Source organism: Nicotiana tomentosiformis, chromosome 2, assembly GCF_000390325.3.
Source record: "Nicotiana tomentosiformis chromosome 2, ASM39032v3, whole genome shotgun sequence".
In the NCBI taxonomy this organism is placed as follows: domain Eukaryota; kingdom Viridiplantae; phylum Streptophyta; class Magnoliopsida; order Solanales; family Solanaceae; genus Nicotiana; species Nicotiana tomentosiformis.
The window spans coordinates 143,099,628-143,170,250 of record NC_090813.1 but is presented as its reverse complement, the minus strand read 5'-3'; the positions used below and the strand labels follow the sequence as shown (position 1 = coordinate 143,170,250).

At 37.5% G+C, this 70,623-nt stretch overlaps 2 protein-coding genes across 4 annotated transcripts; one reads left to right on the top strand and one right to left on the bottom strand.

Annotated features, from left to right (window-relative positions):
- The first annotated feature begins 10,441 nt into the window (after positions 1–10,441).
- LOC104097108 (uncharacterized) lies at positions 10,442–39,057 on the top strand. 3 transcript variants are annotated; one of them, XM_018771138.3, is made up of 6 exons: positions 10,504–10,826; positions 11,592–11,676; positions 17,741–17,795; positions 18,319–18,457; positions 18,717–18,818; positions 38,864–39,057. In XM_018771138.3, the coding sequence occupies exons 1-5, from the start codon at positions 10,641–10,643 to the stop codon at positions 18,807–18,809; spliced, it is 558 nt and encodes a 185-aa protein (XP_018626654.1). In that variant the 5' UTR covers positions 10,504–10,640; the 3' UTR covers positions 18,810–18,818; positions 38,864–39,057. The 3 variants fall into 3 exon arrangements, with proteins under 3 accessions (XP_070052305.1, XP_018626654.1, XP_009601918.1); XM_009603623.4 differs by lacking the exon at positions 38,864–39,057 and adding an exon at positions 18,994–19,723; XM_070196204.1 differs by lacking the exon at positions 38,864–39,057 and having other exon boundaries at positions 10,442–10,826; positions 18,717–18,978.
- Positions 39,058–39,736: 679 nt separating this feature from the next.
- Positions 39,737–44,383, bottom strand: LOC104097107 (uncharacterized). The gene is made up of 4 exons (XM_009603621.4): positions 44,039–44,383; positions 41,059–41,847; positions 40,710–40,757; positions 39,737–40,616 (listed from the first exon to the last, which is right to left on the bottom strand). Exons 1-4 carry the CDS (start codon positions 44,225–44,227, stop codon positions 40,296–40,298), a joined length of 1,347 nt encoding a protein of 448 aa, XP_009601916.1. The 5' UTR covers positions 44,228–44,383; the 3' UTR covers positions 39,737–40,295.
- Positions 44,384–70,623: the final 26,240 nt, after the last annotated feature.

The following is a 70,623-nucleotide window of genomic DNA, read 5'->3' as shown; positions in this document are numbered from 1 at the left end:
CTGGTCAAATGGATCTCTCTAAGAGTTAGTAAGAAGGAAGGGGGCTTGGGAATTAGGAACTTAAGAGTCGAGAACCATAGTCTAATGATGAAATGACTATGGAGATTTGATTCAAACGAATAATCACTATGGAAAGATGTAATTAGGCTGAAATATGAAATGGAAGGGAAGTGGACAACTAGGCTTGTTAATACTCCTTCTGGAGTCAGCTTATGGAAATCTATCAGAAAGCTATGGCCGAAGTTCAGAAACAAAGTCAGGTTCAAAGTAGGCAATGGTATGAAAGTATCATTCTAGGAAGATAGTTGGCTAGGAAAATGTCCACTGAAGCAGTTATTCACTGACACCTACAACTTGAATCAGCAGCAAGGAGCAACTATCAGTGAAGTATGGTCTGTTCAAGGTTGGAACCTTAGCTACAGAAGATCTTTCAATGACTAGGAGATTGATAGGTTAACAGATTTCTACAACACCTTAAACCAATTTAAAGAGCAATCAATTTTTGAAGACTATATGTTATGGCAAGGGGTTAGGCAAGGCAAATTCTCAGTCAAGTCAGCTTATAAGGAGTTCAATCTTTCTAGCAATCAGATTGGATGTTGGCCCTGGAAGCTAATATGGAAAGTCAAAATTCCTTATAAAGTCGCTTGCTTCACATGGCTTTTGAACAAGAAAGCAATTTTGACCCAAGATAATCTAATCAAGAGGGGCTTCCACCTATGCTCCAGATGTTATTTATGTGGAATTGAAGAAGAGACAATCAACCATCTCTTCTTACATTGCAGGATAACAGAATAAATATGGAGGATTTTATAGCCGGGGCCTTATTGCCGGCATTATCGTAATACTCTTACGTATCTATTAGAGGCTCCGTAGACATAGTGTGGGTTGTATATTGGTGCTGGAGGAGTCAAACTAGTTATGTTGTGTTTAAATTACTATTTCCACTTCAGACTATGAAAAATATGTGTGAAATTTGAGACTTTGAAATGAAGTAACTAATGGTAAGAAATTGGTATTGTAGACATGATCACCTTATTGTCTAATTAACAAAAAATGTATTATCCTTATTCATGGATGAGTTTGGATAGAAGAAAATCTAATAGGCTTGCTTGGCCAGGTTCACTCGGTTGAGTACCGGTCGCGCTCCCCGAGTTTGGGGCGTGACATCGAGGCATTGTAGTAGAAGGTAGTATGGGAGGCTGGTTATCTAAAGCATGCATAGAGAAATCAATAAGTAGTGGTGTAGTAGGAATGAAAGAGTTTATAGGAGCAGATGAGCGAGGATCAACAAGAAGGTGTCTAGGTAAAGCTGAAACTGAGCGATTAGAGTTTAATAAAGTAGAGGTTCGGGGAGAAGAAGGGGATCTTATTATTCTTGGGGATTTAACAGATGACATGTGAGGAGTAAGACTCTTAGGTTGGAAGGATGGCGAAGATGGTAATGTTAGAGGAGCTTAAACCCAAGGATGTAGATTGCTAGGAAGATGTGGACCAAGAATAGACTTGGTGGCGAAGAGAAACTGAGTTTCATCGAAACGAACATGGTGTGCAATGTACAATCTGCCAGTACTTGTATCAAGACAACGATAACCATGATGGGAAGGATTGTACCCTAAAAACACACTAGGTTGACTCCTAAAAGTCATTTTGTGGCGATTGTAGGGACGTAGGTATGGGAAAAAAAGACACCCAAACACTTTAAGAAAAATGATAATTTGGTAGAGTACAAAACACAACTTCAAAGGGTGATCTGCCATTATTAGTGGCGTGGGAGGTCGATTAATTAAATAAACAATAGTATCAAAGGCAAATTGCCAATACTTTGAAGGAGTGGAACTGTGTGCCATGAGACTTAATCTAGTTTCAACAATATGTCTATGTTTGTGCTCAACCTTTCCTTGTTGTTCATGAGCGTGAGGGCATGAAAGGCAATGAATGATGCCTAACTTAGCACAAAGAGTTGATAAAGGGCAAAATTTACCACCCCAATCAGTTTGGATTGTCTTAACTTTTGTATTAAATTGTCTTTCAACAAGAACTTGAAATTGAGTAAAATATATAGCACATCAGACTTTCTGAAAATTGGAAAGCACCATATATAACCAGAGAAATCATTAACAAACACTAGAAGAAAACGATGTCCTTGAGATAAGAGAAAAGGGGAAGGTCCCCAAATATCCGCAAAAATGAGTTGCAAAAATGAAGTACTTTTATTGATACGAAGTGAAAGAGACGGTTTATGGGACTTGCCAAGTTAGAAAGGCATACATAAATTTTGTAATCTAAAACTAGAACTAGAAAGTTGATGTCTAGATAACACTTGGCTAAGGACTTTCCGGTGTGGATGACCCAATCGAAGATGCCAACAGGAGGATGAGACTTTGGTGGCTGTGAGAGTTGAAGGATGATTGGAGGATTATGGCTTGATGGACATGGTGTAAAGATCATTAGCACTCTGACCGGAAAGAAGCAGATTCCTGGAGTCCCGATCCATGACAAGAAAATAATCAGGATAAAATTCAAAGAAAGCATTATTATCACAAGCAAATTTTTGAACAGAGAGAAGGCACTTAGTTATAGAGGGAACATAAAGAATGTTATTTAAGGAAAATATGGTTAGAGGGATTTGAGAAAGAAGCACTACCAGTATTTTGGATTGGCAAACCTTGTATGTTACCAATATGTAGTTGATTCGGGCCTTTGTATTCCTCAACATGAGTAAAGCTTGATAGGTCTGATGCAATATGATGAGTTGCGCCTATGTTGGGGAACTAATTTTGAGTCAACAGAATCGGTGTTTAATGAGTGATATGAGCAGAAGGATTTATAGTGTGGTTGTAGCGTTGAAAATAGGTCGCCGCTTGATGATTAATACCATTACAGATTTGACACTGTACTCTTCCATCATTATTTGAATTCCAAGGTTGACCCATTGGAGAGTAGTTATTACTATAGTTGTTACGATGATATTGATTGCGACCACCATGACCCTCTCGACCTCGGTACGATCTGCCATGGCCCCTTTGCGAATTTGTATTGATCTGACCAAGGTTGTGTTTATCACCATGAAATGAATGCTGAGCAACATTAGCCGCTGTTGTATGAGATGTAACGCCTGGATCAAGGGATAAGAAGGACATGGATGAGCCATGCATAAACTCATGGTTCAGCAGTAGGCTATGAAGCTCAGAGTAAGAAACTGGTTCAGGTCGCGCAAAAAGCATAGTAACAATATCCTTGAAATTATATCGCAACCCTTTAAACACAAATTTTAAAATCTGAAGCATTCAAGGATCTCCATGCAGCTGCTAACTCATCAGACAGAAGCTTCGCCTTTTGGAGAAATTGTGTACAGTAATGTCATCTTGTATGAGATTTTGCAACTGCATATGGAGATTAAGGACTTTAGTATTGGAAAGAGAAGACAAGGCTGCTTCTAAGGCATCCCAAATATATTTGGAAGTGTTCAACCCAATGATAATATGTATGGTTTCTTCTGAAAGAGAAGATATAAGGAGACTCATGATAATTTGATCTTGTTGGATTCAAGTGGTATATTCTGGGCTGGGTTTAACAGTTTCCAAATTTTCAATGGGAATGAATGAAGGTGGGCATGTCTTTGATCCGTCAATGAAGCCACGAAGATTCTGACCTCGTAGGAACGACAACAATTGCGTTTTCCAAAATAAGTAATTGGTGGAAGTAAGTTTGATCGATATACAGTGATGGACATAGTTAAGAGAGTTGGAAGAGGGAGAAGAAGACATGATTGGAATTGTTGCAGAGTGCACAACATTGGTTGGAAGAGAAGAGGTTGAAGAGGAGTCTGAACTGGCTTCTGATACCATATTAGAATAGGCTTTTGGTAAGTATTTCAACTGAAGCTCTGCATTTCTTTTCATACAATGATACATCATATATAATACAAGAGTTCTGAACTAATTGAGAGTTCTAAGTAAATACAACAACTGAGAGTAAATATAGAAGAGTCCTAAACCAAATCTAGTTAGCTATAGCGCCGAGGGAATGTCTGGAGATAAGGTAGGTCTAATACTCTCTGCATAGAATATGTCCTATTCTGATTTCTAGTGAGGCTCCTTGCTACTGTCTTTTCCAATGGTGGAATCCCAGTGATTGTTTGGTGATTTAGTAGTAGTTGATTTGAAAAGAAGATGATATAATAATAATTGAAAATGAAAATTAGAATAGCATGCAATAACTACGTGGCAAAATCTAATAGGCGCATGACATACAACTTTTCTTAAAATTGTTGTAGGTAACAAAAGGTGATATACGTACCACTTTTAACAAACATAGGGGTCGGAGGATTTCAACAAACGATAAAAACTTACTTACACAATGTTTACAAAAAATCTTATTAATGTTATGGAATAATATGAAATAAAGTAAAACAAGAGAAATTTAGAGAGAGATAATACTATATATTTTCTTGATGATGTTATACAAATGAGTAGAGAAGTCTCCTATTTATAATAGAGTTGCTTGGTGACCAAGTAACTAGTCTTGGTGGCCAAGTAATCAATCTTGGTGATCAAGTAACTAGACTAGTTTATGACTAACTAACTTGCTCCCAAGTAATTTCATAATACATGGACATTCACTCTTAATATTATTTATAACACTTCCCCTTGAATGTCCATTAATAGATAATGTGCCTCGTTAAAACCTTACTAGAAAAAACCCAGTAGGAAAACATTCTAGTGAAGGAAGAAGAGTACACATGTTTAATAATATGCTTTTTGGTTGCCTCGTTAAAAATCTTATAATGAAAACCCAATGGGACAAAATCTTGTAAGGGAAAAAGAGTACAACGCATATTAACTCCCCCTGATGAGAGCATCAATTCACATCTTTGAGCCTTCGCATCCCAATCTTGTACACTAACTTTTTGAAGGTTGATGTCGGTAGAGATTTGGTAAACAAGTCAGCCATATTATCACTTGAACGAATATGTTGCACATTGATATCACCATTCTTTTGAAGATCATGTGTGAAAAATAACTTTGGTGAAATGTGATTTGTCGTATCTCATTTTATGAATCCTCCTTTCAATTGGGCTATGCATATTATATTATCTTCATACAAAATCGTGGGTAGTTTGTCACACTTCAAACCACATTTTTCACGAATAAGATGTATTATAGACCTCAACCACACACATTCTCGACTTGCTTCGTGAATAGCAATTATCTCTGCTTGATTAGATGAAGTAGCCACGATTGATTGCTTAGTCGATCGCCAATATATGACAGTGCCTCCACATGTAAACACATAGCTTGTTTGAGATCGAGCCTTGTGTGGGTCAGATAAATACCCAGCATCGGCATAACCAACAAGATTAGACTGTAATATGTGTTTGATTCCATTCTAATATTTCCTTGTAGGAGCAAAGTTATATCTTGCTAAGACATTAACTGAAAAAGTTATGACAAGCCTTGTAATATTAGCAAGATACATTAGTGCATCAATTGCACTAAGATATGATACTTCAGGACTAAGTAGATCTTCATACTTTTCTTTAGGTCGGAACAGATCCTTATTCACATCAAGTGATCGAACCACCATCGGAGTACTTAATGGATGTGCTACATCCATGTAAAACCGTTTCAGTACCTTTTTCGTGTAGGCAGATTGATGAAAAAATCTTGTTTTTCAAATATTCAATTTGCAAACCGAGACATAATTTTGTATTTTTGAGATCTTTCATCTCGGATTCCTTCTTTAAATAATCAATTGCCTGTTGGAGTTCTATAGGAATTCCAATAAGGTTTATATCATCAACATATACGACAAGTACAACAAAGTCCGATGTTATTTTATTTATAAAAACACATAGACAAATGACATCGTTGATATAGCCTTCCTTTAATAAATACTCACTAAGGCGGTTATACAATATTCTTTCTGACTGCTTTAGACCATACAAAGATCTTTGCAATTTGATTGAAAATATTTCTCGGGGCTCTGAATTATGTGCGTCAGGCATTTTAAATCCCTCAGAATTTTCATGTATATCTCATTATCAAGTGAGCCATAAAGGTATGCGGTAACCACATCCATTAAATGAATGTCAAGCTTTTCATGGACAGCAAAACTAATAAGATAACGAAATGTTATTGCATCAATAACAGGTGAATAAGTCTCTTCATAATCGACACTAGGCCTTTGTGAAAATCCTTGTGCAACAAGGCGTGCCTTATATATTTGTACCTCATTTTTCTCATTTCTCTTACGTACAAAGACCCATTTATAGCCAACAGACTTAACAACATTAGGTGTTTGTACTACATGCCCAAAAACTTCACGTTTCGTAAGTGAATCCAACTCAGATTGGATTGCTTCTGACATTTTGGCCAATCACGTCTTTGTCGACATTCTCCAACAGATTGAGGTTCAAGATCCTCACTATCTTGTATAATTCTAGATGCAACATTATATGCAAAGACATAATTCACCACTATATCAAATCGATTCAATTGTCTCAATATCGATTGGTTTTATTGATAATTCCTTATTTTCTTGAGTCTCAGGCTCATTGATTTCCTCATGAATCTCAGGATTGGTTAAATCATGTGTTTCTTTACGAGACTCATTCGTTGTGCCATCTTGATAATTTATTTTTCTTTTCTAGGATTTCGATGCTTAAAACCCAATGGTCTGCCACACTTTAGGCGTGCTTTTGACTCATTAGCTATGACACTAAAAGATTGACATCAATATAGATTGAAATATTCTCTGCAGGAATATGTGATTTCGTTATCCTTTTTAGATCCGTAAATGCATATGACATTTGATTTGCTATTTTCTGCAAATGGATAATCTTTTGCACCTCTTTTTCACAAATAGAGGCATGTGGATCAAGATGTAACAATGATGGATTTTTCACAAAATTTTCCGTTTGATTTCACCAATTTCTCCCGCTAATTTTGGAAAAAATGCCTCATCGAATCGACAATCTGCAAATCGAGCTGTGAACAAATCTCCCGTTAATGTTTCGAGGTAGCGAATAATGGAGGGAGATTTAAACCCAACATATATTCCTAACCTTCTTTGGGGACCCATCTTGGTGCAATATGGCTGTGCTACATGCACATATACTGCGCACCCAATTTTTTTAAAATGGGATATATTAGGTTCATGACCCAAAACTAATTGCAACGGGGAATATTTATGATAATTTATCGGTCTGAGACGAACTAGCATTGCTGCATCCAAAATGGCATGAACCCAAACCGAAGTGGGTAACCTTATTTTCATGAGTAACGATCTTGCTATCAATTGCAAACGTTTAATCAAAGACTCTGCAAGGCCATTTTGAGTGTGAACATGAGCTACAATATGTTCCACTTCTTATCCCAATTGATAAACAATAATCATTAAATGCTTAGGATAAAAACTTAACAGCATTATCAAGTCTAATAGACTTAATTAGATTATCGGAAAATTATGCCCGTAATCGGATTATTTGTGCCATTAATTTTATAAATGCCAGGTTGCGAAATGACAATAGGCATACATGGGACCATATAGAAGATGCATCTATTAAGACCATAAAATATCTAAACGACCCACTAGGTGGGTGAATAGGTTCACAAATATCCCCTTGTACACGTTCCAAAAATGCAGAGAACTCAATCCCAACCTTTGTTGGTGATGGTCTAATAATTATCTTGCCTTGATAACAAGAAGTGCAAGAAAATTCGTTATTTAAAAGAATCTTTAAATTCTTTAATGGATGCCCATTTGAGTTCTCTATAATTTCCCTAATCATACTTGATCCAGGATGTCCCAATTGATCATGCCAAAAACAAAAGTATTGGAATCACTAACCGTTTGGTTTACGATAGAATGTGCCTCAATTGCACTAATTCTTGTCCAATACAGGCCACAGGATAAAGATGAGAACTTATCAATAACTCTTTTCAGGCCAGAGACATTCTTGGTAACGATGAGATATTCAAGATTATTCTCATATATTGTCTCAATATGATATCAATTTCGGCAAATATCTTTAAAACTCAACAAGTTCCTCTTGGACTTGGAGGAGAACATTGCATTATCTATGATAAGTAGTGTTCCCCTAGACAGAGTTATAGTAGCTCTTCGAGAGCCTTCAATTAGATTACTACTATCAGAAATTGTAGTAACATCTGCCTTACACATACTTAAATGAGAAAAATATTTCTTATCTTTGAATATCGTATGTGCCATACATGAATCATTTAAACAAATATTTTTACAATTGGACTTTGATCCAAGTTTGCTTCGAGAGATATCCATATTTGCTTTCCATGGTTTGACATACAAAAAGAAATATATGAATAAGCATTAGTATTTTCAGAGAAAAAAAAAAAAGTTAAACCAATGATTCAATAATAATCTTTTAATGCAATTTCGAGCATAATCGTAGCTAAAAATACAATCGTGCTTTAATTACACTTATTACTTTTTCAAAAGTTTCCACCATGCTAATAGTAGAAAAGTAGTACTTTCTCTTTCAAAGTGAATCACCAACTTTAAAAAATATTTTAATCGTAGTGATTAATTTCCTTTCTTCTCTGCTAATAGTAGGAAAGTAATATTTTCACTTTCAAAGTTAGCTCAAATTCAGATGAACGGTAAAAGCAAGGCAGTCAATTATTAACTTGGTATAGTAATAAAGAAATAAATTAATGTTCCATTCAAATCCTACAAATCGACAATTGGGCACTAATAACATGATTCACTTGCTAATATACTCGCATTAATTTGGCATCATTTTCTAATTACGTGAAATCTTTCAAAGTTAATCCTTTTTTTTTCCAACTCAAGTAACTAAATATTCTTTTCACATCACAACGCTACTTTAGTAAAGAATATGTTAATCCTTGAAAACTAAGCAAGCCGAAACATTGTTTAAAATTAATACTAGAACTATATTTAATCAAAACGAACTAACATTATTTCATGAAATAAATAATACTAACTGATACTAATAACTACCGCTCATGTAAAGAAATGTGATTACATGATGTTTATTCACTAGTTACTACGAATAGGCAAAAATAAAAAAAATAAAAACCAAACTACTCAATCATCTTTAACCACAGATCCATCACCGATCAAGTGGTCTATTTTTCCATCAGGGTACTCAAAGAAGTCTGCCACATCCAAGTGGGTGATGTCAAATTAATTGTCAGAAACAAAATTAGTTCCAGGGCCTTTATTCTTTTAAAGAAGCTTGATAAAGTTCAATCAAATATTTTGGTGTACGATAAATATTTGCCCAATGCCCTTTTCCACCGCAACGATAACATTCAGTTTCTGAACCCTTTGCTTTTGGCTTCTTATTTTTTCTTTTTCACTTTTGGTAATTATTTTTCTTTGGGGATTAACACCAAGAAAATTTCTTCCTTGGCCACGGCCACGAACAGGGCCACGACCTTTTCCACACTTAGCATAATGGGAATATACCTCATCTACTTTAGGCAATGGTGTAGACCCAGTAGGTCGATTATCGTGATTTCTCATGAGCAATTCATTGTTTCGTTCAGCCACAAGGAAAAGAGAAATCAACTCAGAGTACTTCTTGAAATATTTCTTTTGGTACTGTTGTTGCAGGACCATATTAGAAGCATGAAACGTTGTGAACATTTTTTCAAGCATATCATAGTCTGTGATACTATCTCCACATAGTTTCAATTTAGAAGTAATTTTGAACATCGCGAAATTATATTTAGAAAAAGTCTTAAAGTATTGGAGCCTCATGTGAGCCCAATCATAGCGTGCTTGTGGAAGTATGACCAACTTTAAGTTGTCATATCTTTCCTTTAAGCCATTTCACAAAACAAATGGATCTTTGATTGTGAGATATTCTATTTTCAAACCTTAATCAAGGTGATGACGCAAGAAAATCAAGGCATTAATACAGTCTTGAGTAGATGCTTTATTTTTATCTTTAATGACGTCACCAAGACCCATTGCATCTAAATAGATTTCAGCATTCAACACCCATGACATATAGTTCTTGCCCAAAATTTTAAGGGCAACAAACATTATTTTCATAATATCAGTTATAATTAAAAAAGGAGAAAAATTATACCTTAGTTTTCTCAAAAAGTTTCTTGAGACGTTAGAGTTTCGTGCTGATAACATATTATGGAATAATATGAAATAAAGTGAAACAAGAGAAATTTAGAGAGAGATAGGTGAGCAAGTAACCAATCTTGGTGACCAAGTAACTAGACTAGTTTATGACTAACTATCTTGCTCCCAAGTAACTTCCTAATACATGAACATTCACTTTTAAAGTTATTTATAACAATTAACTTATTATAGTTCATTAATATATATTCTTACCTGGTTAAATTAATTAAGTAGTAAGTTAATATTGTTTGCTGTACGCGTAAATATTTACCTCATATATAATATTTAGATTTGGAGCTGCAAATTGGGGGTATTTATTTACTTCCCCATATTAATTAATGGGAATAAAAATAAAAAAGGAAGATTATGCTAGTAGTAGTAGCTTATTGGGTATAACACCATAATAAGGTTTTCTGATGGGTTCGGATCAACCCGTTTTGTTCTGATCAAATCTCCAAATTCGTTGATGCCGGAGTAAGAGTGAGAGTGGCATGGCGGAGGAGGCATTGGCCATAGCAGAAGGGAAATACACATACGTACACGAAGTGGGTAAAGGCCCACCTGAAGCCATTGACGCCCACCATATTGTGGTTCGAAGGAGTAGAGAAAAGGGTTCCAATTTATGCCTCTTTACTCTTCTCCTTTTTGCCTATCCCTCCTTCCTCGTATTCCGGCAGGTAATATTATACCTCCAATTTATAACAGTTAAGGGCATTATTCACTTCGCACTATCAATTAGCTGCTTCTCAATCTCAAACTAATATGTCTCTGTCTATTCGAGCCCATTTCATTTTTTTTTCCCAAGGTCAATTTCATTTCATTACTATATAATTCGTCTTTTAAGATAAATTAGAAAATCTCTAAGTTTCATACTATGGAAGTGTAATAATCACAAACCTTAGTTAACTTAGCACTGGTTTCTATAATTAATAGCACCAATTTATTTAATGCCTTGCTTCTTTATTCCACCCCCCCCCCCCCCCCAAATTTATGTTGGCTCTTTTGCTAGCTCTGAAGAACTTATAATCTAGCTTGAAAATTGCAATTAGGTACTGTCCACCAAGGCTTAGGCCGATGAGACATAGTTTTTTTTAATTTTAATCCTTGGGTGCGAGGTAGCATATACTTTTTTATCCTCAGTAGCTTTTTTTGGGGTTTTGGGGGGGGGGGGTGGGAGGATAATGACAAGACCAAGGATAAATGTGGATGTGAGTCTAAACCAGGCACCCAAATCATTAGGGAATCAGAGGGAGCAGACATGTTGACTTAATGATTTCAATTTCTATCCTCAGTAGCTTTAGTAACGATAGTATGTAGTTTGTGATGTTTAAGCACTTGTCATTTCATGCTGTTAAATAGCCATATGTTTTGCTTCAATTATGTAGATACATAATTTGTGGTAAAAGTATTATGTTTAACTCGGTGAAGCTTTTAAAATGCAGGGAAAGCTAGATACTCTGCATATTTGGAGCTTAGTTATCATGGCATTGCTCATTAGGTTATTTCTAAAGAAGCCAGTTAAGAAAGGTGAGCACGTTTTAACTTCTGTGACTTTACTTTATGTGCAGCTTATAATGTGCGTTTTCCATCGCCATTCTTTCTTGAGCTAAATCAGAATATAATATAAGCTACATGGGATGCTATGAAGTTTCTTCAGTGGGCAGTCACTGCCATTGCGCTTATTGATGCACATTGTGCAAGATGGTCAAAATCTGAGACCAGAACCTCATTTAACCTCATTTCATATTTCATACACCTCTCAATCAGTAACTTCAGTTGTTCCTTGGGTAAGAAACCATTCACCTTACAATTGCTTTCTATAAATGAAGCTTTATCTATTACAGAAGGTAATAGTACTTGACAAAATTTTCAATATGGTAGTGGTTTTACATTATGTTTAAAGTTTAATCAGGCTCAAACCTAACAAATTCCATGCACAACGTAGATTGCTATATGGTACCACAGAAATACAAAAATAATATTTGCTCTACTGATTGTAGCTATAATGTTCTAGTTTCTTGTAAACAATCGACTAAAGTTCGATAATCATTGTCTGGTGATCTCGGGATCATATTGCATTTCCCTTGCGCTTGAGGATTATCTGAACAATATTTCAGCTTCTTGTTTTTACTTATCCAACTAGTGAATTTGTCCGCGCTTTGCGCGGTTATAAAGAATATTAGTAAATTTAGAATTAATATTTTTAAAGTTTAGTCATGATAGAATAGATGATTTTTTCTTGTATGTGCATATAAATTTTAAGTACAACAACATCAACAACATACCCAATATTATCCCGCACTGTGGGGTCTGGGGAGAGTAGTGTGTACGCGGACCTTACCCCTACCTTGTGAGGATAGAGAGGTTGTTTCCAATAGACCCTCGGCTCAGGAAAGCATAAGCACCACATTAATGAAAATATAGACAAGAAGGGACAATACCAAAAAGCCATATAAAATCAGAATAAAAACAATAAGACATAAGGTGATCAACAATGCAAGAAAACAACGGTTAGGCATAAAAACCTACTACCAACAGAAAGCGAGACTGCGTGCCAATACTACTGTTATGAACACTCTAGACTACCTACTCTACTACCCTAATCCTCGACCTCCATACCTTCCTATCAAGGGTCATGTCCTCGGTTAGCTGAAGCTGAGCCATGTCTTGCCTAATCACCTCTCCCCACCTCTTCTTTGGCCTACCTCTACCTCTCTGTAGGCCCTCCAATGTCAACCTCTTGCACCTACTCACCGGGGCGTCTGTGCTCCTCCTCCCTCACATGACCAAACCACCTAAGCCGCGCTTCCCGCATCTTGTCCTCAATAGGGGCCACACCCACCTTGTCGCGAATAACCTCATTTCTGATTCTATCTAACCTGGTGTGCTCGCACATCCATCTCAACTTCCTTATCTCTGCTACCTTCATCTTCTGGACATGAGCGATCTTGACTGGCCAACACTCAGCCCCATACAACATCGTTGGTTTGACCACCACTCTGTAGAACTTACCCTTAAGTTTCGGTGGCACCTTCTTATCACACAAAACACCTGAAGCGAGTCTCCATTTCATCCATCCCGACCCAATACTATGTGTGACATCTTCATCAATCTCCCCATCCCCTGAATAATAGACCCAAGGTACTTAAAACTCCCTCTCCTAGGGATGACCTGCGAGTCCAGCCTCACCTCCGCATCCCCTCCTTGAGTCTCGCCACTGAACTTACACTCCAAGTATTCTGTCTTGGTCCTGCTCAACTTGAAACCTTTAGATTCCAGGGTCTGCCTCCATACCTTTAATTGCGCGTTCACACCGCCTCGCGTCTCGCCAATCAATACAATATCATCTACAAATAGCATGCACCACGACACCTCCCCTTGGATGTGGCGCGTCAGTGCGTCCGAGTCCCCACCCACCGTCCTCACTCGGGTCTTTACTCCATCATACATGTCCTTAATCAACCTAACGTAGGCAATAGGTACACTTCTAGCCTCCAAACATCTCCACAAAACCTTCCTCGAAACTTTATCGTACGCCTTTTCTAAGTTGATGAACATCATATGCAAGTCCTTGTTTCTCTCCCTATACTACTCCATCAATCTCCTAACAAGGTGGATGGCTTCTACAGTAGAACGCCCCGGCATAAACCCAAATTGGTTCTCGGAAATAGACACACTCCTCCTCACCCTTAGCTCTACCACTCTCTCCCGGACTTTCATAGTATGGCTAAGCAGCTTGATACCCCGATAATTATTGCAATTTTGGATATCACCCTTGTTCTTGTATACAAGAACCATCGTGCTCCACCTCCACTCTTCATGCATCTTCTTCGTTCTAACAATGGCATTAAATGCATATAAATTTTAAGTAATTATATTTATTAATTATATAGATAATATTTTCATTGGAATTACATGTTATATGAACTACATTTTTCATTATCGAATCTACAAATCAGCAAAGAAAATTTTCATTTCTAAATATGTCTGTATATGTTTTATTTTGTTGAGAAAAAAATGAAACATTAAATGAAAACTAAAGAAACTAAAAACATCAAAAACCAAACGACCAACTTATTGTCAGTTATACTCATGACTCGTATGCCTTGAAATTTCGGGATTTGTTTTTTGCCAAGTGAAGTACATGATATCTACTTATATCATTTTTGCTTCAACTAAAATACTACTTTTAAATATAATTTACTTCAACTCAATTACTCATTCATAGATAGCCTAAAAAACCTTTAGCAGTCAAGAAAATTGCAAAGGCCTTTGCACCATTTGGATTGTGGACGTTAATTTGGGAAGATCAGTTTGTAACTACTAACGTGTTAAGAGAGAATAGTCTTTTTACTATTAACAGTACTTACAGTACTAATGTGCTGAGAGAGAATATCATAATTACTAACAAATACAAGTAGCTTGTGGTTCAATAATTCAGTAGGTATATATACCTCATACAAAATTAGTTCTAAAGAATAAATATTCTGTTGAATATGAAGTAGATCATGAACTAAAACATGTCAAGAAGAAAGTAAAATAAGGTTCGAAGTTAGAAAGCAAAAAGACCAGATACTATCATGTGGTTACCTTGACATGCTGATCTTATTTAATTTCAGGAACCCTAATTACATAGGTTAAAGATAATGAGTAAAGGTGCAACTAAGACTTGGACATTCCTTTTTTAAGTTTAAATGTAATTATTTGATCGTGACTTTTCCAGAGGCATAAGGATTGTACTTTTACGTTACCAAAATTCTCCTTTCTTATTTCATTTATGACGGAAATTATATGGAGCTATAATGGAAACGTTATTTCAGGCTTAATAATTGACAGATTGTTGTATAATGAGGATGCTTGTAGAACTAATGTATTTAGCATAAGCCAATAGATTGACTAAAAAAGAATACAAAGAAAAGGAACAACAAAAGAGAAATAAGAACCAAAAAGAAAAAGGATGCACAACTTTGTTTAATGAACATTTGGTAATCTAAATGAGTTGAACCTAGCTAGTCATTGACTCAACTAGGCCAAGTTATCACATCCTCATCTTCATGCATGTTACTTTTCCCCGTAGCTTAGCTTTAGCATCTCTCTCACCACAAGCTTTGAAATATTCCAGATGGCATCATATAAAGTAATGTGCAATTCCTCTAAAACTCCACAATATCATTTCAAGTTTGGCCTTTGTTTCGCCGTTATGTCATCCATAAAGCAAATAAATGCACACTGAGCTTCTACACCCAGAGAATTTATCTTGTCGTGTGCATTTGAAGACTCAAACCCACAAAATTATAAATACCCATAAAATAAAATTTGGGGAAACACACCTGTCATGTTATGGTTATTAGAGCAGTAAAATTGAAATGTCAAAAAACAAAAAAGAGAATAAAAGATCAATGAACAGACAATATTTATGCCTTAAAATCAGCTTCCTCTCCTCCCATGGAAAAAAATAAAGTCCCAAGAGAGAAAAAACATGGAAAATATAACTCGCTGAACTGCATGTTTTAACATCTCAAATAATTGGAAACCAAAAGTTATGAAACTCAATTGCAGAAGGTTCTCTTTTTATTATATAGTATCAACATATATGCACAAAGATTATTTTTTTCCACTGAAGAGTACACTATGAACCTTTTTACCAGTATTCAGAAATTCTAATTAATTAACTCTAAAAAACTCCTACAGATTGCAGAAGTACCACACCTGATGACACAACTCTTTCCTACCTGCAACATCCAACAATTTAAGTGTCAATTCAAATGAAAAAATTACTACTACTAAAATCAGCTCACATATATGTGCCCGAAGCTACTACTTTCCAAGCTGTTGCTGAAACTATGCGGTATCATTCTTTTTGGCAGTTACAATAGGCATCCCACCACCACGATTCATTCGCTAACTGTTGCGATCCATGTTCAGGTGCACATCTAGTTTTAAAGTGAACTTGCTAGTTGCCACAGAGACTAAATGAAGATGATTTCAAAGCAGCACTCTTTCCGGCTAGCTTCTACATTCTGCCATTTTAAGTTGACTTGTTGGTTGGTGGAGCTTTATTGCTTGATCGTTATCCAATTCTTGTGCTTCAGCACATGAGCCTTTTGTACTAAATAGGCAGGAGGTGTAGAATATGAGCAGTTTCACTAATAAAACGGCTTGAGAACTAACGTCTTTTCATCTTTGATTTTCTTGAGTAACTGCCAACTTACCCTTTAATTGAGTAATTATTTAGGTATTTTTAGACTATTTAACTTAAGATAAACCAATAAAATAGTGAGAGAAAAGCCAAAAAAATGAGAAAAAAGATAAGTGACTTTCATGGCCTATGAGAGGTGCCACATCACATTTTTCATTCCCCCCTATATATATAGGCACCCCTTTGGGGCCCGTGGAAATATAATACTAACATGTGTGTATGTATGTGGGTGTGCATGTATACAAATATGTACATCTAAATGTGTTTATAAAAAATAGTACATTTAAATGTGTGTATGTGTATTTCAGTTCTTGCTTGTTGCAAGCTTCAACAAGTCAGTTGGCTATCTCTTGTTGAACATAGATATTCCATGCTAAAAGGAAATGTTACTGGAAATAAGATGATCCAACATCTGTAGTGGTGCCGTTAGCTGAGTTGGAAAATAAGGGCAAATGTGTGCCAGTTTTGTAACGGCGATGACACAGTTGCCCCAACTTTAAACAGAGGGCAAAAGTAGACCATTTCGCAAACCACAAGGGCATTTTTGGACCTTTTTCCTTATATATTTGATCTATTCGAGACTATTTCATTAAAATCCGGTAAGAGAATTGTCCTTAAAGGCAAATTAGAGGTTTTCTTGAAACTAGAGGTTTTGTGAATCACCCTTACCCCTTCCCGGAAAATAACATAAGTGCAAACACAACAAGTAAACCTTGATCTCAACTTGTTGGTATCACCTATATGGATCCATTGCTTCTATTGTGTTATATTCATAGTTAAGTTCGAATTTGTTCCTAGAGATTGTAAGTCTTTTGAGACAATTTCCCTCAATGTAATTTTAGATCTACCTTGTCCTTTATATCCCTTATAGCACCTTAAGGCAACATAGTATCACCAATAGAAAGGTGCATTTAGAGGTTGACGTAGGACATGGCCAAACCATCTCAAACAAACTTCCATCGTTTTATTATTTATCTTTGGGATTTGCATTCTTTATTTAATGCGATCATTTCTCATCTTATTCGATCTTCTACCATCACGCATCTATCTTAAAATCCGTATTTCTGTGGTGCTCATCTTGTGGATATGTTGGGCCTTAGATGTTCGATGCATCACGTTAATTTAACATTAGCGGTGTCATACCCGTTCTATAAACTGGCATTTCACTTTATTAGGAATATTCATATTACATAGCAGTTCATGTACAACACATTCTTAACTTCATTGAAGTAACGAAGCACTATTCTTTTAAGATAAATGCTCACTTATTTTGTGGAAGATCTATTGGTTTTTACTTCTTTCCATATGTAGAAGGTAGAATAGTAGAAGACACTACTATCAATTGGAATTTATCGACATATCTTTCATGCTGATTGTTTTTGCATATTACAGAGTCTGTTCTAATTCTGCCTGCTTTTGGAGTTCAACTTGAGACTCAGTACGGAAGGTACTTACTGCTTCTGTTGTAGAGGTGAATGCTTTGCTATTTGCTTAAGTTAGTTGTACAATATAATTGTTCTATACTGGGCATCTAAAAGATGCTTTTAAAATCATATAGCTTGTCAGATATTCTGGGCATGGATCTATCATTTTGTGTCTGCTTTTTTAAAGATTGTTGTGCATACAGCTACTTATTTCTGAATCTCTTTCCTGAGATGAGGCAGCTACCATTATGGAAACCAGCAAAAGTATTTAGTGTAGTATTTTCGTTCTGTGCGTACCCATCTCTGTGTGCGCCGCTCAAGTAATTTTCCTGCATGAGATTGGACAGCTAAATCTTTTACGAGTACAAGTGAAAAGTGATTAATTTATTAGAACAACTTAAATATATTTTGATGACACATTGTCCATGAATCATGAGGGCACTATTGTTAAACTTTTTGTATCTGATCTGAGAATCTTCTAATTAGCCCTGTTTTTGTTTTTGTTTATTTCTAAATAAAATTTTGATTCAGCTCTTTGTATTACAGTGGGAAAACAGTTCGCCAGTTTGTCCCCATTAGCAGGATTTTGAAACCAGTGCTGACTGAATGTGTCACACCAGTTACCTGTTATTGGAGTCTGTCTTTGATTATTCGAGGGGAAGAAGAACTTATGCTAGTTTTCAAGGTGAAATTTATGCTCCCTGCTGTATATATTTTACAAATCCATGGCGACCTTAATACTTGTACCTTGGTAATAAATTATATTTAACATTTCAAAATGAAAATTCCCTGTCTGTAGTTTCTAAACCTGTTTACTTTTCTTTGTTACTTAAGAGTAGAACAAACTAATGGAGGACTTATACTCAACGCACAGGACTTGGTAGAGAATATTAGTTTGTTTTCTCTTGCTTACACAATCTGCTATATTCAAATATTATTTCCAGGAATTGCGTCCGCCAGTGAAGATGTTAGCGCCCATCTGGAAGGCTTTATGTGCTGCCATCGAATGTGGAGAATGCACGGAGGCAATTACATAGATAACACAAGTATAATCTCAACCGATTCAATGTTTATTAGTTTTTTTTTCTCAACACCTGTATTCATTACATTGTTAAGGTTGTAAATGGCATGATATAGTTCTCCATATTGTCATTACACATGCTTGCTGCAAAATGATAATCATATGAGCTGCTTATTGCATTGCAACCACTTTTCATGCAGGAGATTTCCTTATACAATTTTTGTCGACCTACTTTTCCTTTTAGATTACCTTCCAAGTGCAGATACCAAAGCTCCAGTTCCAGTTCATCCATATCAAAAGTTGAACCCTCCCTACAAAGTACAAACACTTTTGTTTCTCTAATATGATTCATCTTTTTCTGCACATAAAATACATCTTCTTCAACCTTTCCAAACAGGTGCTTCTATATTTTCAGCTGCGGGCACATGTTACATGATTAAGCCTACAATTTCTAATTATCTGCCCTTCACCTCCTTTTCTTTTTCCTATTAACTTCCACTCTACAAAAGATGTTCAGAAGCAGCAAGCACAAAGAGTCCACATTGAGGAGGGCTACGATATCATTCATTCCATTCCAGCAACAAAATATGCAGAAAATCATCAACGTTGGTCTAGTTGTTTGGAGGCATGCACTTTGTTCCACGCTACATGTCTCGGGGGAGTGTTAAAAATGTGTTTTAACTTTTGAGTTGGGAGTGAAGAGTGAAGATGGTGTATTATTTGGTACGTGTTCAAGAATTTATGCAAGTTTCGGAGCTTCATCCACTCACCGCCAATCAGCGTTTGACTATGGAAGTTCTCTTCAAATGACATGACTTTTCGGCTCAAACAGTCGTTACAACTTGACAAGGATTTTGCTACATTCTATTGTTTTGGGACATCGGAATGATTGATGACAATTAAAATAGAGTTTTACTTCTTTTTTTTATACGACTTACTCCATTATTTAAATTTTTAACTCATAAATCAAAACAAGTAACAATAGCACATGTATATACATGATGACTCGACACATACACATGCAACACAATTGTTTAGAAACTAGTGAAGAAGAGTAATGAGAGTTATTGTATACAGTCAGAATCGAGTCTGACCTTTTTATGACTAATCGATATTGGAACATGATGGTCCAAGGTTTATCATTGTAATATCGAGCCATGATGCGAAGTTATATTGTCGAGCTCGAGACCCAGAGACCGATCAATATTGAGATCGGCCAAGATCGAGCTCGAGACTCAGAGACCGATCAATATCGAGACCGGCCAAGATTGAGATCGAGTCAAAATCGAGCTTGAGACCCAGAGACCGGCCAAGATTGAGATCGAGCCAAGAAACAAAAAAGCCGTTATAACCGCAATAGAGGAGAGAATCTTGGCGGAAATCACGACTTGAATCAAGGAAAAGCTAATTAATTAATCTATCATGGAATCCCCACTATGTATTTTTAATTATATCCAAAATAGAATTCTCCCACTATATTAAGAGTTGTTATCATTTGTAAGAGGGAGATTCATTCTGAGATATACAGAAAAGAGAGCAAATACTATCCTATGTTGGCTATTGATATTTATTCATATTGTTTTTTCTACCAATCATTCTTCATTCAATTTGGAGGTGATAAAACTTGAAGGCTTAGGCTAATTAGTTCATTCGGTTTGCATTCATTTCTTTTATAACTAATTTCGATATTCATTTACATATCTTTCCCGATTTGTATCAATTTATATCACGTATCCTTAGAACTACGTATAAATTCAACTCTATCCGTTTTTCGGGTAAACAGTTTGGCGCCCACCGTGGGTCTAAGGATAATAATGGTTATTTGGTACGAATCTCTGTAAAACGCACTATTTTACACTTGCTCTGGGAAGTATCTTTGATTTCTGGTTAAAAAAGACGAACTCTCAATTAATGGCCCTGCCTATCGATAACGAAACTAGCCATTAAGATGAGAATAACAACCTGACGCCGGGGAAGAAAGGCCACTCGTTGGCCCCGTTGGAACTCGGACCGTATATCCAATTAACGTTAATTCACATGTGGCCATTGAGGCGAACCAACATTCAGACCCCGAAAAAAATATTCATGGTGGAACTCGATCTGCAGTTCGAAACACCCAAAATATTGGAGAAGACGGGATCAGCCTGCGCATGATTTTCGAAATATTGCAAGCTCATCAGGTAGCGATAGCTCAGTTGCAAAGCCAAACCCAGGCACCGAGCAGGCCCGAGCCCGGTCCACCCCAAGAAGTCACCCACAGAACGGGGCAAGCTATAGCAAGGTCAAATGAACAGGATTCGGGGACTAACCCCGAAATTATAAAGATAGTCGAGGAACAGACAAAACGGATAGAGTTAGGAGAAAAGAGGATTGAAGCAAACGACAAAAATATAGAAACTTATAACTCCAGGGTTGATCAGATTAGGGGGCATCACAAATATTGAAGGGTTTGGATTCCAAAAGGTTCGTACAAAAGCCCTTCCCCCCGAGCGCAGCTCCCAAACCGATTCCCAAGAAGTTCTGCATGCCCGAAATTCCTAAATATAATAAAACGACCGACCCCAACGAACATATCACCTCTTACACATGTGCCATTAAAGGGAACGATCTAGAGGACGACGAGATCGAATACGTATTATTAAAGAAATTCGGGGAAACCCTGTCAAAGGGAGCAATGATATGATATCATAATTTACCGCCTAAATCTATCGATTCTTTTGCCATGCTTGCAGATTCTTTTGTAAAAGTACACGCCGTAGCCATAAAAGTCAAGACCAGAAAGTCGGACCTTTTCAAGGTAAGGAAAAAAGATAACGAGATGCTAAGAGAGTTCGTATCTCGTTTCCAAATGGAACGAATGGATCTACCACCGGTCACCGACGATTGGGCTGTTCAAGCTTTCACCCAAGGACTGAACGAACGAAGCTCAATGGCTTCACGGCAGTTGAAGCAGAACTTGATTGAGTACCCGACTGTTACCTGGGCCGATGTACACAATCGATATCAATCGAAGATTAGAGTCGAAGACGACTAATTGAGTTCTGGGTCAGTTATTAAAAGGGACATCGACCGAGAACCGAGGTCGAACAGGGACCGATACCGGCCGTATAGCGGAGATCGTAGGAGTAGCGAACCAGGACGCAACTCCGTACGAGGCGAAAGGAGAAGTGATCGAGGCCAAGGGTCTCGAGGGCTGATGAACAAAGATGGTTTCGACAGGCATACCTGACCTAAGGAAGCACCACGCTTATCAGAGTATAACTTCAACATTGATGCATCCGACATCGTGTCGGCTATCAGACGCATCAAAGATACTAAATGGCCTCGACCTCTGCAGTCTGATCCAGCCCACATAAATCCCAATCAAATGTGCAAGTATCATGGCACCCATGGCCACAGAACGGAAGATTGCAGGCAGTTGAGAAAGGAGGTAGCCCGGTTATTCAATGAAGGGAACCTTTGATAGTTTTTAAGTGACCGGGCCAAGAATCATTTAAAAAACAGAGAGTTCAATAGACAAAACGAACAAGAAGAGCCACAACACATTATCCACATGATCATCGGAGGGATCGATGTCCCCCAGGGGCCAGTGCTTAAACGCACTAAGATGTCAATTGTAAGAGAGAAGCGATCTCGAGCTCAGGATTACATACCTAAAGGAACCTTGTCCTTTAATGATGAAGACACAAAAGGAATCATGCAGCCTCATAACGATGCACTGGTAATATCTGTACTTATGAATAAAACTCAAGTTAAACTTGTGCTAATTGATCCAGGTAGTTCGGTCAACATCATTCGATCGAGGGTCGTAGAGCAACTCGGTCTACAGGACCAAGTCGTTCCCGCAACCATGGTACTAAACGGATTCAATATGGCATGTGAAACTACTAAGGGAAAGATAATTCTGCCAGTAAACGTGGCTGGGACCATCCAAGAAATGAAGTTCCACGTGATCGAGGGCGACATGAGGTATAACGCCCTATTCGGGAGGCCGTGGATCCATAACATAAGAGCAGTACCCTCGATCCTTCACCAGGTTCTAAAATTCCCAACATCAGAGGGAATCAAAACAATCTACGGAGAGAAACCAGCCGCAAAGGAAATGTTTGCCGTCGATGAAGTAATTCCGATATCAACACTCTCATTGACAAAGGGATCAAATTCGAAGGAAAAATGGGATACCAAATAGCAATCACAAACATTGGCCTCGACCCAACTAGAGAAGCAGAAGACTAACGAAGATGATGATTATGGGATTCCACGATCCTTCGTGGTCCCCGATGATTCCGACACTACCAAATCAACGGTTGAAGAACTTGAGCAAATTAGATTAATCGAACTTCTGCCCGAACGAAAAGTATACCTGGGCACGGGGTTAAGTCCCGAGCTCAGGAAAAAGCTTATTCAATTTCTTATAGCTAACATGGACTATTCGCTTGGTCCCATCTTGACATGACATGGGTCCCACCGAATATCACCACTCATAGACTAAGCTTGGATCCGAAATTCAATTCGGTGAAGCAAAAAAGAAGGCCCCAGTCTGAAGTCAAACATGCCTTCATCAAGGACGAGGTAATCAAACTTCTCAAAATAGGATCCATTCGAGAAGTAAAGTATCCTGAATGGTTAGCAAACGTGGTGGTAGTCTCTAAGAAGGGAAACAAACTTAGAATATGTATGGATTATAAAGGCCTGAATAAAGCATGCCCTAAAAACTCTTTTCCTTTGTCTAATATCGATCGTATGATCGATGCCACGACCGACCACGAGAATCTCAATTTTCTCGATGCCTACTCCGGGGACAACCAAATACAGATGAACCCGGAGGATCAGGAAAAGACCTCGTTTATCACTAAGTACGATACCTACTGTTATAACGTAATGCCATTCGGTCTAAAAAATACTGGTGCAACTTATCAACGCCTAGTAAACCAAATGTTCGAAGAACAAATAGGAAAATCAATGGAATTTTATATTGATGACATGGTAATTAAGTCCCTGCGAGCAGAGAACCATTTAAAGTATTTGCAGGAAACTTTCAATATACTGAGGGAGTACAATATGAAGCTCAACCCCGAAAAGTGTGCATTCGGGGTTGGCTCGGTAAGTTTCTTGGTTCATGGTGTCCAATAGGGGAATCGAGATCAACCCCGATAAAATCAAAGCTATCAAAGATATCAAGTTAGTGGATAATGTAAAGGTCGTGCAGAGGCTAACGGGACGAATAGCCGCCATATGATTCATTTCGAGATCCTCAGATAGGAGCCACCGATTTTTCTCACTACTTAAGAAGAAGTGCAACTTTGCGTGGACTCCGAAATGCTAGCATGCCTTGGAGGAACTAAAGCGGTATTTATCGAACCTGCCGCTGCTTCATACCCCGAAAGTGGACGAATAGCTTTACCTGTACTTAGCTGTCTCGGAGATAACGGTAAGTGGAGTCCTGGTTCGAGAATAACAAGGTACGCAATTCCCTATTTATTATGTCAGTCGGACCTTAGGCGAGGCCGAAACTAGATATCCACACTTAGAAAAATTAGCGCTTGCTTTAATAAGCATCTCTAGGAAACTAAAACCATATTTCCAATGTCATCCGATATGTGTTGTAACAACTTATCCTCTTCGAAATATTTTACACAAACCCGAGCTTTCGGGTCGATTGGCCAAATAGGCCATAGAAATCAGTGGGTACGATGTCGAGTATCGACCACGAACCGCCATCAAATCTCAAATCTTGGCGGACTTCGTGGCTGACTTTATGCCGGCCTTCGTACCCGAGATTGAAAAAGAACTACTGATAAAATCGGGTACATCTTCGGGAGTCTAGACCCTCTTTACGGACGGTGCTTCGATCGCGATGGGGTTCGGACTAGGCATTGTACTAAAATCACCCACCGGTAATGTAGTTAGACAGTCTATCAGAACTACAAAATTGACTAATAATGAGGCCGAGTATGAGGCCATGATGGCAGGCCTCGAACTAGCTAAAAGCGTAGGAGCGGAACTCGTAGAGGCTAAGTGTGATTCCCTCATCGTGGTAAACCAAGTTAACGGGACTTTTGAAGTCCGAGAAGATCGAATGCAGAGGTACTTGGATAAACTACAGGTGACTCTACATCGATTTAAGGAACGGACCTTGCAACATGTACCCCGAGAACAGAATAGCGAGGCCGACGCTCTTACAAACTTAGGTTCATCGGCCGAAGATGACGAACTCAACTCCGGGACTGTCGTACAACTCATGAGATCGGTAATCGAAGAAGGTCTCGCTGAGATAAACTCCACAAGTTTAACCTGGGATTGGAGAAATAAATACATAGAGTACTTAAAGAACGGGAAGCTTCCATCAGATCCAAAAGAATCGAGAGCTCTGCGTACAAAGGTAGCACGGTTCACCTTGTCCGAAGACGGAACGCTGTTTAGAAGGACGTTCAATGGACCATTGGCAATATGTTTGGGACCGGGAGATACCGAGTACATCCTACAGGAAATTCATGATGGCACTTGTGAAAATCATTCCGGTGCCGATTCGCTGGTCCACAAAGTAATCAGAGCAGGGTATTATTGGACCGATATGGGCAAGGATGCAAAGGAGTTCATTCAAAAATGCGACAAATGCCAAAGGCATGCGCCCATGATTCATCAACCCGGGGAACTACTCCATTCGGTCCTATCCCTATGGCCCTTCATGAAATGGGGAATGGACATCGTTGGTCCCCTCCCATCGGCCCCAGGTAAGGCTTAGTTTATTTTGTTTATGACTGATTATTTCTCTAAACGGGTTGAAGCACAGGCTTTCGAGAAAGTCAGAGAAAAGGAAGTCATAGACTTCATTTGGGACCACATCATATGTCGATTCGGGATGCCATCCAAGATTGTATGTGATAATGGAAAACTATTCGTCGGCAGCAAAGTAACTAAATTTCTCGAGGATCACAAGATCAAAATGATCCTATCAACACCTTATCATCCCAGCGGGAACGGACCTAATCGACCAAAAAAACCATCATAAAAAATCTTAAGAAGAGATTGACCGACGCTAAAGGAAAATTGAGATAAATACTACCCGAGGTCCTATGGTCATACCGCACAACATCGAAATCCAGTACCGGAGCAACACTGTTCTCGTTGGTTTATGGCGCCGAAACTCTAATCCCGGTCGAGGTCAAAGAACCTAGCATCAGGTTTCAATATGCAATAAAGGAGTCGAATAACGAGACCATGAATATGAGCCTAGAATTGTTGGACGAAAGACGAGAAGCCTCTCTCGTCCGATTGGCCGCCCAAAAACAGCGAATCGAAAGGTACTACAATCGAAGAACCAATCTTCGACATTTTAACATCGGAGACTTGGTGCTAAGAAAAGTCACCCTCAACACCCGAAATCCGAATAAAGGGAAACTGGGTCCGAACTGGGAAGGACCGTATCAGGTTCTCGAAATCATCGGAAAATGATCCTACAAGCTCGGCATGATAAAAGGCAAATAACTACCGAGCAATTGGAATGTATCACACCTAAAACAATGCTACTGCTAAGGTACGACCCCTCCCATTTTCATTTATATTTCAAAACTAACCTTTGCAGGTGTTCGACCAGAAGCAGCGATGGATTCTTTAACACGAAGCCTTTAGGTCTGAAAGCACATGTTGCACTCTTTTTTCCTTAGATCGGTTTTGTCCCAACCAAATGGATTTTCCGGCGAGGTTTTTAATGAGGCAACCATTGATCGTACTAACTTAGAACAATTCAACAATATCTGAGGCCTCTTTACAATCAACCTCGAATACTGGGGGGCATTACCCTCAAATATCAAGTTTGATGCGAGGAAGTTACTTCATAGCAGCAGGGTCTCGATAGGAAAAATTTGTAAGGGCCAAACGGTCAAACGAACCATGCCCGCGTAGTTTGCTCGAGCCCTGGCACAAAATATGTACGCATGTATAATGATTTATAAAGAGAAGTATTCTTCTTTACCGATATCTCGTACCTTAGAAAAGCTTTTCTACTTCATATTCTCGATCTATTATATAAACAGGTCTAAGGGCCAACCATGACCGGAGTTCGGATGATTACCCCCACAAATCGGGGACTGCCGTCTGAAAATTCAACGAGATCGAATTATATAAACTCCAAAGATCATAAGACCTCCTAGGCAACCCTCGATTTTATAGGCTACGGCCACCCCATTCGGGGACTGACACTTCGGGCAAGCTCGAACTAAAATGAAAAAATAAGCCCAAGAGGCAAATCCCGAACTAAAGAGGGATTTTTATAGGCCACGACCACCCTACTCAAGGACTGACACTTCGGGCAAGCTCGAAGTAAAATGGGAAAATAAGCCCAAGAGGCAAATCCCGAACTAAAGAGGCTACGACCGAATTAACACGGATCGGAGATGTTCGAGTTTCGTAACAAAACAGGCCTTTGAAATCTTTCATAAACCGGTTAAAAAGGCTACCCCCGGGAAAATCATAAAAGGCTTCGATAATATCAAGCCTAAAAAACTCTAATGAGTACAAAATTGTTCGAACTCTCGAACAATTCCTTATTTCATGCCAAATCATTACAAGTTTCGCAAATACAAATGATAAGAAACTCTTTCAAGCCAAAAAGGGGACAAAGCCATAAATAGTCTTTTTACAAAAGCCTAAGGGCTGTTTTTGGTCTTGAGTTCGAGAGACCGTCCTAGCTCAAATAAAAAACCTAAGGGTTACCATACTTCGAGTTCGAGCAAGCACTTACTCGACCATAAAGTCTAAGGGTTATACTCATTCAATTCCAATCATATTGTTTAAACCTCGGATCTTAGAATACAACTTCATAATTTTATAAGGCGGAAAGGAAGAAAGTTTTTATATATATGTCAAAAATCATTTACAAGGGCAGCATGGCCCGATAAAGTTTCTCTATAAAAGATCGAAACGGTCTTAAAAAAAACACAAAAATACTAATCCTAAAGGACTTAGTCCTCTTCGGGAGCAGAATCTTCGCCCTTGAGGCCTCCTTCGCTTTCAGATCCGCTCATACTCCCGGTATCATCATCACCAGGAAAGGCCAACACTCTAGCTTCGTATTCAAGCTCCTTAGCATTCTCGATCTCGGCTATAAGATCGAAGCCATGAGCATGGATCTCCTCGAGAGTCTCCCTTCGAGACTGGCATTTAGCATGCTCGGCAACCCAGTTTGCTCGAGCCTGAGCAGCCTCGGCAACCTCCTTTGCTCGAAATTGAGCAGCTTCAGCATCGGACCGGTAGACGGCCACCATTGCATCAGCATTAGCCGTGGCTATTTCGACCTCCAATTTGGCCGCTGCAAGTTCTGTGGCCAGTATCTCTCGATCAGAAGTTGTTGAGCCCAACCGAGACTGGAACTCCTCGATTTCCTTGGCTTGCACCAAGGCCTTCTCTTTCAAGCTTCGGAGTTGGGTCTCAGCTAAGGCCAGTTGAGCTCAGGCAATCTTCTTTTCTGAGGCAAGGCGGTCCATGTTCTTTTTTCACTCCCCGGACTCTGCTTTCACTGCGTCCACTTCAACACGAAGCTTCCTGATCACATCGAACTTTTGCTGGACCTGTGGGACCAAACTGTTAGCCATCACGCCCGAGTCAGTGTCATTAATTTCAAAGATTCTTTTTACCTGCTCGGACATATCAACTTGTTCTTTCCGAGCCTCTTCTAGCTCAGCCCGAAGTCCTTTTGCTTCTCCTTCTCTCTGCTCACTGAGAAGCTTGAAGGCATCTCTCTCCTCAGTAAGCCCTCGAATTTCGGCTTTGTACCGGCTCAGCTCCCCTCGAGATCGGAGAAACACCTCGCGATGAAGCACACAGGCCTACAAAAATAGAAAGAAGGAATTATACAAGGAAAGAAAAATACAAGTATGAAAATTGATAAAGAGAAAATGAATTTACCCGATTCAGGGCCTGTTAAGCTTCGTTGAAAAGACAAGAAACTCCCTCCTCGCCCGAGCTCTTCTTAGGAGCCTCCAAGTCACTCAGACCGGTGACATCTTCTACCCCAACAAATAACCACGAAAAGGATCTTCCTCTCCATGGGCTCCCTCCCCGTGACAAGTCTTCACGGCTTGAGCATCACATATCATCGACTGGGAAAATGAAGGAAACGAGGGGGAATCCCCGATCTCTATTACTCCAAGTAGGTTTTTTGAGGCGCCGCCTCCGTCTTGACGAGCCTCAAGCCCGATTTCTGCATCGGCATCCGCTGCCTCTTCAACGGTCTCTTCACCCCGAGGTAAAGCATCTTCGATTCCCTTCGGCTCGGGAACTTGGGTCGGAGTCTCCTCCTCGACCTCATCGAGCCTAGACGGAGCATTATCAACTCCCACCGGTTCCGAAGTTTTCTGAATATCGGTGCTAGCTCGTGCACGCGCCACCAGCCCAGAATCACTTTCTTCTTCTTCTTCACCCCTTAGTCTTTGGACTTACTCCATAGTCAGTGGGATTGTGTTCCCTTGGGTTTACGGGCCACTCTCTTCTTGGGTTTTTCACCTTCGGAGTTTGAGGCCCTTTTTCTCTTAATCACCTGCGCCGGTTTCGAGATAGGCGGTAAAGGTTTTTCATCACCGGACGGGGGTCTCATAGCCACATCCTTTCCGAGACCTGCAAAAGGAGAAAATAAGTAAACTCATGCTTGGAAAAAATGCTCGAACGATAGGCAAATCGGTAAGCCAAGAAGAAGGCTTACCATGAGTACGGGTCTCCCACCGGCCCTTTGACATATCGCGCCACGCACGCTCAGCATATGTTGACGTCGAAACCAGGCTCCTGACCTAGTTCTCGAGGTGGGGAACCGCACCCGACATCCAAGTAACGGCTGCATCGAGAAAAACACTGATAAGAAAGGATGAAGAAGTAAACACAACAAACAGAAATTAAAAACGGGATCATACTTACGTTTCATATTCCATTTCTCAAGAAATGGCATGCTCTCAGCCGAGATCAGGTCCGAGGTCTTCACCCGAACGAACCGGCCCATCCAGCCCCGATCTTTGTCTTCATCTATACTCGAGGTAAGCGCCTTGGTGGCCCGATGTTGAAGTTTTATCAGCCCACCCCGGTAGAGTCGAGGGCTATATAATCTTACGAGGTGGTCGAGGGTAAAGGGAAGCACGTCGATTTTGCTCACGAAGAAACGGAGCAGTATCACGATCCTCCGTAAATAAGGGTGAATTTAGCCGAGGGTCACCTGGTATTTCTTGCAGAAATCGACGATGACCGAATCGAGGAGATCCAGCGTGAAAGGATAAGTATAAACACTCAGGTACCCTTCCACGTGGGTAGTAATCGCTTCCTCCGGTATCGGTATCACAACCTCTTTGTTTTCCCAATTGCAATCTTTCTTCACTAGATCAAGAAGGCTTTTGGATATCGAGCATATATATCTCGATACCGGCTCGCATCGACCAACAACCGATGAGGGTTTCTCGACCTTAAAGTCGGAATCAATAACACACACTCCGGGAACAAGTTCTTCAAGGCGTGGCTCCACCACTGGTTTCTCGCCGGCCAGCCGAGGAGAGGAAGCAACCTCTTTTTGCGGAACGGTTTTAGTTGTTTTGGCCATTTAGTTTTTGTGAACAAAGAAGAATGGAGATGGAAGTATTTGGTGTTTTAGGAAGAACAAGCAAAGAAATTTGAAAACCTGGAAATAGGGAGCTTTGGAGAAGGAAAAGAACTATGAAGATTGGAATGAAAGAGATTTGAAAGTAAAAGTTTTGAATGATGAAGAAGGGGGCTATTTATTGGTTTCACAACCACGGTTCAAAACTGGTAGTGGTCGACCATCGACTGACGCGCATTTAATGCCTTGGTAACTGGACCGACAGAACGTTTGTCGCATACGTCACAATCGGTCTCGTCGTTGATGTCATTGCCCATCTAGTTGGTGTTCGAAAATTCATATCTTTTCTCGTTATCTTCTTTCAAAGAAACAAGAGGACTATCTGTATACGGTCAAAACCGAGTCTGACCTTCTTATGACTAATCGATATTGGAACATGATGGTCCAAGGTTCATCATTATAATATCGAGCGATGATGCAAAGTTAGGTTGTCGAGCTCGAGACCTAGAGACTGATCAATACAGAGACCGGCCAAGATCGAGCTCGAGACCCAGAGATCGATCAATACCGAGACCGTCCAAGATCGAGATCGAGTCAAAATCGAGCTCGAGACCCAGAGACTGGTCAAGATTGAGATCGGCCAAGATCGAGATCGAGCCAAGAAACAAAAAAGCCGTTATAACCGCAATAAGGGAGAGAATCTCGGCGGAAATCACGGCTTGAATCAAGAAAAAGTTAATTAATTAATCTATCATGGAATCTCACTATGTATTTTTAATTATATCCAAAATAGAATTCCCCCACTATATTAAGAGTTGTTATCATTTGTAGGAGGGAGATATTCATTCTGAGATATACAGAAAAGAGAGCAAATACTATCCTTTGTTGGCTATTGATATTTATTCATACTGTTTCTTCTACCAATCATTCTTCATTCAATTTGGAGGTGATAAAACTTGAAGGCTTAGGCTAACTAGTTCATTCGGTTTGCATTCATTTCTTTTATAACTAATTTCGATATTCATTTACATATATTTCCCGATTTGTATCAATTTATATCACGTATCCTTAGAACTACATATAAATTTAACTCTATCTGTTTTTCAGGTAAATAGTTATATTTGAACTATATGAATTCAATGTTCTGTAATGTATAAAAGAATTAATATTATTACAAGTGGTAAAAAGAATATGTAAATACACCGCTGATCAAATTTATGTAGTACAGTAGTAGTTAAGTTTAGAAGTAAAAGAATGAGAAGCAAGTAAATAGAGAAATGGCATAGCAAGACCACCCTAAGGTGATGGCTGGGCTGCTACTGCTGCTGCTGCTGGAACTACGAGACGCACCGGCTCCTCTACCGATGCCGCCACTGCCGCTGCCGCCCCCTCTTCGAGCAACGGCAGATGTTAGGAGGAGGCAAATGACAGAAAATAAAATCACAACCGTCACATTCTTCTTCATTAATTCCTTGTCAGCTAGTTGTTCTGCAGTTACTTTCTTGATATGATCTAATTAATTCGTTTTCTTCTTCCTCTTCCTTTTATGTTTCTTTTCTCTTTTTTCTTGTGTGTCCTGTGGATGTGCAAATTTATATCATACTTCTTAGCTTGAAAAGATATAGGCGATTCACTTAAACCACGAAGTTTCGTTGACACGCTTAACTCCAATAAATCAAGTATTGAAACTAGATATTCAAGAGAAGAATAAGTCAACAAAAGTTGCTAATAATAATAATGTTTTAGCTGGCGTTCTTTATTGAAAAGTCAAAATTCGGACGAAGCTTGTCCAATTATACAAGTTGGAGGCACCCACCTTAAACTACACTTGTCTCAACCGATTCAATGTTTATTAATTTATTTTCTCAACACCTCTATTCATTACATTTTAAAGGTTGTAAATGGCATGATATACTTCTCCATATTGGTATGACAAAAATTGAATATGATTTTCGATGCAAAATTAGAACTTATTTTAGAAAATAAAAAACTAAAAGGAAGTATTTTTAGTTTTCCAGAAGAAAAAAAAAAGCTCCTATATTTGTATACGGTTAAAACCGATCCTCGGTCATGAAGATCGATCGAGAATGGCATTTCAATCGAGGGGTACCTTCATGGAGACCCCGAGCGAATTCCGAGATGGGAGCGTCGAGCCCGGGCATTCGAATCGACCGAGGTAACATCGGTCGATACAGGTCCCGAACATCGATGCCCGAAAGTGATCACCTAGCTCGAAATCAAGACCGAGGTTCCGATCCGATACCGAGCTCGAGTCGGTATCGAGTTCACAGACAAAAACTGTTACAACCGCACCAAAGGAGAGAATCTCTGCGGGAATTAAGGAGGAGACACACCATCATGGGTCCTCCACTAGTAATATTTATTTCCATCATGTTACTATAGATAGAGTAGTGATCCAAGGAGAGTTTGTAATAGAAGGCACTTTTGGCTGGGATTAAGAATTCATTGTGTTTATCTTTCTAAAGCTCATTAAATATCTTTGTTCATCATCTTCCATTTTTGTATCATAAATACGTGTATTGTTATTTTCAGATCAAAGGAATCCACTTGCCCTTAGAACCATACATAAATTCAACATTATTCGATTTTTCGGGGAAATAATATTATACTTTGACCATCATTTAAATAAAAATGAAAATCTGTCTCTTTTAACCTTCAATTTCTTTTCAATTCTAGACTATTTTTTCTCATTTCCTTTCAATATAAAAACTTTTCAAAGAATTGTGTAAGCACTACTTTCAAGAATTTTCATGGCATGATCTTCTTTAAGGATTTGTGTTTAACTTCTGGCTCTACTAGAAAAAGTTGTGCAAATTCCTCCTCCTTCCTCCTTAAGGATTTGTGTTAAGCTTTTTGGCTCTACTAGAAAAAGTTGTGCAAATATAGATTCTTGTACCTCCTACCTCCTCCTTCAGGGGCATATCTAGGAGGGATTCCATGAAGATCCATGCTTTCCTCCGAAATCATGTATAATAATGGTATATTTTTTTCAAAAATACTTAAATATATGTGTATCTATCCAAGCTCAAAATGTTATATAGTGTACTGGTATTGCGTGCACCTTTCTAAGTGAGACTATGAGTTCAAATTTTATGTCATTTTATTGTTTTTTCCTTCTTGTTTTCCTAGAATTAGATGCTCATGGGAGATGAGTATATCTGGTGTCACTTTTTGCGTACTAATTAAGTACTTTTGTTTTCTTTGTTTGATTTATTCTTTCAAAATTATCATATATTGAAATTCTTATTCTTTATTTTTTACCGTATAATCTTATAAGTATGATTAAATGAACGGTAAAGGGTCAAAAATACCCTTTTACTATCGACAATTGTTTAAAGATACCCTCCCTTATACTAATTAAGCAAAAATACCCCTATCGTCTTACTATTGAATAAATATACCCCCAAGTTAACAGAGAGACCACGTGACAACCATTTAAGCTATTTGATCCATCCGGATTTATATTTACAGTAACCTGACCCAATATCCGGTACCCACCCTAAAAATTACACTTATTCAACCACTTTTAAATATGAACCTAACTTTTTGGTCCTTACTTCATCTCCTTCGTTGAAGCCTTTTATATGCAAATGCACTTTGAAGAACTCAAGAAATGAAGGTCCATCTCTATTTGCACGTCCACATTGATAAACCCAAGAAAAGAAAGGTTAAATCTCCATAAGAGTAAAAGATATAAACTGTTTATATTTCTAATCACTTAGATCTAGTTATTGTTGGCAACTTTTTAGAGTGGTAATAGATGACGAAGGTGAGTTTCTTTCTCGCTAATTATCCAAAAATCCGAAAATAAACCATATAACAATAAGAAGAAGAAATCAACAGAAATTCAATCTGAGAATTTAATTGCTAAAAAATTTGTTGAAGTAACATCACGAGGGATGAACGGTGTAAGCTTGTGCAACCATTAAAATTCGGGAAACATGTGAAGAAGAGGTTAGCTTTGAGATCAATTTAGAGTAAAAATAATGGAAATGACAGTAGCACTAAATTATTTGAAAGTGTAATGACAAGGAATCCAAGATCAACGGTCTATAAAGGTTGATTGGAAGATATTACAGAGTTCTTTGGTAGTATGATTTATGAAGCCTTTGCAGCTAAATATCTGAAGATATGATTATGTTTTCTGGATTGAAGACTTGGGGAGGGGTCGTTGGGATGTTGAATAAGGGTTTAATTTCTAGGGTGGATACTTGGTCTGGCTCAGGTCGGTGTAAAAATAAATTCGAATGGGCCAAATGACTTAATGACTGTCACATGGCCCCTCCGTTAACTTGGGATATATTTGTTTAATAGTAAGACGATAGAGATATTTTCGCTCGATTAGTATAATGGAGGATAATTTTAAATAATTTTCGATAGTTTTTCGTTAAATGAAATGTGTATATTAAAGCTAGTAGCAATGGATGATGTAGCATATAGTCAATGAGTTCAATTTATCCCAACATTTTCGACATGGATTATAGATATAGATGTAAGAATATTACTTTCTAAAAAATAATAAGTTTGAACTTATATTTTCAAAAATATAATGGAGGAAATAGTGATAACTAAAGGTTAAACCCGTAAAATTTATATCCTGGATTCACTTCTTCATAATAGTGCAATCATCTTCTCAAAATCTTGGATACACCTCTGTCCTCCTTTCTTGTTTTCCTTCTTCCTCCTCTTTCTTGCTCTTCTTCCAAAAACTTATGAGCACACTAACTAAAATTAAAAAGAATGAGATGGGTTTGTAGAACATTAAAGATCCATGGCTTATTTGTAGTTGTAATTGAGTGTGTAATATTAAATTGAGCTTATATTGTCTATCCACATTGATTTTGTTTGATTGAAAAAAAATTAAAGAATGTCATTATTAAATTTGGTGAGCTTGATAATTTTTTGTTAAACAAGACAAAGTAGATCTATTAATTTTTGAAGGTTAGAATTTGTATTAGAAAGTTGAATATCAATTTTGGCTTCACTTGGATTCGTGTCATGACCCAAAACTACGTGACCCGCACCCGATACATTATCTGACCCGAGCAAACCAACCTATATGATACACCCAAACCATATGCATGAAAACCAATTTAATTGTAGAAACTCTTTGAAAATCATATATATATATTTTTAAGTTAAATGATGGAATATTTGCCCACTTCGACAATGCATGAAGCCTCTCATTATCATAAAAATGAGACTAAGTAAAACAAATATCTTTTCATGTATGTAGTGTACAATCCCATTAATACAACACTTCACAACTATCTATGAAACCTTTATACCAAAGAATAGAATTAAATACTCGGGCTAATGCCCGACTAACATAAATTAAGAAAATAACATTATAGCTACCACAAAATAGGAGTGGTGCCTCACCATATACCTCGGAGAGAGAGTCATCCTAGAGCTGTTAGCATGCCGTGTATCATAACTCATCCTAAAACATGTAAAGTAACTAGGGCCCTGGAGGAGAGCCCCCGAGGCTTAGTACACCAATGCGGTACTCAATAAGTGTCATAGATTCTCTCTAACTCAAGTTTCTGGGATAAAATTTTACAAAAAACTATGCAATCATCATTTGACATAAAGTGATAAATAGTTATATAAATCATGCTCTTTATCATTTTAAATAAAAGGCAAGTGAAATGTAAGTTATGCTATAAAATTTTAGAACGTCTCTATCAACACAAGATTTTTATAGAAATCTTATAAAACCATTTTAATCTTATTAAATCATTGAAATTATTTTTGGCTCCTTAGGCCTAAACATAAGAAAGCTCTCTTTTACCTTTCACTGGGAGTGTTATACCGATACCGACATAATGAACAACTATTAGGTGATCAACCTAGCAACAAGCATTTGACCCTACTTGTCTGGGCGACTTCCCGTAGTGCCATACGAGTCGACTTAGCCTCATTGCTTTAAGTAATGATCATTTTCCCTCTCAATGTGGGACTTTATCCCACAAACCTCGGCTTAGCCTTGGAATGTGTCCTAACATCGGCACGTGTAGTTCCATGGTAACGAACTCAACATTCGAACCAATTTCAGTGGTCTTCACTAGTAACTCCCAAAATATTTAACATATCAAAAATAGATTCATAGCATAATCTATTTTTATCAAATCATGATTTTCATAGCAAATTCAAACTATTTGAACAAAGTTAAATGAATAAGCTTTTTCATGTTAAAGCGTTTAGCAATTTAACCTCAACCTAAAGATACAAAAAGTACTACCTTTATTGAAATTTCCAAAGACAAGCTTATTCATGAAATATATCTTTAGCACTCAAGCATTTTATCAAAATATAAGTTTTAATAAAACTTATAATATTTTCCTTAAGCGTCATTTTGCTAACAAGTTCGAAAATAAGATTTTTATAAAATTACATGATACTTTATAAGAAACACATGGTGACATCTTTCCCGCTTGTCCCCAAAAGTACGAATGCACATTTATAAATAATATAATATATCAACTCAAGACATGATTTTAAAGAGAATTCCTCAAGAAGAGTAAGTCTTAATCAACTTACCTCAAACTTCAAGCTCCAAAAATACTATAATGCTCTAATTGATTAAAATGCCCAAATATCGCCAACAATTCGACATCTACCATTAAATATGCTAACAACATAAAAACAAACCCGAAAAAATTCATAAATATCTATTTAGGCTTCACAAACCGGCAACAAACCTTCAACCATCACAAATTATTCAATAGGTTCACCCATTAGCCTATTCAAATTTATTTTTATCATTTAATACCTATTTGGAGTCATTAATGATATTACGTTAATTACCCAATATCATCAAGTCATTATTCATTGCCTTCTCCAACAAAATCCTAGGTTCAAGAACCCCAATTTCAAGAACTAGTGTTGTATCTTATCCAAATGGTTATTTTCACTTCAATTCGTTCATCAATTAAGTTATCAAGTCTATTGGAATCATTAGAAACTCAAGATAATTTCATTTATATCAATTCGTTACTATTCATCTTCTTCTTTGTCCAAAATATCATTCTTAAGACCCACCCTTAGGGTTCATACAATATCCCATTACAACTTCAAATAAAATTCATAAACATGCTACTCATACTCTAATATATCATATATATGAAGCTCAAGCGAAGGGATTACCTTTTGGTGGAAGAATCTCAATTTTCCTCTTCTTGGTGTTCTTGAAGATTCAACCCATTTTCTATAGATTTGACCCATAATAATATTAGTTTTATCACTAAATGATGTTATATAATCATCCTTATACCAAAATAACTTACCTTGAAGTGTATCCATGGTGGAAGAGCTCCTCCTTTTCTCTAGAAATCAATTTTAAGTTGAAAAACTAACTCTTTCTATCTCTAAACCCCTTGTTTCAGTACTTTTTAAAATGACCCCTAAAGCTACGCAACCTCCCTGCGTAGCCTATGCATAAACCCTACTCGGGAGGCCTTCCCTTGGCAAAATCTAAAATTGGCTACCCAGGTTGCATAGCCTGCTGCGTAGCTGCACTACCACCTTTTGGTAAAAAGGTCATAACTCCTTGTAGGAACTTCCAAACGATGAAGGGTTTGAAACATTTGATAGGTCATACACCATATAACATTTCATATCTTGAGAGTTATGCTCGTTTGAAATTAAGTCTTGTGCGAACTCATTTAAAACTTTAGTCCATCATATAACTTACAACTTGACTTAGCCTTAGGACTTTTTTTTAGACCATAAACTGTTTATAATATACCTCGTACACATATTATCATGTTCAAATAATATCATTCATATCATTAGCCCTTGCTCACACGTAAATTAATATAATTAGCATACGCCAGTATTCTTTAAAGCCTTTAAACATTTCAAAATTTTCTGGGTGTTACAATTTGATTTTGACCAAAATTCTGTTAATTCGTCTAGACTTTATAGCCAAATTTTGGCGATTCGTCCCATCCGTCAGGATTTGATCATAAATCTCGGCAATCCTTCTGGATTGTGGCCGTAGCCAAATTGTGATGATTCGTCCCACCCGCAAGTTTTTCCCATCAATTCTAAATTATGGCGAATCGACCTAATCCTGGTTGGAAATCTGTTTTTTGCAAAACCTTTTTTAAATGAAGTCAAAATTTAAATAATGGCACTGAAATAAAGAATTCAATAACTTTGTGTTCCTGTTAAACATATACTTCCAGTGTTTCAATTTATGTGAACCTATTTTCTTTTTAGTTCGTGTAAAAAAGAATGATGACTTTCCATATTTGAAAATAATTTACCTTTATGTAATGATTTATAGCCACACTAAATATATGTGCCTTATTTTGTACCACAAGTTTAAAAGTCTTCTCATTTTTCTTAAATTTTATATCCAGTCAAATAGGTTCACATAAGTTAAAACGGAGATAGTTTGTGCCAAAAGCCAATAAGTTTTGCTACGAAATTGAATCCGCACGTGGTCCCTCTATCTGTATTTGCAGCCATTGGGTCTCTTTCACGTCAAAGCCAATCAATTTCCATTTATTCCTCAAAACCGCGTAGGTGGATCTTGTCCATCACTTTCACCAATCGTACATTCTGCTCTGTTTCTTTTTCATTGAGATGGAATTAACATGGATACTGACTATTCAAGTTACCTATTTCAACTTGTTTGAAGTTGAAATTGAGGCGTAGATTTTATTGTTGTTGGTGTTCAATTACACCCTTCATTCTATTTATATCTATAATTGATTTTCTGCAAGCTGCATCATTATCGTTTGGTATAATATATAGTAAGAATTATGGTAATTTGATATAACTTTATCTGATGTTTGGTTTAAATTTTGATTTACGTATAACTAATCCTCGTATAAAGTTATACACCAATTTTGGTTTAACTTCATACTACTATCAACATGACAACATGGAATAACTAATCCATGTATAAACTTATACATGGATAAAAACAAAAAAAAAACAAAACTATCCGTGTCCTTTTCCTAGAAGTCAATAAAAGTCAAGCATCCAAAGGTATAATTGTAAGCTCATTACTTTTTAATTAAAAATAAATAAATATTTTAACTAATACGGAGTATCTTGTATATCCAGTTTTAGTGCAATACACCAAGCACCCAACAAGAAATAATCTTTGTATAACTAATCCATATATTACTAATTCCTACATAAAGAATTATAATTGTTTGTTAGATCGGTTGTAAAAATACTTATTGTGCAAACATTCAATTCCGTGACATAATCACTGGGCATTGTTTTGAGAAAGCGTCTGTTATCAACTATCCATGATCTTTATTTATGAGCTCTAGGGCATTTATTCCATGTAATCCAGAGTGTAGTCACAAGCATTAGACGCAACAAGAAAAAATGGTAGGTTCATGTAAAATTTAGTGAGAAGTAATATTTTCAAAAATTTATATATCGGTTGTTACTAGGACCTCAACCTGAGTTAAAATCTAAAAAAAAATAAAAATTTGCGGGCCTTAGCTTCTCTTGTCACTCCCTACCTGCAGAAATGGAGAAGAAAATTCCTCTTTAGATGTTTAATGTACAACACACACTCCACATCAAGAGGATCCCATATACTAATTCTGGAGCTTGCTTCATTCCCCCAGGCCTTCAAAAAGAACATGGGAACCTTATTTGTTTGCGGAATGCAGGATCATCTCTTTGGTGAATGTCAACATCCTTAAAACAACTAAGTCGAAGCTTCACCCAGGAATATTTCAGAACTGATGCCAATTTCTCCTTCTGGAGGTCGTTTCCTCCCCGTAATCAATCAAAATTAATACAGCTAAGTCTAACCAATCACTTGAATCTAATTCAACCTTTAAAAAATCCAAAATTAATTCACAAGCAATCTGAGGCAAAAGATAGGCGCTTTGCAGTGAGAAGATCACCCATCCATTCATTCATACATCACTTGCCGCCCTTCATATGTAGGTTTCTCATCCCGACATTGACCTTTTCCACACCAGATTCACTCTTCACCTCTGTTTGGTTTAGACTTTTAACGTTGAGCCATGGGTGTTGCACGCACTGCTGAGCCGTTGGTCGATTCTCTGGCTCAAAATCAAGAAGGGGGCAAAGAAATTTGGCTAATTCATGGGCATCAATTTCAGAAAATCTAAATTTGTCAATAAGTAATTTTTCTAAAGACCCGTGCTTCAGCCTCCGGATCCTCTTCAAATCCCCATATTTGTCAAAGTAATCTTTAGAGCGAGCCCCACCATTGGCTATCTGCTTTACCAACGGTATTTATCAGATATGATGTCAACGATTACTTGTCAAAAGAATTCTTACAGGGTCACGAAAGCAAAACAATGCGCTCACCTTCCGGGGCATCTTTCCTAGAAGCTCCATCATCATAGCAAGGTGATCCTGAAACCAAAAAAGATACTAAGAAATACATACAAGTGCTGCTTGTGAAAAACTTTTGATTGTGCAATAAAATCCATTGGATAACTCCACTTCACATGTATAAAAAAAGCTGATCTTAGATCAAAATAAACTTCGTAAACATGTCTAATAGAAAGTGAGGGCCTTCTGCCCATTCCAACCATCCAGTGATCCCCCAGTTCTCCTAGCTAAGAAGACGGATAACATTGAAACAAAAGGAACTGAGCACAATAGTAACACCGAAAGAACAGGGTCAAAAAAGGGATAGATGAATTTTTCCTACCTCATCTTCACTGAAACCTTGTCCACCTTTGGGTGTGAACATCATCTCCCCAGTAGCAAGCTCAAATACAATACAAGCAAAAGACCACATGTCAGCAGAGAATGAATATCCAGACTGAAGTATAACTTCTGGAGCTCTATACTGCCGTGTTTGAATTTCTTGTGCAAACTGCTTATCAGCCCAGCATGCATTTCCAAAATCCACAACCTTGCACCTTAGGTCAATTCCATCAAGACTTCTATTTGCTTTCGCACCTCCCCCCACCCCACCCATTGAAGCTCGTCTATTAGATATCCTGGCTGCTGCCCTCCTTGCCCTTTGTTTTAGCTTTTTCTCAATAATATTCATTGTTGTTCCTCCATTTGGGATCCCTTCAGGCCTTTCAAGTATCGGCGCTGTTCCCGATCTAATTGGATCCTTTGTGGCATTAATCGTGGAAAGTAAAAGAACATTTTCAAGTTTTAGATCTGTATGAATAAGTCCAAGTTCCCTGTGCAAATAATCTAGACCAGTTAGAATGCACTTGCATATTTCCCTAACTTTGTTCAGTTCAAGGCCTTTATAACGATTATATTTGACGAGGTGCAATAAGCTGTCACCAAGAAATTCAAGGACCATGCATAAATGCTGTCCATTTGGACCTGTATGCTTAAAATGGTCAATAAGTCTAACAACATATTTACTATTAGAGGGATCACCGTCGGCGATAGCAGAAAGTATTTCAATTTCGTGAAGAGCAGCTTGAGCAAATTGTGGCGCACTTTTCTGGATCTTCAAGGCTACAAATCCCTACCCAAAACAAATTTAAGTATATTAGACTTCATAGTCCACCAAGAAAACAATTCAAAAAATCTGTAAGACTTCAAAACCATCCACAATGAGAATACACAAAAGGAAATCTACGGCACATTCTTGTTGGAGATAGATTTGAAACCAGATGTTTTTGAAGCTTTTCATCGCTTACTAGGTGGCTTACCATTAGATAGACAATGAATAAAAATATTCTCCAAAGAAGAGCAATTCTATGTGATTATTCTACATAAATAAAAAAATATCCTTGAACTTCCATGACGAAGGAAGCTAATGGATTGATATTCTAGCTCAGAAAAATATCCTTGAACATATGTTGGCTATTGACTCCAAACCAGGTCAAATGCCCCCCAAAATAAATGCTTTTGACATGGAAACATTCAAACTTCTCAAATTAAATTGTAGCTCTATAGAGCTCAGAATATTTCATTAAAATAAATCATGAAACATTTGGAGATAAAGTTCATTCCAAGCATTTTTTACCCTTTATGATGGGCCATAGGTCCCCAAACAGTGTTTTAACTGCATGCACAAAATTATCCTCAGCATCAAGGACTTAAAACTGCTGCTTGCGTAAGAGATCTCACAACTTGAAAAAGAGACCTCATATATGTATCACATTCATCACAAACAAAAGCATATATATACCAAGTCTGACACCATAAAGAACTGGCGACAATGGTAATGATTAAAAGCCTAAAACTGAATGGAGATTATTTCACTGTGTAAGCAGTAACAGACATATACTTGCTCAACCTGGTTGGTATAGACAAGAAGCGTGAAGAGAAAGAAAAGAAAAGGAACCCTACTTGAGGCCTAGTGTAATAACACTTCAGCTTTGTTAGGAAAGTCGGGGAGGGTGTCAAGTAACTATCACCAAACATATAGAGATGCAAAAACATGTAATACCATCCAAATAAACAAGAAGATAGGTAAGGCTGAACCTGATCAAAGTGGATAAGAAAAATAATTAGGAATAGGCATTCCGCATTCGGATATCTTGAAATGCAGCATAAGGTAGCAGAGTAGCATATGTTTGTGTGTCTTTCGGGGGGAAAGGGGAAACATTGCCCTTGGAGATCCTGACAAAAAGTCCTGTGCAATTCTCAGTAGCCAGAATGCTACAAATTTGATCTCCAATGTCCGACTTCAAATCCCTGGCTGCTGCCAACTGATCAATCGACCAATCAACTACTTCGCAATCCTAAACTGGTCGGAATCCACTATACAAACCCTGTGTATCCATTCCGCTTTTTCTCCTAAATCAGTATCCATCATAGTTGGACTATTTTTACTTTAGCTATTGATCTACGGCGACCTTCCTCCTTTAAAAAGGTCTAAGAGAGTAAGAGTAGCTCTGATTTGTGGAACTCAAATAGGTAGAGCTTCCCTCATTAGCTCTATTTTGGGAAAACAAAATAGAACAGAAACGATCTGGAAAATATCAGACATCCAAACTAGTTGTTTGCTTTTGTAATTTGTATCTCCCAAAAAAGAAACTAGGGAAAACCGATAGCAATATAAAAACTAAATACTCACTCCTCTCATTCAACTTGCTCAAATAGAATCCTCTACGACAAAAATTCTTAATGAGTTCAACATATATCCACCGATGGTATCAGGTCGCATGTACCGTTGTAGCAGGTAACTTGACTTATTTCAAGTTACAAGTACCACTTTTTGTGGAGGGTTACTTGTAAATATCTCTTAAGAAACCTGATAGTGTAAAAATTTGTTTAAGCTGTCCCGTATATAAAACTCATTCTTAATTAACATGTGGCAGTTATTATCCACCAATTGAAAGGTACGATTACTGAATCAAGGTGTGATCCAATTTGATTAATCATAGAGAAAAGAATAACTATAATCGGCTGCATATTCCAAATTGCATTTCACTGATAAATGCATCTCTAATAATGACTTAGCCACAAACAAAGACGATCTTCATCACTTAAGATTAAACCTTAGGTCACAAAACTTTTCACTAATCGTGAAATAACAAGAGCACTAACGATCTCAAATAAGCATATATTTTGATGAATTCACACAAAATCTGTGTAAAACAAAATCACGGAAATGAAATGAAATGAAAAGAGGAAAGAGTACTAATCAATAAATTTCTTTTTAATCAAAAAAGGAAGAATTTTTTGAAGGAATAAAAAAGACTTACGGACGATCGAGTATCGTAAGCGAGCCAAACGATGGAGAATTCACCCCAGCCGAGTTTTCGCTGAGCGATATATCGGCCGCCGGAGAATGAATCGCCGATTCTCACCGCATGATATCCTCCTTTTCTGTATGAATCCATTCCTTCATCTTCATCTTCCGATGCCGACGATGACGACGGTGAACATGACATGATCGGTGAATGGATCAAGCCTGATTTACACACAGTGCGTGTGATCTACAAAATTACTAAATATGTTTATCGTTTGATTTGATTGATTCTTAAATTTGATGATTTTCGATTAGAGAAGAAGCAAAGTAGAATTCTCGTGGAAAAAGCTTTAAGAATGAAAGGGACAGTGCGTTAATGAGGGGTATATGTGGCCTTCATTACCATATTCTCTCCACTTTTTCCTCTTTTCCTCTTTTCCGCCTTCCCTATAATTTTCTCTTTATATGCTACTAATTCGTTTCATCTTTTATTCAAAGTTGCGACTTTTTTTGTTAATTGAATTGGAACATCCAAAGTTTAATTAATACTACAAGCTAACTATAGTAGACTAACTATCCATTTTACTTGATTTGAAAACATTTTATTGAAATATGTAATTACTTACTCAATTCAATTTTACATGTCCATTATACTAAGAGACTGTTTGAAAGTGTTGAAATTATTTGTAAGTGTTGAAACTGATATTTTAAATAAGCATTTATGTGTTTGGATAGAAGTGCTACAACTAATAATAAGCAGTTGATATATTAATTAAAACAATGTTGATAAACTATTCTTATGTTAAAATGACTAAAATACCATTAAAAACTCTACAAAAGAATAAAAAGTTCTTTTTGTAAAGAAAATGATGAACAACCAACATGGAATGAAGAAAAGGTTAGGAAAAAGTATTGTGAATTAAAATTATTATTAAAGATAAATTAGTAAAAATCTTGCTCAAACTAAAAGTCTTATAATCTCAAAAGTCATAAGTTGGGGGTGACCAACTTATGATTTATGACTGGTTTTAACTTATAAGTACTGTACATACGTCAAAAGGTGCTTATAAGCTTAGCCAAATAGCCTCTAAAAATATATTTCACTTTTACTTGTCTATTTTAGCAAATCAAGATAAACACAATCTTTTGTTTTCATGTTTTGCCCTTATAACTAACTACTCATTCCCCGAATTATTTTTCAAGATTTTTTCAAATACTATTATTATTATGGGTAAAATTATAAATTACATGCTTCATTATTTTTTTAAAGGAAGTGCAAAGTCAAAAGTAAATGATAAAAATAATCAAAAGGAGTATTAAGGTTCTTTTAACACTAAAAAATTAATTTATTTTCTATCGATATATAAATTTTTACTAGTATTTCTTATTGCATATGTGAATTTTTTTCTATTATTTCACTAAATTTACATGGATTTCAAGAGATGATAGGTTTTTGTATACAACTTCTTTTCATGTCATTTTATGTATACCTCGTTTCGCTTTTAACATATTCAGTTATTCATGGTTCTATACATAGAAATTGATGCTTTCCAACAAAAACAGTATAATACCTAACCAAGTTATCTCAAACGATTATTATTGGTTAAAAAGTACCATGAGTTTTTACTATCTCAAATAATAGAAGTTGCAATGTTGGGAACGTCTAGGAAGTAAAAGTTTCCTTTTTGTAGATAATGCATTTTCACTCTTTTTCTACTTTTATGATTTGCCATATTAGAGGAGTTTTTGGAGGGTGGGGGAGGGTTGAAAAGCAGTGGCGTGCGTTAGGTATTTGGGTTAGAATTAGTTGAGTTAGAGTAATCATTTGTTGGGGGGGAAGTCGTAAGATTTGAGAACTCAGCCAACTGCCAAATTGGGCATTAATCTAATATGAGAAAAATGATGTTCATCATCCCATTAATCCCATGCGAGACTTGGTAGATTTGATAATTTCCTCCACGCAACTAAAAGTTAGTTGTTTATCTCTTAGTATATATTTGTGGCCTTACTTTTTGTTTAAATCATTTAAAGTTGTGTTGGACAATATTATAATGTCTCCCTTCCGGGACAATATTTAAAGTTGGTTTGGAGGGTGATCATTCATATAGTTGACCTGAGATCGATCTCCCCTCAATGCTTTCTGGGTTGAGCTTGTCGCACCCTTACCCAGTGCGCACAGAGTGCTCTCCCGAAGGGCAGGGGCTGTAGCGGTTACGGGTTTTTCTGGAAGTTTCCAAAAAAAAAAAAAAAAAAATTACAATGTCATGTCAATATCCTATCATATACAGAAAAGCTATATTGTATAACCTTCTTTTATACGGAAGAAAATTTGATTTTTTAAAAGTTCAACTTCTTAAATTACTTTTATTTTAATTTAGTGTCAATTCTAATAATGATGCAATAAGAAAGTAGGAATTGAAAATTTGGGATGAGAGAATATTTTTATTGTCTTTCACTTTCTGTATATTAATTTATAATGTTTGGATAATGTTTATAATGGTTGGGAATTTTTCTTTTGTCCTTTTTCTATCTTGTTATGCCAATATATAAAAGAATTGGTCGTTAATTTTAGTAATAAAGAGAGAAAGCACCTTGTATTTAAAAAACACGTAGTAGTATTAAAATTTGTGTAAACAACAAAAGTTAAAGTGAAAAATGGGACTTAATGCGATGTATGACTAGTTTTTTATGTATGATGTATGCATGTAAAATGTGAATCTCCAAATTTTCTTACCACTAAATGATAGACTACTCAATCTTATTATGGCCGAAATTACTGTTTGACCAAAAACAAAATTGATTTTATGTCTCCCAGTTAGATTTGTTCAATGAATGGTTAATCTTAATTAAAAATAATATCCAAAGATGGAGCTACGTGTGTCAAAACCAATAAATAATGTATCCTATCCGGATGGTAATAAATATGAGCAGAAATAGTGATATTCAATGATCTAAAAAGAAGAATATGATATTAAATAATAATAAATGACAATAAATGGCATTCAGGTAAATAAATCGTATGAGTCACTCATAAAGGGATGAGATCAGTGGATATTCTTCATGACAATGATGAATGATTGAGAAACCTTTTGAACCTTCGTGTTGTTCTTGGATCGGGTGAAAATATCAGACAAGAAACTTGATAAAAAGATTATTTTGAATATATGCGATAAGACCAGATTCTCTCTTACAAAGTCAATGTGTTCTTTACAAATGAATATCCTCTCCCCCCCCCTCTCATTGTGTGTCTTTCTATTTATAGGGAACATGTTCCTAGAAACCGTAAGAGTACAGGTGCAGAGAATATCTACTAGAACATTCTCTTTAATGTCCTATCTTGAATCTAGCCGTTATAACTCTGTCAAGGATATTAGACCTCGACCTCGATCCTTGATGACTCCTCAACCTCAGTCCTTGCTAACTCTTCGACCACGGCCTTCATTGTTCCTTAAACCACTTCGACACGTGGCGCCTCAGAATGTTTCGCTAATGCTATCCTGACTTAAGTATTCTAGATATAGATTTTGACCCATATAGTTCGTCCCTCCGCTTATTGAGGCCGACTTCGTGGGCGGGTTCGATGAGCGGATCATGTTGTTTGTGGTCGAGCTAATCAAGCGGACTACACGGGTCGTGGTTGTTGCGTTGAGCAGGCGACGTGGCCCTCTGTGAGCCGCATATTTCAAATGCTTCGAATTTTTCGGGTGATATGCTGGAGTTATATTGTCCACGGGTTAGGATGACGTCATGACGTCATAATGGCACATATTCTCGATGTTTCACTTCGTTTCACGTGTGACCTTTGATTAGACCTGCCGCTTCAGTTTCGGTGCCAATCATGATGAACCGTTTTCGGTTTTGGTGCCTTGACTTTTATAAATAAAGATTCTTGAACCTGATTTTGGAGTTTAAACCCTCTAACGTTTCGAAACACCACACCTTTCTCTTGCTCTCTTCTTCTCCGAATTACTTTTCTCTGTTTTATTGACCTATATTGTTCTTCATCCCCTCTCGTCTATTACTCTCCTCTACTACGTTGAATCATGTCTAACATATCTTCTGATGCTGGTGAGGGGAGTCTTGTTGCTCCCTTGGCAGTGGTGCTCCCATCCCATGGGGAGAGCGTTTCCGCCATTGTTGAGGATGAAACCTTTCCGTCGGGGGAGGAAATAATCCCGCATAATCCTGAATCCAGGTCCGACCTTACCAAAATACCGGACGTCGCGCTTGGAGTCTTTAAATCAACAATGACGCCTAAGGAATTGGCGGAACTTAAGGCCAAATTCGGCCTTCCAAACCATGTTGAGCTGATCCCGGTTGAGGGGGACGTATTACAGGTCCATCACCCTGGGTACTGCGCTCTTTATTCCTACCCCTTCCTCATCGGCTATTTTTCCCCCTCCTCCTACTAGTTGAGGAATTTTATCGTCATTACAGAGTCTGCCCGACTCTACTTGCACTGTACATCTACAAGGTGATTAAGATGTTGACCGAATTTGCCGTGCTGGCCGGGATCGAGCTAACGCTGTGGCACTTGATACATCTATTCGCCCCTGGATTTTATATGGAGCGATGATGAACCTTTGCCACCGAGGAGGGAATTGTTTGGTGGTGAAGATGGACGATAAAGCCAATCGTCAGTTCTGGCTTAACTTCTTCTTCGTTGGGACTGAGGACGTCGTAGCCAATGTCAACGGCTTTCGTAAAGCTTCAAACTATACTCGTGAGTGCCCTGTTTCTTTCTGCGTTTGTTTGGTTCTAAATTTTGATTTTTTTACTTTTCTCTTTTACAGCCAATGGCCAGCCTCCTCCTTTGGCCGCTCACATCTCTGACTGGGTCGAGCGACTCCTCCCTCATATCGTAGGGATCCGTGATTGGACAAGTTTTTTCAATAAATTCAAGCATACTCTCCCTTCGACTGGTAATTTCTTTTCTTTGATCATGGCAGTTCCATTTCCTATTGTGTATGGATTTGTTTTGCTAAATTCATGTTGTATTTTTCTCAGGCAGGGGATCTTCTCGGAGGAGTAGGGCACCAGTGCCCTCTTTCCGAAGGACGACTGCTGCATCTTCTGCTTCTGCTCCTGTTGTGACTACTACGTCTTCTGTACCGATCTTAACCTCAATTGTCGTAGTTCGACAGCCCATATTCTTTCCATCTACAACTTCTGCTCCCCAAATCTTTTCACTAGTTGATGAGGACGACGTGGCTCCTGATAACGGTGGTCTAATGCCTCATAAGAGGAGAGTCGTGGATACAGGAGGGGGGGAGAGGCCGGCAACATTGATGTGGGAGATTGTGACTTTGTTCTTTGAGAAACGGTCACAGTGCATATTGGAGAGAGCCCTGAGGCAAGTCCAGAGGCCCCTCACTTGGAGAAAATGAGCATGTGTCATGTGAGGGACACAGTCGATGGCGAGGTGTATAATGACGGCCCTGCACTTCCGAGGCGCAAGGAGGCCTCATCTTCTAGGGTCGCAGTGGACGTCCCTTCTTCGACAGATGATAGAAGGAAGGTAGTCACTGAGGAGGACGTTGGATCTGACTCCGATATGGATATGGATGTGTTGAGGATTATCGATGACAGACTCACTCAACTCGAAGTGAGGTTGGAAGGGGGTTCAAGGACTATTGCGATCCCGATGGATCGTAATCTACTTGTAAACACCAAGGAAATTGTCCCTGCCCTTGGTCCTCTTTGATCTAAAATTGAGGGTACGACCCACGAGACGATAGATGATAGCAATTTGTCTAATAACATTGATGGCCTTGCTCTCCGAGTAAGTATAACTGTCGTCCATTATTTTCATTTTGTTTTGCTTTCTTTCGTAAGCTCTAATTTCATTTTGCAGAAAGTTATTTTGGAGATTAAGAGTGCTCGCCGGGAGAAGAAACGTAAAAATTTACGTGAAGTTGAAAGACAAGTATTTTAAATGTCTTGAAAAGTATCGGGAGCTCCAGTGTCGGCTCCGCGAGGGTGGCAATGTGCGCCAGCTAAGGGAGGATTTGAAGGAGAGGGACGAGGAGTTAATGCGGGTTGTGGAGAAATGCAGCATCTTAGAAGGGATTTTGAGGGGCAAAGAGTGTCAACTCGAAGCCCAAGTGGTCCTGCTGCAAGTCCAACTCGAAGAGTGTCAGTTCAGGGCGGAGGCTCTTAGTGGCGAGTTGCCGAGAAGCAAGAGGAGCTAGAGAAGGCGGAGTCCGCTCGATCGGAAGCTCTGAGGAGGGTGGAGTCCCTTGAAGTGGCGATCCGAACTCTTTGTTCTGAGCGAGAAAATGACTTGTCGACGGCAAGGCTTAAAGAAGAGCGCTTGATGAAAGGATTGGGGAGTTGAAGAAAGAGGCCTTTGACCTTTATAATCGGGTTGCTTCTCTGGAGGCCGAGAAGGCCAAACTACTTGAACGACCATCTTCATCTGCGGCTTCTGGCTTCCCCAGCGTTCCTTACGAGTTGTACAAAGAGTGGATTCATGTCGAGGCCCGATTGGATGTGCTTCGTGAGTTACATATAGCGGGATCCATTCTTGCCGCATACTTTGAGGATGCTCGTGTCAAGGCTCGCGATGCTCGGATTGCTTGTGGCTATGATTCGACTACAGCTCGTCATGGTGAGGAAGATGGGGATGGTGATGATGCTATAGATCGCCTCGAGGACAAGGCCTGGTATGATTCCATATACCCTTCGGGCGAGGATGGAGAGAGAGTTGAGGGTCAGACCGATGAAGGTGTCACGGGTCGTGATGGTAGTGATCAGCAGTAGTTCTTTTTTGCTTTTTTTGAAGTTTTTTGTATTTTTGCTGGCTTCTTTAAGAGCCTTTGTAAGAAACCTTTGTTTATAATATCAGAGTTGTCTTTTGCTTTTATTTGCACCTTTCTTTTTGTTGTGGTTTATTTCTATACTTTGCATGTTTTGCTCCTTCATGCTTTTGTCATTGTCCTTGTATATATCAAATTTTATCGGAACGAGGCCGAGGATTAATAGGAATTATTCAAACTTGGTCGAATCTTTACCTCTTTAAATCGCGGAAGAGGGTCGGTAGGTATTGTTCGTACTTGGTCGAACTTATCTTTCATTAATCTCGATCGAGGGCCGGTGGGTGTTGTTTGAACTTGGTCGAACTTATCCTTTTATTAGTCTCAGCCGAGGGACAATAGGTATTGTTCGAGCGGGGTCAAACGTGACCTTGTCTTAGTCATGGTCGAGGGCCAATATGTGTTGTTCGAGTGGGGTCGAACATAACCTTTTCATAGTCGTGGCCAAGGGCCAATAGGTATTGTTCGAGCGGGGTCAAACATCACCTTTTCATAGTCATGGCCGAGGGCCGATAAGTGTTGTTCGAGCGGGGTCGAACATAACCTTTTGATAGTCGTGGTTGATGGCCGATAGGTGTTGTTCAAACGGGTTTGAACATAATCTTTTCATAGTCGTGGGCGAGAGCCGATAGGTGTTGTTCGAGCGGGGTAGAACATAACCTTTTCATAGTCGTGGATGAGGGCCGATAGGTGTTGTTCGAGTGGGGTCGAACATAACCTTTTCATAGTCATGGCCGAGGGAAAATAGGTGTTGTTCGAGCGAGGTCGAACATAACCTTTTCATAGTCGTGGACGAGGGCCGATAGGTCTTTATGATGAACGTAAATTTTTTATTACTTTAATGTTATTGCTCTAATTACATGATTGGAGAGAGTTACAGATTGTTTGGGCATTGGCTGGCGTTCCAGTCCCTAGTCCCAGTCTATCTAGTCCCTTCATTGCTTGACTTGGAGAGTTTTAAGGAGTCGGGCAATGAAAGAGAAAAAATAGTCCCTCCCTCGCATACTTCGACTCGAAGTGTTCCCTTTACCGCCTCGTTAAAAACCTCCTTGAGAAAACCCTAATGGGACAAAACTCAAGTGAGGGAAAAAGAGTGCGGCTAGGGGGACACCTTTTCTCTTAGAAGTTAAAGATTTCTATTGCTGCCAGGTTCGGATTTCGGTTCCGAAACTTGTTATAGGTTCATTTTGCTATTTAAACCCTATCTGCAAAATTTAGTGCAAAACGGAGTTGGTTTGATAGGATTTGGACGCTCGGTTGTTAATTTGGAAGTTCTTGAGTTTCTTTGAAAATTTCATGCATTTTGATGTCTGATTCATAGTTCTAGGTATTATTTTGGTATTTTGATCATGCGGGCAACTTCATATAATGTTATTACACTTGTGTGCATGTTTGGTTTGGAGCCCGAGGGGCTCGGGTGAGTTTCGGATAAGCTACGGAGCATTTGAACTTAAAAAGAATTGTTGGTTAAGCTATATGCCGATGTCTTGTGCAATATGTTTCGTGATCGCGAAGACGCTCTCGCGATCGCGAAAGGGAAATTAGGACAGGGGTGGATTCCTTCTACGCGAATGCGAGGATACGGTCGCGAACGCAAAGTAGCGGGGGAATTACCTTTCGCGAACGCGAACGCGACCTCACCCACGCAAACACGATGGGTTAATGGGTCTGGGGGAAGGATGGGCTGATATTCCATCGCAAACGCGGAGCGTATCTCGCGAACGCAAAGTCCATTCAGGCCGCTGTGCTTCGCGATCGCGTCAAGTCATTCGTGAATGCGAAGTACACCTGACGCGAGTGATTTAAAACATTTCAAAATCGAGATTCTTCTCATTTTTCACCATTTTCAAGTTTGAGCTCTACCTAGAGGCGATTTTGAAGATGTTTTTCATCCCAACTTCATAGGTTAGTAGATTTTAACTTGTTTCCTTACATTTCCATAAACACCCATTGATTTTAACCTTTAATCTATGCTTTTTATGGTAAAAATTAGGAATTTAGGTAGAAATTAGAGATTTTGAGAAATTGAGACTTAGACCGCAATTTAAGGTTGGATTTCGAAACTAATCACATAACCGGGCTCGAGGTGAATGGGTAATTGAGTTTTGGTCCGAATCTCGAGTTTTGACCAAGCGGGCTTAGGGTTTACTGTAATGACCGATAGGTCATTTTGAGTATTAGCTCTTATTTTCATATTCCGAGACCATGATCAACATTTTATGAAAACGACCTCGGATCTGTGTTTTGACGATTTTGGTAGGTCCGAATCATGATTTTGGACTTGGGAGTATGCCCGGAATTGAAATTGGAGGTCCCTAGATTGATTTGAATCATTTTGCCAATAATTAGTATTTTGAAAGTTTAGAAATTTCCTAAGTTTGACCATAAGTTGACTTCACAGCTAACAGGTTCGGATTTTGATGTTGAAACTTGGAATAGGTCCGTATTACTATTTGAAACTTGTCTGCAATTTCGTGCAATTCGGAATTGATTTGACATACTTCGGACGCTTATATGTGATTCTAGCTATTCTTGAGTTTACTTTGAAATTTTATTTGTTTTGAGGGTTGATTTGTAGATTTGGATGTTATTTTGGTGATTTGATTGCGAGAGCGAGTTCATATGATGTTATTACACTTGTGTGCATGTTTGGTTTGGAGCCCGAGGAGCTCGGGTGAGTTTCGAACGTGTTTCGGATGAGTTTGGTTAGTGTAAAGATTGTTGGTGCATGGAACACTTCTGGTGTCTGATGCAGATCTCGCATCTGTGAGGTTTGGCTCGCAATTGTGAGTCACAATTTTGCGAACATTAGCTCGCATTTACGAGCATGGGCTGGGATAATCTCGTAATTGCGAGGAACATGTTCGCATTTGCGAACTGTCAAAGGTCGCATTTGCGATCTCAGAGTCGCATTTGCGACTCAGTGTGCTCTTGAGTGATCTTCGCAATTGCGAAGGAATCGTCCGCATTTGCAAAGGTGGGTTTGTTCGCAATTGATAACCTTTTATCGCAATTACAGCTTCTGGGCTTCTATGGCAGTGTTCGCATTTGCGACCCTTGTCTCGCATTTGCGGTGTTCGCAATTGCGAACAAGACATCGCAATTGCAACATCTGCAACTGGATAAAAGAGGGGAAAAATGGGACTTAGCTCATTTTACACCATTTCTCAACCCTAAACACTCTAGAGGTAATTTTTCAAGAGACTTTTCTTCCTAAGTTCATTGGTAAGTGACTCTAATCTATTTTCTTTCAATTACTCATTACTTTTCATGAGATTTCAACATCACATTTATGATTTCCATAGTAGAAATTAGGGATTTGGGTAGAATTGGAAAGTTTTTGTAAAATTGAGATTTAGACCTCAAATTGAGGTCGGATTACGAAACAAATAAGATAACCGGGCTCGGGGTGAATGGATAATTGGGTTTTGGTCTGAACCTCAGGTTCTGACCAAGCGAGCCCGGGGTTGACTTTTGTTGACTTTTTAAAAAATGATCAAAATTGAACCTCTTTCATTAATGAGTAGTTTCTAAAGCTTAGTTTGAATCATTTGATTGATAATTTTCTAGATTTGGTTGGTTTGGAGACTTGTTCGAAAAGCAAAGTCGTGGTTGGTTGATTGCTTTGATTCGCGGAGTGAGGTAAGTGTTGGGTCTAACCTTGATTTGAGGGAATTAGGGAACCTTGAACTATGTGTTATGCGGATTATGTGAGGAAAATGGTGTATATGCAAGGTGGTGGGTGTATATACGCCGTCATGATATTTGCTTCAATATTTTCGTTTATTTCATTATATACCTTGCTTCATGCGTTAATTGTTACATGCTTTATTTTACTTCTATGCCATATTTGTTACTTGTCATTTAATTATTCTTGTATTAAATTGTCCATCCTTTCCATGACTCTATACTTATTTGCTACTCGTCTCTACTTGCATATCTAAATTGTCACATGCTTTACTTGTCTTATTGTTTGTATTATTTGTTGCATTCTATAATGTGGTTTCACTTGCATGAGTTATTTAATTGATAGATACCGATGAATTGTAAAGTTGAGACTTCGAGTTGTTAGAGATTCTTTGATTATTAAGTGGTTCTTTATTACCTCGTACATTTACCCTCTTGATGTAGAAATTCTTATAAATTTGGTTGTTGAATTGTTTATGTTGATTGAAATTGTTTGGGGAGCGGGTTGCACGCCGTAACGGAAATTGGAAGGTAACGAATTGAAATGAATTAATAAGAACGTATTATGGTATTGACAGATGATGATATGGTAGGATCGGGTTGTGCACCGCAATAGATTATATATGTGGTACTTATTTGTGATTGTTGGATTTGCCTCGGTATTGTGATATGAGATTATGAGACTTGTTATTCTTGGCTCTCTGGTAGTTGGATTTCGAGTTCTTTTTCATGAGTTTACTGCTTTACATTCATTTCTTGTTTTCTTGTTATTATTATAACTGTGTACATGTTATTATAAGTGGCATGCCTTAGCCTCGTTACTACCTCGTCGAGGTTAGGCTCGGTACTTACAGAGTATATGGGGTCGGTTGTACTCATACTATACTCTGTACTTCTTGTGCAGATACCAAAGTTGGTCCCAGCAACGCTGAGTGAGATTGCCCGGATCCAGCTCCCTGTGGAGACCTGAAGTATAGTTTCATGGCGTCCGCAAACCTGAAGTCCCCTTCTATGTCATCTTACCTATTTATTTTGATTCAAACAGTTGTGTTTTATTCAGACTATTATCTGTAGTACTCTAGACGCTCATGTATTCCAGTTTCTCGAACTGTATTTGGATTACGTCGCTCAGTAGTTTATCACTTTATTTCATATTATTCGGTTTTTATTGTTATCATTTGATTTGAATTGTTAAAATTGGTTAATAAATATAGCTAACATTGGCTTTCTTAGCAAGTGAAATGTTAGGCGCCATCATGATCCCGAGGGCAGGAATTTCGGGTCATGACATTGACTTTTGTTAACTTTTTTCAAAATCATTAAAGATTGAATCTTTTTCACTCGTGAGTAGTTTCTAAAGCCTATTACAAATTATTCAAACTATAATTGGTTAGATTTGATTGGTTTGGAGGCTAATTCTAGAGGAAAAGTTATGGTTGAGCATTGATTTGGTTGCAGAGTGAGGTAAGTGTCGTGGTTAACCTTGACTTGAGAGATTAGGACTTGTTGGCCTATTTTATATGTGTTTTATGTGTGGGGACAACATATATGTGATGTGACGAGTATCTATGCGTTGTCATTAAATTAAAGCATTCGGGTGAAAGTTATTTCTTTATATTATATTGTTTCATTGACTATGTTTTTCATGTTTAGGTTAGAATATTACTTCTTTTAATTATTTGTTTCGTATTTATTGTTTATTTCAAAGATGTTGAATATTTTGAAAGTTCAGTTTGATATCATATGTAATAACTCGGCCGGTCGTTTTGAGAGTTGTAGCCTCGTTCCCCTATTTACTGCTCATTGTGTACTTTATAACTGTTATGTGACTTGATCGGGTAGTCGATTTGGGTCCGGTGGGGTTTTGGAAGGAAATGAGATACTTAGTCTCATGGTTGAAGGCTTAAATTGAAATGGTTGACCAGATATTGACCTAAGAGTAAATGACCCCCGGAATGGAGTTTTGATGGTTTCATTAGCTCCGTTGGGTGATTTTGGACTTAGGAGCGTGTCCGGATTGTGATTTGGAGGTCCGTAGTGGAATTAGGCTTGAAATGGCGAAAGTTGGATTTTTGAAAAGTTTGACCGGGAGTGGACTTTTGTTAATATCGGGTTCGAATTACGATTTCGGAAGTTGGAGTAAGTCAGTAATGTCATTTTTGACTTATGTGCAAAATTTGAGGTCAATCGGACTCGATTTGATAGGTTTCGGCATCATTTCTAGAAGTTAGAATTTCTTAGTTTCAATAGGCTTAAATTGGGATGCGATTCGTGTTTTTGATGTTGTTTGAAGTAATTTGAGGGCTTGACTAAGTTCGTATTGTGTTTTAAGACTTGTTGGTATGTTTGGTTGAGGTCTCGGGGGCTTCGGGTTGATTCCGGATGGTTAACGAATCAATTTTGAACTTGGTGTTATGGCTGAAGTTTTCTGGTGTCTCTGATATGGTTTCCTTGTACGTGATCGCATGAAAGGGGCCGCGATCACGTAGGCTTGTTTGGGGAAGTGGTGATTTTTGCCCTATGCGTTCGCGAGTGGTGGTACGCATTTGCGTAGGTTTGGTTAGTCAGTGCATCGCGAACGCGTGGGCATTGCCACGTTCGCGAAGAGGAGAGGAGGCAACTGGTTCTCACGCGGTTGTGCTTCGCGATCGCGGGAGGGGAGACACGATCGCGTAGGTTGGGGGAATTAGAGGTTCGCGTTCGCGTGGAGGTCTTCGCGTTCGCGTAGGCTTAACTTCTGGGGCAACTGTGTTGTGCTTCGCGATCGCGAGGCTATTTCTGCGATCGCTATTAAGGATCACTGGGCAGAACTTTATATATTTCAAAATGAGGGTTTGAGTTTATAACACAAAAATTGATTTGGGAGCTCGGTGGGAGGCGATTCTTGGAGAGATTTTCAAGTGGATGATTGACGTAAGTGATTCCTACCTAGTTTTGGTTAATTTCCGTGATTCTGTCTTTAATTTCATCATTAAATTAGTGATTTGGGGTGGAAATTTGGGGGGAAATGGAAGAAAGTTCTTAGGCCGAATTTTGAGGTTTTGATCGAGATTTTGGTGTCATATTTGGGTAATATTAGTATGGGTGGACTCGTGGTTGAATGAGCTTTCGGGTTTTGTGAATTCTATCGTATTTCGAGACGTGGGCCCGGGGGACGGCTTTTGACTCGATTTTTGACTTTTGATTAATAACTTAGCATTTTCTTATGGAGTTGATTCCTTTAGCCCGTATTGATTATATCTAATTGTTTATGGCTAGATTCGGAGGCCATTTCGCGATGCAAGGGTGTGTTGGAGTAGAGTTTTTCTCTGATGGAGGTAAGTAGCAATTCTAAATTTGGTTCTGAGGGTACGAAACCCGGTATTATGTGGCATGTGTTTGGTTTTTAAGTGATACACATACTAGGTGACGGGCGTGTGGGCGTGCACCGGAGGAATTGTGGCTAGGCCAATCCTATGGAACTGTGTAGTTGAATAATCTGCTGTTATCCGTACATTTTTCCACGTATTAGAAAAATTAAACTGCAAATCATGTTAGAAATCATATTTAGACCATGTGTTGACATTGTAGGGACCCACATAGGTCGTGTACATATTGAATTATCTGCTAAATTGTTGTTTTGTACTCAGCCACAGTTTTACTTGCATATTACATCTCAATCTCAATTGTTCATTATTGATGCATTATACCATTGCTGTTTGGGCTGCTTATCATGATTTCTGAGAGTCCGAGAGACTGGAGAGGTTGATGACTGAGTGAGGTCGAGGGCCTGATTGTGAGGATATTTATGGGATTGGGTTGCACGTCACAACATGTTTCATTGATATATGCCATGATTGACTTGTTATAGAGCTTGGACTGAAGGAGCCCCTCCGGAGTCTGTACACACCCCCAGTGAGCGCAGGTACCTACCGAGTACGAGTGCCGAGTGCTGAGCGAATGAGAGGAATGAGTGATCGTGAGGAATGAGTGATTGTGAGGTTGGAGTGAATGGGAGGACTAAGTGACTGCTGCTCTGTAAGGATGCATTTGACTTCATTATTTTTGCACTTCAGCTGTCATATATCTCTGTCTTGAAATTTCTGAGAGATATTATCTTCTGTTTCAGTTGAACCTGACATGAATTTACTGTTTTAGCCTTAATTGTCGAACTTGAAAGCAGGCCTACCTTCCTATGTTGAAATCACTGTAATTGAACTTTAACTGTGAAGCTCGTCACTACTTTCAGTTCTTTATTTAGTCTTGTTACTTACTGAGTTGGTTGTACTCACGCTACACCCTGCACTTCGTGTGCAGATCCAGATGTTTTCTGATATGGTGGGTGTTGATTTCATCGCACAATTGATCTTCTAGAGATTTCAAGGTAGTTGCCCGGCGTTTCACATACCTTGTCTCTCCATTCCTATCTTTTCGCTTATTGTATTTAGTTTTAGACTATCATAGACAGTATTTTTTCAGACTTGTGATGTATAGTTTCTCATGTACTCTGTAACACCCTGTTTGTTGGGAACTTCCGCATTGTGTTTTGGGGTTTCTATCCCGTTTATGAGAATTTTTATTTTTTAAACTGCTTTAATTCTTTTTCTGTTGAAAGTGTTGGAAATATTGTGGAATATCGGCTTGCCTAGTACCACGTTAGGCGCCATCACAACAAGTTATGATTTTGGGTCGTGACATCATAGCACCATAATTGAAGTAAAATTGTCTCTCGTCTTGATTTTATTATTCGGATATGTATTGTTGCTTAGTGAGGAAGAGAGAAAAGCACGAAGGGTGTTGTCGTACCATATTTGTATTCATTGTCATATATTGAGAGATTTGAGAGTAAAAGCACGAAGGATGATGCCGTACCGGTGGGTAAAAGCACGAAGGGTGATGACGTGTTATTATATTCATGATATTACATGGTGAGGACGAGAGTAAAAGCACAAAGGATGATGTTGTGCCATTCATCTTCATTTTATTGCCTTGTTTGGATTCCGGATTTGGTGATTTACTTGGTTACATTATTGTTTATTTCGGTAGACGTTATTTGGTGATTTCGTACTTACAGTTTCTATGATATCACCCCTTTCGCATGTCCCCTCCCAGTTGATATTTTATCGTTCTTGTTATTTTGCTGCTTTATATATACTTGTACATCCACACCTCTCTATAACATCATTCTTATATAATAGTCAAGTTTTCCTCAGAACTAATCTTTAAGTTATATTTTACCTCTCTATGACAGCTTTTTACCTATAACAGCAACATCCTTATTTATAGCAGAACGCCCTTTGTAAAATTACCCCTTTATAACAGCCATATAGAATCTTTAAGATTACTCTTTTTTCCATTAAATAAAGTTTCTATCGTGTATAAGATATAAGATTTGAAGATTTGCAAATAATATCTTTTCCATTGGACAAATTCCTAAAATTATTTAGATAGAAAGTTTAATTATTAAGCTTTTAGATTGTCTTTAAGCGAAAACTATTGGATACTTTTTTGCTAAAAATTTGGACATGAATCTTCGCCAATTCAAGCGTTATATCCCTAGTAAGAGAATAAAATCTACGAAACAAACTACAATTACACAGTTCTTCTATCAATCTTGAAAAAAATAATTTTTAGGTACCTTTAAAATATCTGCCTTAGAATTTAAATCTTATACTTTTAGTTAAGAATTTATTAATAATGTATTAGCTTTCTCAATATTTTGACTAGTGAAATATGCATATCTTTTGAAATTTTAAATTTGAATAATTTTCATATTTTTTATATATAACATTAAAAAAGAAAAAATAATTACTTTTTGGATAATTTTTTTTTATCTATAACAACCAAAAAATATTTAATCTCCAAATGTTGTTATAGGTGTATAACACCCATTCATTATAAAAGCCAAAATATATCGGAACAAACGATGTTGTTATAGGGAGGGTTGATTGTACATGATTTTTATGTAGGTGTCTTGTCATAGCCTCGTCACTACCTCGTCGAAGTTAGACTCGACAGTTACGGAGTACATTGGGTCGGTTGTACTCATTCTACACTTTTTTACTTCTTGTGCAGATATCGGTCAGTCCCAGCAGTGCTTAGAGGTACGTCAGCTCGGATCACTTTCACTACGGAGACTCGAGGTAGATTTGCTGGCGTTCGCAGATCTTGAAGTCCCCTTCCATTTCATATCTTTATTGTTTATCTCTTTCGAACAGTTGTATTATTTCAAACTAAGCTTATAGACTTCTAGTTGCTCATGTACTTGTGACTCCGGATTTCTAGGAGTAGTTAGTATCACGTTGCTTATATTCACACCGTGTTAACTTCAGAGTTTTTTTCTCGTTTAATATCATTATCTTGAATTAATCGTTAAAAATTGGTTAATTTCTTATTTAACATCGGCTTGCCTAGCAAGTGGATGTTAGGCGTCATCACGGTCCCGAGATTGGGAATTTCTGGTTGTGACATATGGCTGTTTGGATAATATTTGGGCGAAGTTTAAAAAATGAATATTTGAAATTGAAGTTGAAGAAAAATATTTGGAAGTGGAAATTATGTTTAGATTATGAGTTTTATATTTCTTAAATTAACTTTTCAACTTCAAATTTTCTATTTCAAGTGGAGGTTGAAATGAACAAAATTGTAAAACAAACACCGATTTGCAAAATTAATAAATCATTGATAAGATGTTAAAATTTGAGAGTATATTTCTTAAGAGAAAATATGTGCTTAGCATTTATACGTTGATATTTGTTTTAAAACAAGATTAGGTCACTTATTGTTAATTACAAATAATAGGGTATATTAATCGCGATTAGTAACATGAAAAGTAATGTATGTACGCACTTCAATGTAGGTGTAGGTTAATCTTTTAAACAAAACTTTAACGTATAACATTATTTCTACTATTAATTATTGAATTGCCGCGGTTACTTTTCAAGTGTTGATATGAATATACTAAAGTACAAATTTATTGTAACGACCAGATTTGTCGTTTTAAGAATTAACGCCCCGTTCAATAACTTAAGTTCTCGAGCAGCTTCACAATATGTATTATGACCCACGGGTGTGGTCGAGTTTGATTTACTGAAAATTCGGAATTAAATTAAAAGAACAATCCTTATTTAGAAGTATAAATGGATGGAGTTGACCGGAGAGTTGACTTTTGAGTAAACGATCTCGGATTCAATTTCTCATGGTTCCAATAGCTCTGCATGATAATTTTGGACGTAGGAGCGTGTCCGAAAAATTATTTGGAAGTCAGTAGTGGAATTTGGCTTGAAATGGCGAAAATAGAATTTTTGAAAAGTTTGACCGGGGGTTGACTTTTTTATATCGGGGTCGGAATCCAGTTCTGAAAATTTGTATAGGTCTGTTATGTCATTTATGACTTGTGTGTAAAATTTGAGGTCAATCGGACGTGGTTTGATAGGTTTCGGCATTAAATGTAGAAGTTGGAATTTCTTAGTTTCATTAAGCTTGAATTGGGGTATGATTCGTGGTTCTAGCATTGTTCGATGTAATTTTAAGTTTTGACTAAGTTCGTATGATATTTTAGGACTTGTTGGTATGATTTGACGGGTCCCGAGGGGCTTAGGTGTATCTTTGGATCATTGGTTGAAAGACTAGTAAAGTTAAGAAATTTGGGAGTTTGACCATGATCAATATCGGGTCAAGAAGACCTCCTTTCAGTGTTTTGAGTGCGCGAGAAGGTCTGTAGCATGTTTTATGATTGAAATTCATATATGATTTGTGTCCGGGAGGTTTCGGATGAGTTTCAGGATAGTTTCGGATCATTTAAGAGAAGTTTGAGTTTGCTGGTTTCTGGTGAAACATTGTTTATTTGTAATTGCGAACCATTTATGCCAATTGCGAAAACATTGTTCATGTGAGGTACTGTTCATTCGCAAATGCGAAGTTTTTGTCCACAAATGCGAACCTGGGCAGAAACTTAAGGATTGAAAATGTGTCATTTCTTCATTTTCGATTGGGATTTTTGGAGCTCGATTTTTGGGCGATTTTGAGGATTTCTTCATGACTTCGACTGGGATAAGTGTTCTATTTCCTAAAGTGATTATATTTCATGAATCTATGATTATATTCATCGTTTAATTCGGATTTAAATGGAAGAAATCAAGATTTTTACAAAATCTTTCAAAAACGAAAATTTAAGATTTGGAGGTCGAGTTGTTATTAGAATTCGATAAAATTGGTATGGTTGAACTCGTATCGGAATAGATGTTCATATTTCATGAAAATTATGTCGGATTCCGAGAGGCGGGCCCCGCGTTGACTTTTGTTGACTTTTTGGAATAAAATTTTAAGTCGACGTATTATTATTCGGAATTGTTTCCGATGAATTTTAATAAAGTTGTACAATTAATTTGGATAGATTTGAACGGTCCGGAGGTTAATTCAAGCAAGAAGGCGATTTTGGAATATCGGCATAACTTCAAAGAGGTAAGTGTCTTGCTTAACCTCGAGTGAATGAATTTTCCCTTAGGCATTGAGTCTTATGTGCAATTTGTATAATTGAAAACCATGTACGCGAGGTGACGAGCACGTACTTGGTTTATATGTGCAAATTTTATTGAGTTAAAGTCTTGAGCATATTGTGTAGTAAATTGGATAATTGTTGGCATATATTTAATCATCTATTTGTCGTGCCTAAATCCTTATTGTTGACTCTGTTGTTATATGACAATTTGATTAGATTGTTATTTGATTATTTATGAAATTTCGTGAATTTGCTGGTTTGATAATTATTGAAATTTAATTTCATTTTGGATTTTTCCCTGCAAATAATTAATTAAATGAGCGTAAGAAGAGGTGTTTATATAATTATTAAAAATTTAATTTTTATGAAGACTTTGCTTTATGTTGAGTAATTTCTATCTCTATTGATTTTTTTGGGTGTTGTACGCATTGTGTAGAGCTTTTGGCTATTTGTTGTGAAATTAATTGATTTGGTTGTAGCTTTGAAATTTGGTTGTGGCCATTGGGCAAATTGTGATATGAATTGATTTTTGTTATGTTGCTGTGATAATTTCCCGTGTAAATTATTGCGTTGTGTGAGTTGTTATTTTGGGGAGATAAGGGTGGCATTTCACCGTTGATATTATGTGGGTATAAGGGTGGCATTTCACTGTTGTTGTGTTTGTTAGAATATTGTCTGGGCGGAGCGATAAGGGTGGCAATAGGAGCGATAAGGGTGGCTATTGATATTATCTGGGCGGAGCGATAAGGGTGGCTATAGGAGTGATAAGGGTGGCAATAAGAGCGATAAGGGCGGCTATTGTCAAGGACGATATGTGATGATGTGGGGTTGTGGTTTTGATAATTTTCATGTGATGTTGTGATTTTCTTGTGTTTATTTTTATACCTTGTGCAATTTGTCTTGTTGTTGGTAAATTGATAACAATCTGATTTATGTTGAAATTAAGAGCACGTGGCTATTGCCAGGCGGATTATAAAATAAAATGTAGGCACAAGATGCTGTGAGTAAATAATGAGAATATTTGGCACGTGAATTGTCTGTGCAGTTGTGATATGAAATGTGGGCACGAGGTGTTGTGATGAAATGATAATGATAATTGGCACGTGAATTGTCCGTGCAGTTGTGATATGAAATGAGGGCACGAGATGCCGGGAAAATATGATGATTTAATTATGGGCACGAGGTGCCGTAGAAATATAAAAATGGGCAGAGACCCGTATTTACGAAAAATATAAAAATGGGCTCGGACTCGTATTTTTATGATTATGAAATAAGGTGTCACATGGTGACTCTTTAACTGAAAGAATTATATTCAAAATATTTATTTGGAAGGATTTTTACTTAGAAAGTATTATATGAAAGAATTTTATTTGAAAGATATTTATTTGAGGAAATTATATTTGAAAAGATTTATTGAAAGAATTATATTTGAAAAATAATTATTTGAGAAAAATATATTTGAAAGAGAGTTATTTGGAAGAATTATATGTGAAAGACATTTATTTGAAGGACTTGATTTAATTGGGTGTACTTGTGTTTATTAATTGTTGAATGATATTAATGGTATTCTTGTTGTCTGTTGTGCATATCACTGGTTGTTCCATGTTGTCCTATTGTTATTTGTTTCCTATTATTTTGTATATTATATTGCACAAGTTATTATACTAGTAAGTGTCTTGACTGTACCTCGTCTCTACTCCATTGAGGTTAGTCTTGATACTTACTGGGTATCGACCGTGGCGTACTCATACTACACTTCTGCATATTTTTGTGTAGAGCCATGTATTGAAGATATCGGACTTGAGCAGAGTTAAAACGCGATCATAAGAATTCAAGGTAGAACTGCTTGGCCGTCGCAGTCCCTTGGAGTCTTTTCATTTCATTGTACTGTTAATTTGTAATCAAACAGTATTGTATATTCGGTTCTCGTGATTATTCCATGTATTTCGTTAGAGTTCGTGACTCAGTATTACCAGTCTTGGGAGGTTGTGTATTGTAATTATTTCCGCTGTTAGATTTTTAATTCAAAAAAAAAATGGCTTCAAAATGTAAAAGAAATCGGCTTACCTAGTCTTGGAGACTAGGTATCATCACGATGTCTGTGGTGGAATTTTGGGTCGTGACATTTATGGTATGTTCAACTGTCATTTTCATTCACCATACGACTTAAATATTTTATTTTAGGAAAATACATTTCAACATTTATCCATTTTCGTCTTTCAAAATGTACATTTATAACTTTGTTTCCAAATTATATACTTCTGCATTGTAAACTTTTATTTTAGACCTGTGTATTTATGGCCTGTTCGCAAATGATGAAAAGGATATATATAAGACAAGAAAAGGAAGTGGAGAAAATGGACCTCGTATTCACTGGTCCAATGTTTCTTCATCCTTCATTTTTCAACTGCAATAACATTTAAATTCTGTTGTTTATCTTGAAACAACCCAATATTGACCTTTTCCCATTTAGGATAATTTGATTTTCATAAAAGTTAAGCTCTTTTATCTTTTAGCTTTTTGAGTCAACGGCTAGGTTTCAAGATATTATATCACCCCTCAAACGTTAAAAAATATCATCAAAGATTGTGATGAAATATATAAGATCTTCGAACCTTTCAGTTGTTGGCTCCATGCATAGTGTTTTTGTAACGATCCAACAGGTCATTTTGAGTATCACAACCCCTTTCCTCCATTTACTGCTCAATTTATGCCTCACAGTTGATTTATGACTTATCGGGTTAGTTGGTTCGGGTCCGAAAAGATTTCGGAGTGAAATGAGACACTTAGTCTCATAATTGAAAACTTAAGTTGAAAAAGTTGACCGGATATTCACTTATGTGTAAATAATCTAAGAATTTAATTTTGATGATTCCAATAGCTCCGTATGATGATTTTGGACTTAGGAACGTGTCCGGAAAATTATTTGGAGGTCCGTAGTGGAATTAGGCTTGAAATGCCGAAAGTTGAATTTTTGGGGAGTTTGACCGGGGGGTTGAATTTTTGATATCGAGGTCGGAATCCGATTATAGAAATTGGAATAGCTTCATTATGTCATTTATGACTTGTGTGCAAAATTTGAGGTCAATCGAACTTGATTCGATAGGTTTCAGCATCGAATGTACAAGTTGGAAATTTCATAAAACTAAAGTTTCAAGTGAGTTCGCACAAGACCTGATTTCAAATGAGTATAACTCTTTAAGTCTAGTTTCTAACGCTTCAAACCGTTCGTCATTTGGACATTCCTACAAGAAGTTATGACTAGATTACCAAAGGCTGGAAAAATGCAATTCTGCGACCAATTATGCGATCGCAAAACTGCTTCTGCGACCGCAAAACAGGTCGCAGAATGGACCAGAAGAGCCCCGTTTTGGGCGCCGATTTCGCGATCAATTTTGCAGCCCACACACCCATTCTACGGTCCATTATGCGACCGCAGACCTGCTTTCGGAGGGTTAATTTTTTTATTTTCATAACCCGACCCTATTTTGATAAATAGGCTTTGGGCTTATTTTGGGGAAATTATCTGATGATTTTAGAGAGAAGTGAAAGTGTTCTAGAGAGAGGAAGTAGATAAAGTGTCTTGTTCATCAAATTCTTGTCCAAGCCTTGAAATCCAACAAGAAATCCCTCAAGTTCTTCATCAAAGAGGTAAGGTTCTAACCCCTAATCTTTAATTTTAAGTTTGAGTAATGATGGGTGATTAAGAGTATGATTCTTGGGTGTAATAGTATTATTTATACGTATCAATAAGGTTTATAGAAAGAGTGTTGAGTTCAAATGGGTAAAGATTGGGTTGAAAATGGTAGAAATCTTCAAAGACTTCAATTGAAGATTCGAGGGTCGAGTTGATGTCGGAATTTGATGAAATTTATATGGTTGGACTCATGGTTGGATGGGCGTTAATATTTTGTAACTTTTGTCGGGTTCCAAGACGTGTTTTTTAGTGTAATTTCAGATTTTTAAAAAATATTAGTATTTTGATATGGAATTAATTCTTATAATTTTTGTGGGCTGAATTAAATTAATTGTGACTAGATTCGAGTCGTTTGGAAGTTGATACGCGCAAAATAGAATTTCTGGAGCATTGCTTAGCTTGCTCGACATTGGATTTGACTTGTTCGAGGTAAGTAACTCTTCTAATCTTGGAGTTGAGGGTATGAACCCTGAATATATGTATTTTGTAAATTGTTGGGAGGTGACGCACATGCTAGGTGACGGGTGTGTGGGCGTGCACTATAGAAATTGTGACATAATTGTTTCTGTGAATGTTTGTAGTTAAATGATCTTGGCATTTTCCATGCGATTTTATGAGTTAAAGAAATTGAGCTGAAAAGCATATTAAAAATCATTTTGAGGCTATGTGCCAGTATTATTGGGACCCACAGAAGTTATATTGTTGTGAATTATTTATTTTAAATTGAAAATTTATACTCAGTCATATTCATGTCATTACATATCATATCTCAGTCTCCGTTATTATTTATAGATACATCATATCATCATTTTGGGTTGTTCTCATGACATTGTGAGCCCATGAGAGAGAGACCGAAGAGATTGATGACTGAGGGAGGCCGAGGGCCTGATTGTGAGGATATTTTTGGGATCGGGCTGCACGCCGCAGCAGGCCATGTTGGCTTTATATATATTATACTATTTCACGTGAGTTGGCCGTGCAGCACGTGAGTTGGCCATGCAGCACGTGAGTTGGCCGTGCTGATCCATATATTATACTATTGCACGTGAGTTGGCCGTGCGGATCCAGATATTATTATAGCACGTGAGTTATCCGTGCAACACGTGAGTTGTCCGTGCGGATCCAGATAGGATATTATAGCACGTGAGTTATCCGTGTTTATAGCGCTTGGACTGTAGGAGCCCCTCATGAGTCTGTACACCCCCAGTGAGCGCAGTCGACTATAAACAGGGATCGGGCTGTACGCCGCAGCAGGTATTGTATAGCGCTGAGTGATTAAGTGTGCTGAGCACAGTGAGAGAGAATGCGAGACAATGAGATATAGTACTCTGAGAAAGTGTGAGTACATGAGTGCAATCTCTGAGATACATTACATTGATATGCACACATGACATATATGCATAGAGATATGTTTTTTCATGTTGTACGGTATCACATTATTCATAATTTCTCACACATGCTGACAGATGGGCACAATGATGCATTTGTTTTACACTGGTTATTTGGAAAATAAAATGAGATATTTTATTTATTATTGAAAGGATTTTGAAAAAATTAATTGCTTTCAAACTTATTCATATTTTTGGCAATTTCGGAAATCGATTTGGGTTTTCACTAATGTATTTGAAAGGAAGAACTATTATTTTTGAAATTATAATTTGGCTAAGCATTTTATCTATGTGTTTTTTCTGGTATTATTTATTTTATGTTATTATGGACTAGTGGTTTTGGACCCCGACCTTGGTAGAAACTCGTCACTACTTTCAACCTACGGTTAGGTTTGTTACTTACTCAGTACATGGGGTCGGTTGTACTGATACTGCACTTCTGCACATTGCGTGCAGATATTGGCTGTCGTTGTGGTTGTATTCGATGGTTTCCAGATTTGAAGATGTACCTGCGTTCCTTTTGTAGCTGCCTCTTGTTCAGGGTAGCCTTAGATTTATAAAAGCTTTGTTTATGTATTATTCAAACAAACTATGTATTTATTTCATTTCCGCTTTGTATACTCTATTCTTAGAAGTTCATGATTTGTACTACCAGTTCTTGGGAAAATGTATTGGTTTTAGATATTTTCTTTTAAATAATTATCATTGTAATTGAATACTTGGTAATTGGCTTACGTAACGTATTGGGTTAGGTGCCATCACGACTAGTTAGATTTTGGGTCGTGACAGTTTTGATCATGATATAGAGATATTTATCAAGATTGTGGTGAGAATAAAATAGGGGGAATTACGCTCCTTGTCATTTAGTCTAACAGTCCATCAAAAAATGGCCCACGTTTAAAGCCTTTACGTGATATGGCTCAAGTTATACATAATCTAAAAATTACTTTTCACCGGTTAGCCCACCCTATTTAATTATTTTTTTTCTTTTCCTCATTTTTCTTCTTCCTCTTTCACGATTTTGCACCCCAAAATTTCTCTACCATTATATTTATTTTTCAATTATCCTTACAGATTCAAAGTTGATAACCACTATTTAGATGAAAAGAAAAAATACTACGTAAGAGAATTTTTTTTTTGTAGTCACCATTAAAGGTCGTTCGAAGCTTTCAATTTCAGAAATTGGATTTTTCGATTTTATTAGGTGTTTGGATTGAGTGTTATCCCAATTGATTGGGATCATCAAGGGGAGTTCAAAACTCAAATTTGAAGTGATTTGGAGCAAATTTAAGTTAGATTTGAGTTGAATTTCAAAAGATGCCCAAGGAAGAAGAAGAACCCGTGGAGCTCCATTAATAGGATTTATTTGTATAATAGCATATAATATTATATAAGTAATAATAATAGTGTATAAACACTTCTTATATATTATTTTATACAACGTTGATACATTATTTACAGGTATTTGGTGAATTTCTCACGTCGTCTTCTTCTTCTTCTTCTTCTTCTTCTATATACGTAGTGTATCACTAACATTTTCACTACCGTGCTTATACATCTTTATACACTTTTATACAACTATATATAATGTACCTCTTTGTATAAAAGTGTATAATATTGTATAAAAGTATACTAACGAAATTTTTGTTCGATTTTCACTTGCAATTTTTGTTTAAAACTAGTTCAAATCTTCATCAAACAACTTCAAACTTTGTATACAGCCTACTTAGACTATTTCTAATAAGTTCAAACAATGCCCACTTCAAATTTCTCACAAAATCATATTCAAAATTTAACAAGATTAGCATTAAAGGAGATATGATTTTAGATTTCTCGCTTTTTTTTTGTTTTGCATTTTTCTAGTTGTGATAGGTATGTAGAAACTTGAGAAAAAAGGAGAATGGAAACTCACGGATGTTTCACGCCTGAAGATATAGAGAATAAAAAAACGAAAAAAAATTCAGATCTAAGTTTCTTAATATTTGGCTACACATTTGCAAACTTGTAAGTGGGCTAAGATACTGCAACGTCAACTTATGGAGTGCATTATTTGGTAATTTTGTCAATAAAATAATATACTTGCCCACTTTCCTAGCCATTAACGTTTTAAGGTTAAAAAACTATTTTTGTCTTTCTTATCTGTCTTTTGTGTGCTATTTCTTACGTCCTGACAAAGAACCTCCATTTCAAGCCTCGAACTCTTATTTATATTTAGTTCGAACAAGAGCTATCATCCTTAAAATTAGAATTCTCTTTTGAGCCTTGTGTGCAAAACAATCTTGATAAGAGTACTTACCTTTTAATGAGTCTCTTTGAATTCGAATTGGTCCGAAGTTTCAACTAGAATACCAAATGATAAATAAAAAATATTTTTGAAAGTAATATAAAGTATCAAAACTATTTTTCATTATATTTTCGTAGAACAAAAGGTAAGGAAAGAGGTCCTAATAGTAAGGAATAAGACGATCCTTTGTTGTTACTAGGTTATAAAATATTCATTCTTATAAATATATTATATTATGAATGTTCATT

What these genes read in the sequence shown, in the direction of transcription:
- LOC104097108 (XM_018771138.3), top strand. Translation starts at nt 10,641, where the DNA reads ATGGCGGAGGAGGCATTGGCCATAGCAGAAGGGAAATACACATACGTA. An exon ending in CTTGAGACTCAGTACGGAAG is followed by an intron (nt 17,796 to 18,318) that starts GTACTTACTGCT and finishes TTTGTATTACAG; the next exon opens with TGGGAAAACAGTTCGCCAGT. An exon ending in AACTTATGCTAGTTTTCAAG is followed by an intron (nt 18,458 to 18,716) that starts GTGAAATTTATG and finishes TATTATTTCCAG; the next exon opens with GAATTGCGTCCGCCAGTGAA.
- LOC104097107 (XM_009603621.4), bottom strand. Translation starts at nt 44,227, where the DNA reads ATGTCATGTTCACCGTCGTCATCGTCGGCATCGGAAGATGAAGATGAA. An exon ending in CTTACGATACTCGATCGTCC is followed by an intron (nt 41,848 to 44,038) that starts GTAAGTCTTTTT and finishes TGTTTTGGGTAG; the next exon opens with GGATTTGTAGCCTTGAAGAT. An exon ending in TAGGAAAGATGCCCCGGAAG is followed by an intron (nt 40,617 to 40,709) that starts GTGAGCGCATTG and finishes TTGGTAAAGCAG; the next exon opens with ATAGCCAATGGTGGGGCTCG.